This window comes from Erythrolamprus reginae, chromosome 4 (assembly GCF_031021105.1).
Source record: "Erythrolamprus reginae isolate rEryReg1 chromosome 4, rEryReg1.hap1, whole genome shotgun sequence".
In the NCBI taxonomy this organism is placed as follows: Eukaryota; Metazoa; Chordata; class Lepidosauria; order Squamata; family Dipsadidae; genus Erythrolamprus; species Erythrolamprus reginae.
Window position 1 is genome coordinate 116717781 of NC_091953.1, and position 72089 is coordinate 116789869.

The window sequence follows — 72089 nt, forward strand, 5'->3', positions numbered from 1 at the left end:
AAAGGCATTCGTTCGAGATGCGAGTTGATCGACTTACGAGCTCGGGTCTGGAACGAATTAAACTCATATGTCGAGGTACCACTGTATACTTTTAAGAACGTAATGCTTATTTCATCTTAACATTACAAATAACCTTTACGGATTAATGATCAAGTGGAAAATTAAATTTTCTCTGACTGTTCCTTGAGAGCTTTCACATTTTACAAGCCAGTAGAATGGCACCCTCGATCTCCAGCTTATAGGTCTAATATTGAGCATCTAATACATTGAAATAATTCATCAAACAATGCCCTAAGTTCCCCTGAACCCCAAGCAGACCATTTATTTCTCTGCCAGAAGTTTCAAAGGATTGAAAGAATAAGTTGTGGTGCTTGTTCAATTTGCACAGAAAAGTGCCTTGTGCATCTGAGAGAAAGCCTGTGAATTTTAATTTGTTTAGGGTTGCCTGTGTATCTAAGACTAAACTGATTGCAATGTTACTTGGAAGGGCAAGTCAGTCAATCATTCTAAGTATAAACTAACCATTCTCCTCCATAAAGGCCCTTCCCTTTTCAATTAGAGAAGGCTCCCTGTCATTTGGTTTGAATGTTAAGCAAAGGATAAAACAAGACTGTAAATCCAACCCCAATCCATTTCAAGAAGAAAAGGCTGCTGCTTCGCTCTTCCTGGAGGAAATACTTTCTTTTCTGCTCAGTTCCTTTGTGTCATGCGATCATTCTTAACATTATCACATCCACTATACATTTACCCTTTAGGCAGTTTAAAAAAAAAACCCAAATCACAGCCATGCAAGGGCACCAAACAGAATTACAATGACTTCTTTCTGACTGCTTCCAATACATTTTTATTAAAGTGCTTGGGCTAAACACACACATACACATACACAAACACACACACACACTTTTGTACTTGCTGTCAGAAGGCAAGGAAAGTTAGGAGAGGAACTGAATGTAATCCAAACCATTTCCCCTATTCTTCAGGGGGAACTCCTAAACATTCCTTACTGATCAATTCCTATTAAAAAAATATTATCCTCCCTGTATTTCTTATTTTGGAAGCGATAGACATCGTCTACTCTCACATAAAGACCAGAATGGGGAAAAAGTGATCTTCAAAACAATGATCCTTGTCTTCCTTATGCTCAAGGAAAGAGATTAAAGGCTCTCGTTTTTTCAACTGGAGGCAAACCATTGTTTGCACTCCAAGTAGCTCCATGACTTTTAAAGTGGCTTTATTTTGCCCTTAGTATTTATTTATGTTACTGACAATGCAGCATTTTCTATGTCCTTTCTGGGCTGTCAAACATCAATGCATAGGTATAGAATCAATTAGGTTAAAATGATGAACCGGGATGGAAGGATTTATATTCTTGTGTCATTTTGAATATAAAAATATAGAGAATATAATTTTGAAAAGAATATAAATCCTTTCATTCCACACCAGTCAGTTAGAACTGAAGAAATTTCTTGGATGACAATCTATTCTCTGCCTCTCAAGTCCCAGCTGAATGGGAAGAAATAGGGATTTTGCAGTAACCTTCCCCTGGAGTGGAGAGGGAATGGAGATTTTACAGTATCCTTCCCCTGCCACTCCCTCCAAGCCACCCCCACAGAACCAGTAGTAAAAAAAATTGAAACCCACCATTGCCCACAATAATTTTGTAAGATATATAAGCTAAATAACGGCTGGTCCAGTTTTGATCCCAAGCATTAGTATCTTTCAAATATGTGGATGCAAAATAATAGACATAAAAACACACCTCAAACAAAAGAAGAAAAAGACAAAAAACATAATAAATACATACTATATATATATATATATATACACACTGGGTTGGGCCGAGAGGCAAATAAGGAGCTGTGATGTTCCTTCAATACACCAGGGTGATTTGACACAAAAATATATAACCCTTCCCTGGTGCAGAGCTGAAGGGATTGGATAATGTAGCCTATATGAAAATTCTCTGCCTTACAAGGCAAACGTTGCAGGTTCAAGTCCCAGTGGCTATGGCTAGCTGATGAGGCCAAAATAAGGCAAAAAATAGATCTATCCTAGTCTCCCTTAATTTTCAAATTCAGCAAAAAAACATGTGACATATATACACTATATATGTGTGTGTGTTTGTAGATTTTCACGGGTACATGTATGATGGTCTTGGCATATTCGGGTTTCTTCCCGTGTAGGATTTGGAAATATATACACTATATATATACATATATATATATATATACACTTAAACCTTTATATGGCAATAATTGCAGCTGTTCCCTTCCAATCCCAAAATAAAAGCATACTGTAGGAAAATAATTGCTAAAATCATATTATAGAAAATCCTTTAAAAGGGATAAAGAGGGAAGAGAGAAAAAAAGGTTTGTTTAAAAAAGGCAAAAAAAATATTACTTATCAGGTAAGTGCAGATGGGCTTGTAAATCTTTTGATCTTGCTTTGAAAAAGTAGAATTTTGCTGAAAGCAAATAAAAGTATTTAACTTTCTTGTTCCTTGCTAGCTTGGTCAGCAAACTGAAGTCTCTCCCCTTAGGTAACATGCTTGTAAAAGAGGATCCAGATAAACCAGGATTTTATGTTCATGCTATTTCAATTCAGCAGCTTGTCCTGAAAAGTATAAAAAAAGCTCCAAGTACAGCATTTCAAAAATCTTAAGAATTATAGGAGAAAATCTCCATGAGAGATTTTGCTACTTGCTCTTAATCTATAAGCATCCAGGATCTCAATTCTGCAATCTACTTGGCAATAAGATGATTTTCTAAGTTCATTTTTCCATGTAATTTAAAAAGGTTTCTGTTGTTCAGGATCCAAAGGCAGATTCATTGCTTTTAAATGTATTTCCTGGTGAGTTGCCTATGATCGTTAAATAGTTCCATTTGTAGAGTTGTCCTGAAGTTCATCCTTTTCTTCTAGGGCAGGGGTAGGCAAAGATGGCTCTTCTATGACTCATGGACTTCAACTCCCAGAATTCCTGAGCCATTCATCCTAGCTGAGAATTCTGGGAATTGAAGTCCACATGTTATAGAACAGCCAACTTTGCCTACCCCTGTTCTAGGGTCTCCATTCCAGCCTCATAAAAAATAACAACTCTTTTTAATGTTTCCATATCTTCATTTTGCAAGGAGTATTTTTTTAAAAAGCAAATGAATGAGTTTGGGCATAAATCACTCAACATTCAGCTATTTATAAGAATGGCTAACCCACATGGTCATTGGCTATGGTGGAATTCAGGTGGTTTGGACCAGTTTGGGCAAACTGATAGTAGCGGCCCACCCACCCACCCACCCACCCACTCCAATGCTATGCAGTTCTATTTAGCCATGTTTTCAAGCCAAGTGCATGCATGCAAACCATGCATGTGAGCTTCATAAGCACATTTGCAGGCACTCTCATATAAAGTGCTGAATGAACCGGTGGGTAAATTATGTGAATCCCATCCCTGGGTCATAGCAATTAAAGAAAGCCAATTTATTAGCTCTCTTCTTAACTGAAGTACAAGCAGGTGTGGGCAGCAGGCAGGATGGGGTGGAATGCAGCTCCACCCGTGGAAATGAAGATGCGTGCGCAGCTCCAGCTGATCGGCGGCTGTCACTTCCTGGATTACTGGTCTCGGCTTGGCTCTCCTTTTTCCCCCTGTTGCTACTGCTGCGTCTGCGCTCCTTGCTTTTTTCCTCTTTCCTTCTTCCTGGCCTCGGACAAGCTTCCCTCTCTCCTGCCTGGCTCCCCTCCAGCCTCACACAGCCATCTCCCACCTGAGATGAAAGCAGAAGGTGTGGGTGGATGTGGCTCTGACAAATTTATGCCTCTGGCAGCACCCATTCCCCTACCTACCCAGCCTGAGGCATGGGGGTGATCCAGGAAGGAAAGTGCTGGAAACGTGGAGCAAATTGTCACCTCAGCGAGCAACACTGGTAGGTTGTAAATCGAGGACTTAACAGTTTACTTGAATGATGATACCACTCCCTCAAGCCACTCCCGCCTGGTCACATGGCTGGTAAGCCACTCCTACCCAGTGACATGACCATTAAGCCACACCCACAAAATAAGCCACACCCACAGCGTGCCAGTAAAATTTTTGGCTGCCCATTACTGAGTAGAAGCACTACTCCATTTCAAATTATGAACTTTGACTGATATGAACAAACCTATTCACAACCCCAGTTTAGAAAGCCCCAGAAGTCCTGAACTGTTTCTTTTAGGGATGACATCAGAAAAAAATAGATAAGAGAAGTATGTATTTAGTATTACATGCTTGAACAGCAGTGAGCATATTTTAGCACAATACTGGAAAGATGAAGAAACACCTCAAGATGAAGAGATCATTAATAAGACATTAGACTGGGCAGAAATGGACAGGATTACATGGAAAACCAAACAGAAAGAGCGCACAGAATATTATCAGACTTGGAACTTATTTTACCAGTAGTTGGGGGGAAAGGGGTGGGGCGTAAGAATGGCATTTATATTGCTAAGCAAATTAATTTAATTTAATTGACTTCTACGCCATCCAATCCCAGTGGATTAAGTGCATGTGGGGAAGCAAAAAACCTCACCCAAACACGCCTGCACATGTGTCCCTGTGCATGGTTTTGCTACTTGCACAGGTGCAGGAAGCATAATTCTGCTCAATCACGCAGTCGCTTTCCAGAGCCACAGAGCTGCATACAATGAGGGGTCCTGGCGGCAGCCCACCTTAAAGTAACTATCCATAATTATATGATATAGTTTTAAAATTTTAAAAGTCACCAAATCCGCTTGTTTATCCTGGGTTGGATGTACTAAAATAAATTCATAAAATCTATCTTAATATCCAAATATTTAATTATCATAATTAAAAAATATGCCTCAAATACTTTATTTTCCTTGTCCATTATCACATTAAAATGTTGTAATTGAAATTATTACTCTCCCAACAGAAAAAGGTGTCTGTTAAAGGAGGGGAAAGGATTATAAAAAAGATTGTTATTATGATCGTGTGTTCAAAGCCTTGTCTCTATGCAGAAATAACCTTTGACAAATTAGAATGGCCTTTTCTTTGTGAAGTATTGAATAAAATAAATCTCGGAGAAAAATTAAATCCTGGATTAATAGTATATTTCAATAGCAGATAGCAAATGTCATAACAAGTTGGACGTTCTCTTTGAATTTTCAATTAATACAAGTACCAGAAAAGTCTACTTCCTTCTTTATTATTTGTAATTGCTTCAGAGCTAATAAGGCAATAATTAGTAATCAATACATACAGAGTGAGAGAGAAAAAACTTAATTTAGCAGATAGGTTAAAAAAAAAGCAAATATCAGGTATTAAGATTCAAAGAGAGGAAGGTAAATTAAAATGCTATGTCGGTGATGCAGTATTAACCATTATGTAACCTCAAAGTGCAGTAAAACAGCTAATGAAAAGAATTAAATAGAGTTTTTTTTCTGAATTCTCGGATATAAAATTAACATGCAAGAATCAAAAAAGAATAATGAGAAACTTATTGCAGGAAGAAGAATGTTTTTCATAAAAAGGTGGGTTGCCAGTTAGCAAAAGATCCAGTGAAATATTTGGAAATGAATTTGACAAAGAATAAGAAAGATTTTTTTAAAAAATAATTACCCAAAATGTAGAAAAATATAACAATTATCAATTGTAACTATTTAAATAATTGTTTAAACATTTGAAATGGTATACATCTTAATCCCACCCACACACACCAAATATATTTGCAAGATAGGCAAAATCACTTAAATGAATTTGGAAAGAAAAATATAGAGTCAAATTTTAAAAAAAAATCACATTTCACAAGACAGAGTGGTGAACTTGTTATCCTACCTTTAAACTGTACTAAATACTATGTAAGTTGTTTGTCATGGACAATCAAATAAATAAAATCCTTGAATAGCTAAATGTCAATATTTGGAGGTGCCAGTTTATTCAATGGATTTTATAGATATTTGTGGTATCAGAAAACAAAAAAAGATAATAGCTTTAAAGAACGTGTTATACGACAGAGCATGATAATAAAATGGAAAACCAGAAAAACAACATCCATCAATCTTGTCTTTATTTTAAAATTTAAATGCATTTTATTCTAGAAATAATTATTGTTAATTACATACTATTTGTCGAGCTCTCTGGTAGAATCATCCCGAAAATTCACAGATACAAATTTCAGACACACGGGCGTTTGAAAATTCAAAACAATGTTCTTTATACCAAAAATTCAAATAAACTAAACACTCTTTTTGTATAGCAGAGAGCACTCGTCTCCAAACAAACTGGTAATTTGTACAAGTCCCTTATCAGTTCTGAGATACTTAGCTTGCAGCTGTGAGGCAATTCACAGTCCTTCTTTCACAAAGTGAAACACACTTTGCTCTAGTTTAGTTTCAAAGCGGGGAAAAATCAACACACAAAGGTCGAAGTCAGCAAGGCAGGCACGAAACACAATGATCAGATAATCCTCCACAATGGCCAAACCCACATGCTTGTATTTATAGCAGCCTCACTAATTACCACAGCCCCACCCAACCACAGGTGGCCTCATTTTCTTTGATAATAATCTCTCAGTTGTTGCATCGCTCGCCGCATGCGTGGCTGTATCATTAACTCTTTTTCCAAATCCAAGGAGGAGCTAGATAATTGATCTCCTTTTGAGCTGTCTGCCACACTCTCCTCCTCCCTGTCACTCATGTCTTCTTGGTCAGAGGAGCCTTCATCAGCAGATTCCACCGGGAGCAAAACAGGCCTGCGGCATGTGGGTGTCTCGCCCACATCCACAGTCCTTGGGGCAGGAGCTGGGGCAGAGCTAACCACAACACATACAAGGATATCATGTATCCAGATCTTAGAAACAGAGTGAAGACCAACCAGGAATTAATTGGTGAAATCCAAAAATTTACAATAGATGATTACTTTTAATTAAATTTCTATTGTTTTTCTGGTCCTTTAAGTCTGCACTGCCTGTTTGTGCTTTTTGTAAAGCTACGCTGCCCAAAGTATAATGGAATGGGCAGATACAATAAATTTAATAAATTATTTTTAGATAATTACATAATGACAAATACTGGCGATTACCAATATAAATATTTATGTTCAGAGTTAGGAAGTGATTCACAATTATTTCTCAATACAATACAATTAATTACTTTTGTATATTGTATTACATTATTGTTTAATCAATGAAAAAAAGGTTTTGTGATGGCTCAGTGGTTAAACATGCTGCGGCTGTCATATGGAAAGCTTGGTGGATGTGGCAGGAGAAGGATACTGCAAAATCTCCATTCCCAGCCTCCTCTGGGGCCAGCTAGAGGTGGTATTTGCCAGTTCCTTGAACTATTCAAATCTTCCACTCCTGGTTCTGCAAACTACTCAAAATTTCCGCTACTGGTTCTCCAGAACCTGTCAGAACCTGCTGGATTTCATCCCTGATACAAACACAAGCAGATAAATAGGTATCATATAGTCATGTTGGTCACATGAGCACAGAAATGTCCTTTAGCTAACAAACAGAGATGAGAACTGACCCCTACAATCAGAAACAACTGAACAAAGAAAAAAAATATGACTTTAGCAATCGAGTTGTTGAAGCGTGGAATTTATTACCTGACTTCGTAGTGTCAACCCCTAACCCCCAACATTTTACCCTTAGACAATCCACAATCGACCTCTCCAGGTATCTAATAGGCCAGTAAGGGGCGTGTATAAGCGCACTAGTGTGCCTTCCATCCCCTGTCCAATTGCCTCTCCTTATCTCATTTATCTTTTCTTCCATTCCTATATCTTTCCCTCTAGTCTTCATTGACATATTTTATTCTTACTCTCCTTATCTCATTTATCTTTTCTTCTATTCTTTCTTTTATATACAGTGATACCTCATCTTACAAACTTAATTGGTTCCGGGACGAGGTTTGTAAGGTGAAAAGTTTGTAAGATGAAACAATGTTTCCCATAGGAATCAATGGAAAAGGGATTAATGCGTGCAAGACCAAAACTCACCCCTTTTGCCAGCCGAAGTGCCCGTTTTTGCGCTGCTGGGATTGCCCCTGAGGCTCCCCTCCATGGGAAACCCCACCTCCAGACTTCTGTGTTTTTGTGATGCTGCAGGGGAATCCCAGCAGGGAAATCCCAGCAGCGCAAAAACGGGTGCTTCGCTGGCAACAAAAGTCTGGAGATGGTGTTTCCCATGGAGGGGAGGCTCAGGGGAATCCCAGCAGTGCAGAAATGAGCGTTTCGCTGGCAACAGAGGTCCATAGGCATGGTATCCCAGTGGCGGCGGCTTGGGTTTGTAAGATGAAAATAGTTTGGAAGAAGAGGCAAAAAAATCTTAAACCCCGGGTTTGTATCTCAAAAAGTTTGTATGACGAGGGGTTTGTAAGTCGAGGTATCACTGTATTTTACTACATGTATATTCTCTATAACCAACATTGTGTATTGGACAAAATAAAATAAAAAATAACTTTACTTTTTAATCAATGAAATGATGAATTTGATTTACATTTGATGACAAATGTAAATTCTGATGTTAATTTAGTAGCATTTTATTTTTCATCTAAGGTGTTCTTCTCATTTTCTTTTGTGTTGTCATTCCATTTTTACATAATATAAAGTACGGGAAAATGTTAATAGAATCAAGCTTTTCGGTAATCTTTTTAGGTAGGATCTTTTTTAAAAAAAATCAATATAGGAAACCTTTAACATTCGCAAGATATATGAAGAGAAGTAGGCAAAAATATTTTGCACGTGTATTTGTGTCAGTGTAAATAATCAATACCCTCTGTATTATTCTGGGATATCTGTTTCTTCTTTCAATGAATGTATTTTCAGTGAATACAGATAGTTCTAAACTTACAACCATTAAGTATGGTAAATACTTTTTGGAGTATAAGACGCACATTATTTTTTTGGGAGGAAAAGAGAGGGAAAGAATTCTGCATACTGGGCATTCATCTGGCTAGTCCTTTAGTCTGGTCAGCTTCAGCACATTAGTTTGCTGGTTTTGAATGTGCTTGCTTGCTTTTTATCCCCTGGTGTGGATAAAAAAACAGTTTCTAAAACACATCGCTTCTCTCTCTTCAGAAAGAAACAATGAGAAAAACAGGCAAAGGCTTTGCTATCAAAGCACAAAGATCGCTTCACTCATTAGCACCTCATTAGAGCTGAAAAAAAGGAGGAAGATCACGTAGCTGATGGTTGGAAGGAGCAGCAATGAAAAAAGCAAGCAAAGGGAAGGTTGCTTTGCTAGTAAAGCACAAAGATAACTTCACTGTTAGCACCTTGTTAGGGCTGAAGAAAAGCTTAATAAAAGCTACATTTTGAGTATAAGACACACCCAAATGTTCAGTCCTTTTTTATGGGGGAAAAAGGTGCATCTTATACTCTGACAAATATGGTAGTTACAACAGAAATGAAAAAAAAAGTGACTTATGGCCTTTTCCCACATTTATGATCGTTGCAGCATTTCCATAGTCACACAATCAAAATTTAGATGTTTGACAACTGGCATTTATTTATGACAGCTGCATTGAGGTCCTGTGATCATCCCCATTTGTAAACTTTCCACCCAGGCTTCTGACAAGCAAAGTCAATGGAGAATGCCAGATTCGTTTAACTCCTGCATGATTCACTTAAGAACTCTAGGGATTTGCTTAATAAATCTTTTTGTGGCAAAAGGGTCATAAAGTCAGGTACACCTCATTTAACAACTGCCTTGCTTAGCAACAAAAAATTTGGGCTCAGTTGTGGTCATAAGTTAAATATATAATATATATAAATATATAAATATAAATGTATATATTTAACAAAATGAGAGGCCGGGCGAAATAATGCCCGGCCGAAAATTGCCAATGGCGGGAACCAACTCGGCTCCCCCATCAGCTGGGGCGTTCCCCGCGGTAGCGCTGGAACGCCCCAGAGCAATCAGTGGCCGCTCGGGCATTCTGGGAAAGCCGAGGGGCGGGGCGTGTGCCCTTTATCAGGGCTTGCTTGCCCCCCCGGCTTCTCTTGCCCCCGAGCTTGCCACAAAACGGACATTTGAGTTGCCCAAGTATGTTGTGTTCAGGAAACTCCACCCCAGTTAGCGACCCCTGCAGGTCTTTCTGTTAATATTTAATAAAGTGACCCATTTTACCCAGCTTGGTGTCCGAGTGTTCATTTCCCGTCCAAGGCAACTAACTCCACAGTGTGAAAGTATCAATTAACTTCATTGCGTGCTTCTGACTCTTTCTTACTTGGCAAAAATAGTAATAAGTGGAAATAATATTTTTCTTTGTATTCATTGTAGCTGGGGTGCTTCCAACAAAATAGAAAGTAATCACCATCTTATACTGTTGGGGCAAGGAATCCTTGCCAGTCTACAAGATTTTCCCTAATTTGTTTCCTCCAAAACTGTAAAACCCGTCTGATAATAAAGGGATTCTTTTGAAATTCAGGACAAACTGCATGCCTCAAAGAAATGTTACGTTAGAGTGACATTCCATCTGAAATTACATGCATGCTCATGGGGAGTTAATTGGATTTTTCTTTTTTACAGAACTTAAAACTAGCAACCATGAATTTGGTTTTGTGGCTGATGACACCGGGAGAGATTATGAATGATGCGAGAATAAATGGAGTCAGATCCTACCCTGGTATGAAAAAAAAAATGGAATATGCAGTGAGACTGCAGAGATGAGAATTCACCTGCAGACTGTAGCTACTCCATTTGAGCTTTGCAAGGAGCTGCATACAGTATGCATCATTAAAAAGAAATGAGAAAGAGCTCCTGCTAGAGTTCTTTAATCCAAAGAATTACAGTCCATGTCTCCTAGCAGTGAAAGTAACTGTGCTGTGGTGCCTTTTAAAGAGAACTGCTAGATAGGACCAAGTCAGAGAGATAGCGTGCTCCCACTGTGGAAGAGACCATTAACCTTAGAAGTCTTCCATATTAGGGAGCATTTACTGCAAAGGCAAGTAAGTGTAAAAATTATGCCAGAGTACCTACAGTTAAGCCATTGGGTGCTAATAAAGAACAGCAAACACACCAGCCTCATCAACTAGGGAGGAATAGTCCATTGACTGAGTAATTAGCACATTCAACCCTGACTCGCCATGTAAGTCAGGAGGCATTTAACGACATAGCCTTAAAGTGGGTTGAATGTAATTTAAGATACAAGTGAGAAGCAAATGTTCTCTTGCTGAAAAGATTGTACTGGCATTGACAAGAATATATTTCCAAAAGTAATGTAACTGAGTCATTCAACAGGTTTCTTCTCTTCCTTTATCTATTTATAATATTTATCTATTTATCTATTTATAATAGATAAAGTTCTGGATTCCAATCAATACTAACTTTTATTATTTCTTCTATCATTTTTTTCTAATTTTGATCCCAAATTTCTTAGCTTTTTCATACGTCCATTATATATGGAAATATGTACCGTATGTATTACAACACTTCTAGCATAGTGTAGAGATTTCATTTGACATTTTTGCTAATCTAAATGCCACCTATAAAATATCTTGCACTGACTTTCTCTAAATGCCATGGCCACATTATTTCCCATTTATCCAATTCAATGTTGTATCCTGAATTTTGTGTCCATTTGATCATAGTTTCCTTTACAGTTTCCTCTTCCAATTCATATAATAAAAATTTGTAAATTTTACTAATTAATTTTTGATTTGATACAATCATGATTTTGTCCAATTCATGAAGATCCATTTAAAATTGATATTATTGTTTGTCAATAAGGTATCTGTTTTGAACTTGTATGTATGTAAACTGATCAATTGATATGTTCTGATCTTGTAGTTCTTGTCTGGATTTCAGCATTCCTTCTTCCGTTAGTAAATCTTTATATCTTATTATATTAGTTAAATTTGTTAGTGTTTAGGTTTTCATAATTTCTATAGTTGATAGGCATAGTAGTATTTTGGTATAATTATTAATTTATTTATTTATTAATCAGATTTGTATGCCGCCCCTCTCCGCAGACTTCGGGCGGCTCACAGCAATAACAATACAATGTAAACAAATCTAATATTTATGTTAATTTAAAACCCCAATTTAGAAACCAATCATACATACTAGCATACCATGCATAAATTTTATAAGCCTAGGGGGAGGGAAAGTATCAATTCCCCCATGCCTGATGACAGAGGTGGGTTTTAAGGAGCTTACGAAAGGCTAGGAGGGTGGGGGTAACTCTGATATCTGGGGGGAGTTGGTTCCAAAGGGTTGGGGCTGCCACAGAGAAGGCTCTTCTCCTGGGTCCCGCCAAATGACATTGTTTAGTTGACGGGACCCGGAAAAGGCCAACTCTGTGGGACCTAACTGGTCGCTGGGATTCGTGCGGCAGAAGGCAGTCCCGGAGATATTCTGGTCCGGTGCCATGAAGGGCTTTATAATGTTTATGTTTCATTTTAATTCATGCCTGTGGGAGGACTTTACTTATTAAATGGTTTTGAAACTATCTATGATTTTTGTAATTACTCTCCCAGATTATAGCATGCCAATCCACTCTCAAATCGTGTCCTTCTAATATGAGCAATCTTTTATTGTCTAGAAGTATCCAGTCCTTTAACCAAACCATTATTGCTACCTGATAATAAAAATCCTAATTTGGTAAGGCAAGTCCCCCTTTCTCCTTGAGATCTTGTAATAATTTTATAAATTATTGCAAAAATGTTTTATCCAGATTTGTTGGATCTTCTTGAAATAAAAATAAAATTTTTGGTAATACGGTATATTCATTTTGATAGCCACAATTTGTCCCATTAATGAAATTTGTAAGTTGCTCCATTCCTCGAGACCTTTTATATATATATTATTAATCAAGGTTGGATTTTTTAAAAAAAGAAAGTCAACACAGTACGGTGACCAACAGTATTAATTTTCATACAGCATGCCATTGTTCACACAGTGTTGAATGTAAACTAAAAAGTATAAAAATAAGAATGCATTTGTTAACTAGAATTCTATAGCCATGTTTTTGCCTACTCTTTCTTTCCTCAGATTTCTCATCTTTTTAATCTGGCTTCAACGACTATTCTTATAATGGCAGTATGGAAATTTGTACCATGATTTCCAAATAGCAGCATTTGGATGTATAAACCTATTTAATACCTTTCCTGGATCATATGTTGAGCTGTATAATCTTATATTTTTGATATTGCATTGCATAGCTATTATGGACACTTTTGGAAATCTGAATAACATACATTAAGGTTAAAATAGACTGGTAACTTAAAATAGAAGACATTGCCTGTATTGTGTATTACATATTATGTATTATTCTGAGAATTTTACTATATCGACATAAGGTTTGTTCAAAAGATTTCAGCTGAAATTATTGAGAGGATTATTATGTTCTTATTCAAAGATAAATACTACTGAGCAAAAAAAAAGGCTTTGGTACGTTTGTTCATCCTTTTGCAGAATAAGAAAATTCTAAATAACTTATTGTTATCGATTATCTATAGAATATTACATTTTGTTTTTTTTTTGTTGCTGCCCATGTTTATATCCTGAAAATTCAATTCAGTCAACATTTTTAAATAGCAAATCAATCATGTTACGTTGCTATCAAGAGCTCAAACACATTTCACATCCAATTTTATGATCAAGCTAGTAACATTTCCAACCCAGTTCACACTGATGTCTCATGTTTTTATTGGTGTTTGTTTGTCAAACATGTACAAGATAGCAGGTATATATATAAACATAAACATTAGCAAAGTAAGTACAGATAAATGAGGACAATAGGACAATAAGAGAGGGACAGTAGGCACAATGGTGTGTGTGTATGCACACCCCTTACAGACCTCTTAGGAATGGGTGAGGTCGACTGTGGACAGTCTAAGGTTAAAGTTTTTGGGGTTTGGGGAAGAAACTACAGAGTCGGATAGTGAATTCCAGGCATTGACTGTTGCGAAAGTCATATTTTCTGCAGTCGAGTTTACAGTGGTTTACATTAAGTTTGCATTTATTGTGTGCTCATGTACTGTTGCAGTTGAAGCTGAAGTAGTCATTGAAAGGTAGGACATTGTGGCAGATGATTTTATTAACTACATTTAGATCGGTTTGAAGGAGATGTAGTTCTAAGTTGTCTAAGCCCAATATTTCAAGTCTGGTGGCAAAATATATTCTATTGAGAGTGGAGGAGTGGAAGACACTTCTTGTGAAATAATTTTGGATTCTCTCAATTGTATTAATGTCTGATATGCAGTGTGGGTTCCAGACAGGTGAGCTGTATTCAAGAATTGGTCTAGCAAATGTTTTGTATGCTCTAGTTAGCAGTGTAATATTGCCAGAGAGGAAGCTACGTAAGATTTGATTGACAACTCTTAGTGCTTTTTTGGCAATGTTCTTACAGTGGGTTTTGACACTTAGATCATTACATATGAGTACTCCCAGATGTTTGTTTGTTTATTTATTTATTTATTTATTCATTCATTCATTCATTCATTCATTCATTCATTCATTCATTGGATTTGTATGCCGCCCCTCTCCGTGGACTCGGGGCGGCTAACAACAGTGGTAAAAACAGCATGTATAAATCCAATACTAAAACAGCTAAAAAACCTTGTTATAAAACCAATCATACATACAAACATACCATGCATAAATTGTAGAAGCCTAGGGGGAGAGAATATCTCATTTCCCCCATGCCTGATGACAGAGGTGGGTTTTGAGGAGCTTACGAAAGGTAAGGAGGGTGGGGGCTATTCTAATCTCTGGGGGGAGTTGGTTCCAGAGGGCCAGGGCTGCCACAGAGAAGGCTCTTCCCCTGGGCCCCGCCAAACAACATTGTTTAGGTGACAGGACCTGGAGAAGGCCCACTCTGTGGGACCTAACTGGTTGCTGGGATTCATGCGGCAGAAGGTGGTCCCGGAGATAATCTGGTCCGGTGCCATGAAGGGCTTTATATTTATATATTGGGTAACTTTTGAAGAAAGAGAGTTATTCTCTCTTCTCTGCCTATTCGAAGCTGGTAAGAAAATAGATAACAAATAGTTGTGAATATAATTATAAGAAAGGGAAGTACCAGAAGATATAACTAAGGCATGCTTTGAGGACAGAGCAGCTAACTACAATTGCTAGTATCTGGATGGTGCACAATTCTGTAACAGTAATAGTCTAGTTCTAGGATATTAAGTGAAGATCTGTTTTGACAAGGGTTGCCTCTTGACATACTGGATTTCAAGTCCCGTAACTCCTATCCATACCACAGCAGTATATGAGATCCAAAACTGCCTTAGGAAAAGCTGGAGAGTAAAATGTGTACTCAGACAACTGTGATTTGTTAAAGCTTAGTACAAAATGTGAACCACATCTCTTTCTGTTTCAAAATCCAATTGAGGGCAAGTGTCAAAGCTTTGGAAAGGAAAACCGTTTCTTAGATTTCTATAATTGTATGTGGTTTATCTGTGAGAAAGAATGCAAAGAATGGAGAAATGGTACAGACTAGGAGGGGAAGGAAAAACAGAAGACTAGAAGTGGATCAGCTAAGGAAATTGCAGGAAATCTGGCAAATGTGTCAACTCTGTTTACATGCTGAGTTCTACACTGTCAGTTCAAGATGATCAATCGTCTAATTGGCCACTAATCTGCTTGCAATAAAGCTTAGTCTTTAGCCATGTCATTTGATTACTGGGAATATGGCAGCAAATAAATTCCAGTGGCGGTGAGCTTGGCAACAATACAATCAGAATCCAGAAGGTCTCTAGTGGTGACTGGGGAGGAAAATCTATGGAAGTTCTTAATGCATTCTTGTATTGGCACAAACTCTAAAAATTAGAGATATTATATAATATATACTATGCTATGCTATGCTATATTATATTCATTATTGGGTTTACTTACTTACTTGCTTACTTATTGATTGATTGATTGATTGATTGATTGATTGATTGATTGATTGATTGATTGATTGATTGATTGATTGATTGATTGATTGATTGATTGATTGATTGATTGATTGATTGATTGATTCATTCATTCATTCATTCATTCATTAGATTTGTATGCCGCCCCTCTCCGCAGACTCGGGGCGGCTCACAACAATGAGATTTCTACCTGGATGGCGGAGGACAACATTCTGGTAGTGAAAAGGGAACTGTGCGCGCAGCTCTGGGTGACCAATGGGTGGGCGGCGATGGATGGCAGCGCGTCAGGGTGAGATTTAGCTTCTGCGCATGCACAGGAAGAAAAATCTCATGAGAGCAAAATCTCATGAGAGAACGTGCAGGAGCACAAGATTTTGGTGATTTTCTGCAATTTTTTGCTGAAATCTCATGCACCCATGCGTCTTCTCCCTGCGCATGAGCCGAAGCCAAATCTCATTCCGACATGCGCACATGCCTGCCTGTCACCTGGACCTGTGTGTGCATCAGCACAGGTAGCAGAGATAAGTTGCAATAGGTTCAATAGATAAATTGACTTAAAAAAAAACTTATTAATGGTCTGCAGGACTTAAAATTATGAATTAGGGTCTGTGGGTTTTAAAATTATGAATTTGGTGGTCCACAGAATTTAAAATTATGACCTTGGTGGTCCCTGAGGTCCAAAAGCTTTGGGATCCATGGTCTAAACTTTAAAGCCTCTACCATTTACCCATTCTTGTAACCAAGACTTAAACCATATTGCTCATAAGATCTTCAGGGAAACACCAGCTCTCTCTAAAACCCAACTGCATCCTAAGGCAAGCAAATCAATAGGTTTTGTTTTTCTATCAGGTGGATTTATATCATCACACCAAGAAGACAAATATAGCAGAAAGATATACTGTTAAATATGCAAAATAAAACTCAATGTTCAATTTGTCTTGTATTTTGAATAACAGATGATTGGAATATCAGTGATACTCTTCAGTTGTTTGTGTTCATTTTTTTAAACTGCATATAGAAGTTCCTCCAAAAAATGTATGATCTCTTCTTAATCCATCAGTAGTCTGTGTAAGAGAACTCAAAGGAATTACAGTGGTAGTTGCAAAATTCTCCTTACAAGGAATTCATTTAAACCATAGACTAAGATGCATTACATCTGGAGCACAAATAGTGGCCAAGTATTTCATTGGGCATAATGCATCATGTGCCTAATGTGGTTAGCAAAATGTGAAGTAGGAAGTAAAGGAGAAGGACAATAAAGACAATGATGTTTTTAAAGAACACAGAAGCAATATTTCATGAAATAGTTTTCCTTCTAGGGTGTTACTTTCTTTTGCTTTCCCAGAACTCTGGCCTCCTAGTATCTTTTCCAGGCTTATCAGCATTCCTTGGTCTTCCAAATGTTTAATGGCTAAGTTGACAATGTAGTTTCCCTGGGAAATTTTTTTTGCAAAGAGTATAATTGACAACATCTAACTAACCCAGTATTTCTTTTTTTTTTTCCCTGGGAAAATGTATTGAGGTTAGAAGCTTTTAACCTGATCCCTGAAATTCCTTTACAGTTTTATAGCACCATCATCTGTTATGTGATCAATCATTCTCATCAGCTGGGAGGACAATACAGAAGTCAAAATTGCCAGCCCACAGTGAAACTTGGTTAAATCTTCAGGTCTGCTTTTTTTCTTCTTCATGTCTTCTGAATGTCAGTTAAACATTTAACATGCATTTGAAAATCTGCTAGTATTCATTGTGTCATCACTTTCAGCAAGGACCTATGAGGCAGGATCTAAACCTTGCATATACAGTACTATTGCTATTTTTAAAATATATACCCTTCCTTTCAGAAAGTGTGCAGTGCATAGAGAGGAGGGGAGGGGAGGGGAGAGGAGGGGTGAGGAGAGGAGAGGAGGGGAGAGGGGAGGAGAGGAGAGGAGGGGAGGGGAGAGGAGGGGAGGGGAGAGGTGAGGAGGGGAGGGGAGAGGTGAGGAGGGGTGAGGAGAGGAGGGGAGGGGAGAGGTGAGGAGAGGAGAGGAGGGGAGGGGAGAGGAGAGGAGAGGAGGGGAGAGGTGAGGAGAGGAGGGGAGAGGTGAGGAGAGGAGGGGAGAGGAGAGGAGGGGAGAGGAGAGGAGGGGAGGGGAGGGGAGGGGAGAGGAGAGGATAGCCTGAATCCTGGATCTCACATTCTTAATCTAGTCCTTTAATTACTACACCACACTGATGCTTGAGTGATTTGCCAAAGGGTATGTGGGACACAGTGATTTGTGGCAAAGTGATTTGTTACAGGGCAAGAAAACTGTCTCTTGTGTGTGGATCACTCTTATCAGTTCAAATAGTCTGGCTTGGCATGACAACCTTATATGACCCAATGATATTCTTTTTATAAAACAGACAAAAATGCTCATTAAAAATAAGAACATACATTAATGAAAAAAATGGAATGTTCAGAATTACCCGGTTCTCCAAATGTGTTCACCTCTGACTCTAGATAAAGCACAATGAGGGAATTTGACTGGGGAAAGCCGGAAAAAACATTACACTATGTTTTGAGGAACACAGTATCAAAAATATGTAATATATATGACTATTTATTTTGAAAATTGCACTTGATATGACTATTTCATATATCAATTATGGTTGTCAGGGATTTTTTTACAGCAAGAATTTATAGCTGAGATTATTCATTTAAGGAATAATAGGTGTACAGGCTGTTTCAACCATGCTATTCATCTTACACTCTCAGTTTAGAATAAAAAGGATTAAAACAATAAACCAGGGATGGGCTGCTAGCCAGAACACAAAATTGGGCTAGTGGCGGCTCGTGGGTGCTTGCGGGTCCAGTGCGGTTTTGCTTCTGCACCTGTGGAGATAGCAAAATCGTGCATGGAGCTGCAGGTGCACCCGTGTTTTTGCAAGGTTTTTTTGCTTCTGCGCATGCCGAAATATGGGTGCACCTGCCTCTCCATGCATGATTTTGCTATCTCCACAGGTATAGAATCAAAATCACACTGGCCCTGGAAGCACTCACAAGCCGCCGCGGTGAGCCCAATTTAGCGTTCCAGCTGGAGCACGCCCCTGCAATAAACCCAGATGTAATAATAACAATAACAATTCTCTCCTATTTTCCTGTGTCAGAGAGAAGCTCAAGAAAACTAATAGCTTCAATGAGGTAAGGCCCAAATTTATTTGCCCCCTCCCCTTGAAAAGCTGGATCTAACTGTGTTGGTGTTGGTCTGATTTCAAACAAGGAGGACAACTGTAGAAATAATCCACTTTCTTGGCCACTAATGGTGACTCTCACTGGAGGATAATTTTCCCCCCAGAAATTATTAAATCAATTTTCTAGTAATTTTTACAGAGTCCATTTAGTGTGATGGTTAAAGAATAAGGTTTAGGAGACTTTAACCTCTAGTCCTGCCTTAGGTACAAAGCCAGTTGGGTAGCCAGTCACTATCGCTAAGCCAGTGAAGGACTGCAAAACTTTTTACTACCACACTGTGGGCATGGCTTATTTTGTGGGTGTGGTTTGCCAGTCATGTGACCAGGTGGGAGTGGCTTGATGATCATGTGACTGGGGGTGGCTTAAAATAATAATAATAATAATAATAATAATAATAATAATAATAATAATAATAATAATAATTATTATTATTATTATTATTATTATTATTATTATTATTATTATTATCATTATAATCATTATAATCATTATAATCATCATAATCATTATTATTATTATTATTATTATTATTATTATTATTAATTGGATTTGTATGCCGCCCCTCTCCGTAGACTTATGTGACTGGCTTAAAGGTGGCCAACTTGATGTCACTCACGTCAAGGGTTAGGGTTAGGGTGCCTGGCCTCTCCTCGCCTCAAAGAGATACAATTTCCCCATCTGTTTACTATTACTGAACATCCAAAATATCCTATTTAATTCTATGTATACTTGCCTTATGTGTACATACATAATAGACGCAGGCAAGCAAAAATATACATTATCTACTGTATAAACTGTATGTGTATGTACACACACACAGCTCTTCTAAAATTTTACATTTTCAACCTCATTTACTGCAATAGGAAAAACATACCCAGAGACCAGAAGGGGGGGGGGGGACCCCAAATTATTTCTACTGGTTCTGCATACCTGACCAAAATTTTTCTACTGGTTCTGCGTACCTGACCGTACCTTTAGGTGCTCTAAGCCCTGAGTAGGAGGCAATGGCAAGCAATGGCAAACAATTTCCAAAGTATCTCCCTCCCTCCCTCTCCCTCCCTCCCTCCCTCTCTCTCTCTCTGTATCTCTTTCTCTCTCACACACACACACAAACACATACATACACACACTCCAGTAGGAGCAAGCTATTTCAAAAGAAGCCTGAATCATGTAAAGAATTCAGATGACAATCAGCATGTTGAATTGCACCTGGAAACCAATGGGTAACCCAAAACAACTAAAGCAAAATGAAAAAGTCCACAATTTCTATATTCTGAAATGAATTCTGTAGGTTCAAGATATTCCTCAAGAACAGCCCATGTACTTTCATGGAATATTTTTACCACTGTAAACATGAGATAAGGCTAGATTATAGGTCACTTTTACCATCATAGCATCTTCAACTCTTATGAACTCTTGCCAGTGTCGTTATTGGATAGGTAGGATAAAGGCTACAATCCAACACATTTGCAGGACACCATTTTAGGGAAAGATGCTACAGATAATATTAAACTCTTTTTGTATTGCATTGCTTTCTATCTCTCACATATTTTTATTGCTCTTTTTCTCCTATATGGAATAATTTATATATAGCAAAAATTGTTGTCTCGGTTGATTTCTGGGTTTATGTAAAAGGCATGTTTTTTTAATAAGTTAGCCTAGACAATATTGCCTGGCATTTCCAAAATTGATTTATTGAGCTTCCTACAATATATTCAGATCTGGAAAATGCAATAGCTATATGCTACTTTGATGATCATGATTATAAACCTTACAAGTATATGTTTCTGCTTTATGTAATTATGATTTATTACCCCTTTTAAAAAGAAATCAGATCTCCAAAGATACATGATATATCATTTTCTTTTTATCGGAGTTGCTCTTCAGCTAAGATAGAAGAGACATCTTGCAAAAATTTACCAAGGCCAAAACTAATCAACCTTTTTATGGCAAAAAATTGAGAATTCATTGGGAGTCTTCTAATAATAGGTAAAGCAAATATCCTAGAATTTAATCATAATTACTGAAAATATCCTAAAACAGCCACCTTATTCCATCACCTGAGTATAAATAAGTTTATTTAATAAACAGGTGTATTTCTATACCTTTTTCAAAGACAAACTTCAGAGCTATAGATAATTATCTATAACAAATGCAATATTAATCAGTAGCTGAAAAGCCATTGGCTTTAAAATAATACTGAGTCTCTTTCTGTTTGCTTAGTCAAATGAGCAATAGTTGCTTTAGTTTTGTACTGAAGCCATACGGCTTTTTATAAATTATAGCATGTATAAACTAAAACTAAATTCAACTAAATAAAAGCTGGGACAAGTGGTATAAATGGCTAAGACAAAACAAAAATATTTACCAACATTGCAAAACACAACATTTCAACAAATCAATCTTCATTGAAAGATAAAATATAAACAAATATAAAAATTGTGACAAATAACTCATAAAACCTACATACAAGAGTTAGACCAGAACTAACGACCCTCAGCACAAATCAGAAATAAACTCTTTAAGATGGGAAATAATATCCCAAATACACCATTGAAACAGACGTCGTAACCACCTGCGATACTAGCCAAATGGCTAGTCACTCTCTCTCATTCCAATTCTCCCCTTCTTCCCTTATCCTTTCTATTATCCCTTTTCTCATTCTCTCTTTTTCTATCGCCTACTCTATCTTTCTTCTCTTCTTTCTTTCCCTTTTTTCCTCCTTTTTCTCTTTCTTCAATAATATCAATATGACTATGATGTTATGTGATATGAACGTCAATCACTATGTACTATTGATTCCCCTTTGTTTTTGTCTTATTCTTAATAAAACTCAATAAAGATTATTTTTTTAAAAAGTTGAAAAAGCTGCGTCCAGGCTGACAACAACTTGATGTCCTCCAGCTCCCGAATGTAACCTTCATTATTATTATTATTATTATTATTATTATTATTATTATTATTATTATTTATTAAATTTGTATGCCGCCCCACTCCGTAGACTCGGGGCGCCTCACAACAATAGTGGCAAAACAATGTAATACAAATCCAATAATTTAAACTAAAACCCCATAATTTAAAAACATGCACACAACACACCATACATAAACAATATAGGCCTGGGAAAGTTATTTCAGTTTCCCCATGCTTGACGGCAGAGGTGGGTTTTAAGGAGTTTACGAAAGGCAAGGAGGGTGGGGGCAATTCTAATCTCAGGGGGTAGCTGGTTCCAGAGGGTCGGGGCCACCACAGATAAGGCTATTCCCCTGGGACCCGCCAAATGACATTGTTTAGTCGACGGGACCTGGAGAAAGCCAACTCTGTGGGACCTAATCAGTTGCTGGGATTCGTGCGGCAGAAGGTGGTGCCGGAGATATTCTGGTCCAATGTCATGAAGGGCTTTATAGGTCAAAGTCAACACTTTGAATTGTGACTAGAAATTGATCCAGTCATGTGATATGCCTCCTACTTCCTCTCCTCTCTCAGACAGAACAATGATAATTGTTACGGGCCTTCGGCACAAGCGGCAGCTGGGCTGACGTCTGAGGCTGCCTCAACCCAGTCATAATTCTGGATGTTGGGGAGGTGGCATGGGGTAGAGGGACTTATAGTTGAAGCAATGGATGCAAGTCTCTAGGGATAGATGGATGAAGAAGGTGACGAATATTTTTTAGGATGTATTGCTGGAAGCGACGCACGCGTCATTGGCTTGGATTGAGTCAGAAAGAGGGGTAATCTAAGATGAGAGGCAACTTTTATAGTTGGCAGACTCAGTCCTGATTGACTGCAGACAAGGTTCACCCATCCTTGGAGACTAGCTCTCCCTATTGTGGAGAATGATTTTACTGAATTTCCAGAAGGTCTTTTTTTTATATAAAAGTGGGCTGAAAAGCAAACTACAGTACTTTAGCATTTTTACAAAATCTATCAAATTTACACCCAATTTGTGAACTATTGGAAAGCAGTAGAAAAATGAAATTTTATATTTGAAAACCTTGTGTTGCTAAGTTGTTACACACAAAGTTTCACATGTTTCACAACTTTCTTTCCAATGATATAAGAAGCCAAAATTTACCCCCCTTTTTTGTACCACAGTCATTTTTGGGCAACTTTGCTCCAAGTTGTACTCTAATAAAGTACATTTAATAGATGTTCTATTGTCAGAGATATTATATCTCAAAGAATAGAATAGAATAGAATAGAATAGAATAGAATTTTAATGGTCAAGTGTGATTGGACACACAAGGAATCAGTTATTGGATTTTATTGCATATTGTTCATGATTGTTGTTAGCCACCCCGAGTTTTCGGAGAGGGGGGGCATATAAATCCAATAAAACTTGAAACATGAAACTTGAATTTGTCAAGGAAGTTACTGAATCCTCAGAGTCATATTGTCAAAGGTTGCAGTATGCGATCATACAAATGACTATATCCTCTGCAAGTATTGCATCAACAAAGTAACACTTTACCAATGTTCATTGGGAATGTGTGTGCCTGTTCACAGCAAATTTCAACAAAATCTTTGATGGTCGACCTGAGAGCCCCAGACCACTTGATATGGAATGACCCAAAAATTGTAGATCATAACACCTCTGTTGCCCTAAGCAATGTTTAATTCTGTGTTTTGAAGGCTATCCCTTAGTAGAACTTGTTTGAACAAATGCCCTTGTTTCATTGGCATTTGTTTCTCTTCTATTTTTAATACATTAAACTTCAACTCAAGCAGTTCACTTACACATTTAATGTACTTCAAACTAGGTTTATGGTATTTCTGCTCTTTTGCAAGTTGACTCTTTTGCAAAAGTCATGTTTGCAGTTTGTAATCGGTCCTGTCCTGTTTTATGGCTATCAAATGCCAGGAAGAAAATAAAGCAAACTCTCTCAGTGTGAATCTGTTCCTGTTGCATTTATGTTTTATTATGATGTAACTAAAGTACATCTCTAAAGTCTGAAGGGCTTAAAATTAACTAGTATAATCATAAATCAAATCTCAACTCCTCAACGTTGAATTGTGGCAGCAAAAAAAGTTGTTTGAAGAGGACCTGACAAATGATAAGTTATGTGGAAAGAAGTTCCGGTGCTTATCAGGTATATGAATGCATTTGGAAAACAATTATCTAAATAGTTGTCTCTTGTCCATTTTTATTGGTGGTATTACATATATTTACATTAAAAAGGTGAGCCCAATACCTCCAGTATCTTTCTCTCCCTCCCTCCCTCTCTCCCTTCCCCTCTCCCTTTCACCCTCTCTTCCTCCTCCCTCTCCCTCTCCCCCTCCCTCTCTGCCTCTCCCCCCTCTTTCTCTCCCTCCCTCTCTCCCTCCCCCTCTCCCCATATCTCCCTCCCTCTCACCATTCTTCCCTCCCTCTCTCTCTCTCCCCCTCTCTCCCCCTCTCCCTCTATCCCTTTCTTCCTCTCTCTCTCCCTCCCCCTCTCTCTCCCTCCCTCCCTCTCTCCATCCCTCTCTCCCTCTCCCCCTCTCTCCATCTCTCTCCCTCCCTCCCTTTCTCTCCCTCCCTCTATCCCTCTCCCTCCCTCTCTCCCCCTCTCCCCCTCTCCCTCCATCCCTCTCTCTCCCTCTCTCTCCCTCCCTCTCTCCCTTTCTCCCTCTCTCTCTCCCTCCCTCTCTCCCTACCTCCCTCTCTCTCTCCCTCCCTCTCCCTCCCTCCCTCTCTCTCTCCCTTTCTCCCTCTCTCTCCCCCTCTCCCTCCCCCTCTCCCTCCCCCTCTCCCTCCCTCCCTCCCTCCATCTTACACCATATCCTCTGTTTCTCTCTGTCACATTGTGTCCACCTCCCTCTCTCTCCTTCCCCCCTCTCCCTTCCTCCCTTCCCTCTCCCTTCCTCCCTTTCCCACTTCATCTCTATTTCTCTGCCTCCCTCTCTGCCCCTCCCCTGTCACTCAGTACTTTGGATTAAATATCATGACAAATTACTGAACCAAGAAAATGACTGAATGTCTCTTAAAAATACAAAATATAGTAAAATTTAAAATAAGGTATCATTGTTTTATCTAATACATATTTAGATATTTAACCCACCGCAACACAGATTCGGAGTGGATGTTAAATAGTCCTTTCCCACTGCATAGATTGTGAGTATACATTGATCACAATGATTTTAAATAATCAAAATATTATGTGGGGGAGGTGAGAGATGTGGAAGATTCTCAGAATTTCGTGGAAATTGGAAAAGGGTATATGAGTCTTCCCATTAGTCCATTTCTTCTCTCAAATTCCAATTTTCCTAATTTATTATTCGGTTTTTTTAAAACAACAATGACCAGAATTGCCTATTGTTCAAAGGTGGTGTTAACGCATCAAAGGCTCCCTTGAAATAAAACTTAGCACACTGAAAGTCAAAATAACAGGATCAGCAAAATGTGATGCATAATTCATGAGCATTTGAAAAACTGAACATATGACTTTTTAATGTCCAGTTGAGCTACCCGTCAGCATACCTTATCAATGTATTTGCTGGCATACCTGTCCCATGCCTTTGAAAATCCCATGCCTTTGCAAAAGTCATGTTTGCCGTTTGTAATTGGTCTTGTCCTATTTTATGACTATCAAATGCCAAGAAGACAATAAAGCACTCAGTGTGAATCTGTTCCCGTTGCATTTATGTTTTATTATGATGTAACTGAAGTACATTTCTGAAGTCTTAAGGGCAGAAAATTAACTAGTATACTCATAAATCAAATCTCAACTTTGAGCATTAGTGCAGCAAATCAGCTACTCTTTTTCAAGCCACCATGTTTTTACAAACAGCATTGATTTCTCAAAACTTCTGTGGTACCTTGATGCTCTTCCAAACTTATCTTCTACCTTTATCCATCTCATCAAGAAAAGTAAGAAAATTAATGGTTTAAATGCCTGAGGCTTCTTCTCAACATATTAAAGCTGCTTTAGGCTAATTAGCTTGACCCCACCTTACTTAAAGAAGAGAAAATCTCTTCAAAACAATATATTGAACACAAGAGATAAAGAGATCAGATATATTTTCCCATAGCTGCCTTGTTAACACCCAATTCCTTCCTCAACTTACAAACAGCCACTGATTTAATCAAATTTGATTAGAGTTTAATAACATTTTACAGTTTCTAAAACATGTAGTCCAAAAACTGGCAGACATAGTTTCCCTCATCCAGACAATCAAAATCTACTGCTGGCTTTATTAGTAGACAATAATTATAATTATAATTATAATTATAATATAATAATTATAATAATAATAATAATAATAATAATAATAATAATAATAATAATAATAATAATTATTATTATTATTATTATTATTATTATTATTATTATTTATTGGATTTGTATGCCATCCCTCTCCGCAGACTCGGGGTGGCTAACAACACTAAAAAAACAGTATATAACAATAATCTAATACTAAAAACAGTTAAAAACCCATTATATAAAAACCAATCATACATACAGACATACCATGCATAAAATTTTTAAAGGCCTAGGGGGAAAGTGTCTCTCAGTTCCCCCATGCCTGGTAGCAGAGGTGAGTTTTAAGCAGCTTACGAAAGGCAAGGAGGGTGGGGGCAATTCTAATCTCTGGGGGGAGTTGGTTCCAGATGGCCGGGGCCGCCACAGAGAAGGCTCATCCCCTGGGTCCCGCCAAGCAACATTATTTGGTTGACGGGACCCGGAGAAGACCCACTCTGTGGGACCTAACTGGTCGCTGGGATTCGTGCAGCAGAAGGCGGTCCTTGAGGTAATCTGGTCCGGTGCCATGTGTATAGGTTTGTAAATTCCTATTTTAATCTTGATTTTTAAAACAATAATAAAAAAAGAGGAGGCCTTATTGGTGACAAAAATCTGTGATTTTAAGAAAAATTGATAGTTTCCCTCAGCATTCCATTGATTTGATTTAATTTAATTTAATTAATTTATAGGCAACGCAACTCCTTCCAGGCCTAAAGATATTGCGATAAATGTCCACTAGGGCATGATGGTTCAGCAATTAAAGATGCTAAACTTATCAGCTGGAAGGCTGATAGACCAGGTTTGAGAGCTAAGCGCCATGCAAATGGGGTAAACTCTCATTCCTTTCCCCAGCTCCTACCCGCGAGAGGTGGGTTCCTCCCAGTTCGCACCAATTCTATAGAACTGGTAGCAAACCACTTGTCGGTGCTAGTCTGTGGATGCCGCCATTCTTTTTGGAATTTTTTTCTTTTTCTTTGCAAAATTTTGACACTGTGCATGTGTCTCCACACGGTGTGGCCACATAGCATGGGAGGAAGCGAAATGGCTGCAAGGTAAGTTAGAATACACCTCTGATGTAATAGTTCTGAAGCATGCAAATGCAAGTAGATTAATAGGTACCATGTCAGTGGAAAGGCAACAGCATTCTGTGAGCCTTTGGTGGCCATCCATGAAGGCCACATCACCACAGAAAAGGTCTTCAAGATAATACTGGCTCTCTCAGCCAAAAAATGGAGATGAGCCCCATGCTCTCGAGTCATGTCTGATTGGACAGGGAAAACTTTACCTAATAAATGTCTACCTATGAAGAGTGTGGTTTTATTTTAAGACATAGTGATCAGTTCTTAAAACACTGGGTTGCTGCTATTAAAAGTCTCACCCAGCACAGCGTTTTTTTGTTGCTGTTATATATCTCAAGGTCTAACCAGATTGCCAAGTTTTGTTTTATTGTGCTGTGCTTGGAAAATATCATATTTAGCTACCCAGGACAAATTCTACTTCCATGAGAAATAACATTTTCTATAATTTAATAGGGGATTACTTTACCTCTCAAGAGTTCAATTTCATCCACTTACTGAATATGATGATTTGATCTTGTTTAGCTCCCTTTTAATCTAGTGCAACAGGTAAAATTTATTCCCAATTTTGTTGTTGGCATTACATGGCTATGGTTATAGATTTTATATGCATGTTGAACTCAAAGTAAAGATGATGTAAACTTACTTGACTTACAACCAATTGTTTAGTGACTGTTCAGAATGACAACAGCACTGAAGAAAGTAGCTTATGACTGTTTTTTTAATTACTTAACAAGGTGATGGTGAGGTGGGATTAGAGATCAAGTCATCACCAAAATTGATAAGTAACATAAACCTATTTTGTTTGTTTGTCTGTTTGTTTGTTTGTTTGTTTGTTTGTTTGTTTGTTTAGTCAAGCATGTACATGATTACAGACAAAGTATAAACATTAATATGAATATATAATAAGTACAAGCATGGTTTTGAGTACATGATATTTTTTGAATACATGGAGACTTTAGGACAGCGACGGTAGGCACTTATCCATGCCTTGTAAGGAAGCGTTCATTTAAGGAATAAAAGAAAAAGAACTAAGGTAGAATGAAAAGGATCAATGTTTTGGTTGATAAGTTATTTTTAAAAAATGCAGGTGGCTTAAGTTACCTTCTTAATTTTCAAGCTGTTTATGAAGATAAAGCTCAATTTGTTGATAGGTAAGTTTAGATATAAATGTACTTTTCCTGTTAGGGTCTTTCGGGACAGACATAAACTAGGCCCCTAGAGATGTGAACTGAGAAAGTTGACAGTTTTTGAGAAGGCAGGAAAGATGATGTAGAATTATTATCCCATTACCATGGTTTAATTTTGGCATGCATTTTTTAGGTCACTGTCCTATCTGGAGTGAGGTCTTTCACTTCCTTTTCTCACAGTCTTAATCTCATCCATTGGATATGGTTGTCATGTTTACATTCCCTGCTCTACAGATTAGCTAATTTGTATAAATCCCTGGGTACAGAAACAGAAACGTAGCCAAATAGAAGCTTAACCATTAAGGACTGGTCATCCTTTTAAAGAGTAGAATTTAAAATGCAGAACTTTGGAGTTCCTATATAGAACTTGAATTTACCAAGATTATTTAAGTATCGCAAGAGTTAAAAATATAGTTATACAGTTGCACTTCACTTTAATCTCTTCCACAGTCTAAGATGCACAAACTTCCCTGATTATCCACCATTCGATTTAGCAATTCACAAAACTCCATATGTGTCATTGAAGGGAACACAAATATATAGTGCTATTGTATAATATAGGCCCAGGGATCACTGTACTGTACCTTTTGGACCAATCTAACCAGACAAACAAGTTTGCAAGATGATTCAATAAAATGAAACAGTAATTGTGGGTAATGAAGGATGGGCCATGAAAGAATGTGGAGTGTTTTTTATGGGTTTTTTGGGGGGAGATTTTTAGATTTTTAATTAGTTAATTGGATTAAGATATTTTGTATTTTGTATTGTATATTTTATATGTTGTGAGCCACCCCGAATCCTCGGAGAGGGGTGGCATAGAAATCCAATTAATAAATAATAAATATAAATAAATAAATAAATAGTTTTGAAATCCAAATAAAACCTAGTCTGGTTTTATAATTAAGCTGAACGTCTACTCTCCCTAAATATTCTGGATGTGCAAGTGATTGACTATTTGGCATCATGTCATACTCCATGACCACATGTATATTCTTCAGAACAATGTTTCCCAAACATGGTCCTTAGATCTTCCAACAAAGCTGCTGATGTAATTAACCCTTGTTGCTGGTATTCCTCTTCTTCTATTACAGGAGTGTCAAACTCAATTTCATTGAGGGCTGCATCCGGGTTGTTTTTTATCTTGGGGGGGGGGGGTCCGGGGTGTGTGTGTCCAGGGTGAGAGTGGCCAACTTGATGTACTTGCCTTTGGTGGCCAAAGTGCTCTGGCAGTGAAAAAAGGCTCCTGAGCTCCATTTCCAGCTGTGATGGCCTCCTGCAACCCTCTGCCAGAGAAAATGGAGCTTGGGAGGGCTACATGTATCCCTCCTGAGTTCCATTTTCCCTGGCAGAGGCACCACAGGCCTGGTCCTTTGCTGTTTCCAGGGAAGCCTTGAGGGCCAGATCTAAGCACCCCATGGGATGGATCCAAGCCATAGCCCCTGAGTCTATTATTTTCCATTTCTCCCCCCAAAATTAGAGCCTTCTCCAATATTCAAGTAGAAATAATCAGATCCACCACTGAATGTGCAAACCTATGATACTCAAGGTATTTATAGACTTGAATGATGAGTACAATGAATTCAGTGGACTAGTGACACTTATATGTGCTCTACCCCAAAGCTTTACAATAGACACATAAATAACCCATTATGTAGAAAATCTACACATTGCCTTGCATGTCTATATTCTTCCAGCTTCTACCCAGAGCACACATCACTAAATCCACATCCTTTGACCAGACTCTGTGTTGCAACTGCATTTGTGCTGACCTACTTAATAGAGATGCTCAATTAAACCAGACATTTGGGAAACTAAACAACCCACATAGTGAAAATAGACAAATCAATAGAGGCAAATCAATTTCTATGGACAATCTATTAAAAGGCAACCACAGAAACAGAACAAAAGTCTATCACTAGTTTTTACCTACAGCTCATACTGAACAACACTGAAGGTTCTCAGGCCCATACCTGTACAAAGACAACCACACAAGTAGATTCTCACAAGCAACAAGAAATAATAATAATGTGGAGCGCCCTGAAATGAACTTAAATGTCTACTTTACCTTATATCTACACCAATATCACAGACCTAAAAGCACTCACAAAAAACTAAAGATCCCTTCACATGAATAAGTGCACCTTCGTGCCTGCCGTCCCTGTCCTAATGTCTTTTTATCTTTTCTATCTCTACTTTATACTTATATTATGTTAAACATACTACAATACTATATTTGCATGATAAATAAATAAATAAATAAATAAAATAAAATAAACATGCTGTTCCTCTAATGCAGACCTGGGCAAGGGGCCTGACCGCTGTCTGTGACCGGCCCAGCTGGGACTCCTCCGGTTCCTGCTTTCCTCATGATTCATCAGGAAAGCAGGAACTGGAGGAGTCCTGGTAGACATAGTAAGCTCTTTCATCCCTGCACTGGAGCAGACCCCGACCTCCTACCAAGAGTGGATGAGCACAGAAACCACACAAACACTCCAGCACAGTGACTGTGGTGCACTGTATTGCCGTAAAACAAACAATTGGGGGTCTGTAGAGTAGGTCTGGGTGTTTAGGTCAGGCCAGGGTCTGGGTCTTTACAGTATTGGGTAGAACTGAGTTAATTATATTAGCGCTCTAAAACCATCCCAATTTCTCATGCGGTTCCAGGGCAAAATTAATTGCCCACCCTTGCTCTAATGTGATATATAGGTAAAATAAAATAAACATGCTGTTCCTCTAATGCAGACCTGGGCAAGGGGCCTGACCGCTGTCTGTGACTATAGGTCCCACACAGTTGGCCTTCTCCGGGTCCCGTCGACTAAACAATGTCATCTGGCGGGACCCAGGGGAAGAGCCTTCTCTGTGGGGGTCCCGACCCTCTGGAACCAGCTCCCCTCTGAGATTAGGATTGCCCCCACCCTCCCTGCCTTTCGTAAACTCCTTAAGACCCACCTCTGCCGTCAGGCATGGGGGAACTAAAACACCTCCCCCTTGCCCATGTTGTTTTGTTGATTGATTGACTGTGTGCCTGTTTTTTATATATACTGTTTTTTATGAGATTATTAATTTAAATTGGAACTGGATGGGTGGGCATTGGATTTGGTATTGTGTACTGTACTGTTTTTTATTATTGTTGTGAGCCGCCCCGAGTTTGCGGAGAGGGGTGGCATATAAATCCAATAAACCTAAACCTAAACCCATATTATAATCTGCTAACAAGGCTCCTCTGGATCTACTGAATATGGGACAGATGGACAAATATTTGCAAATAGAACAAAGTTTATGCTAAACAATTAATGGACACAAGCCTGGCATCAGAATTGAAAACAAGGACAAAGTAATATTTTAATTTCCCAGGATATTCTGTGGTAAACCTCAAAGAAGTCCAAAGACTTCATTTGGAAGTCTTGCATCAATGAGTGAGAAATTGCTGAATTCATTTGTATAGGAAAAAGTTTCTGGATAAACAACCCCACTATTTTTAATTTATGAAGTTACTTACATATAACCTGTATCTATAAAACTGTTAGTACAGGGTACATGTTTGTTAGGGTTTGCCATTGTAAACTTGTACTATCACTTTAAACTTTTACTATCACTGTAAAAGTGTACTGTCACTTTAACTGTTAAATATTCTGGCTGGTTCGTCATTAGAGGGCGCCAGTACTCCTTCCCTCAAATGACGCTGTGACACACATTTCTGCTCAGTCATTCTTACTTTACTTTGCCTAGAGGGGGGAGTGTATTATGCTTTGTGCATATTGTATTGTATTTGCTTAGTGCTTATTAAGAATTGTTTCTATCTGTTGTCTATATGTAAATAGTACTTATTAAGCATAACTAAGTCTGTGTCTTTGTTTCTTTGGCTTTATCACACACCCATGCTCTGTTAAAATTCTCTGCTCAGTGTATGTCGAAGGTCTCGTAGCCTAGCTATACCAGACATACCAACAAAAACCAACTTTTTCTTCCTATCCTCCCCCCATCCTAATTTAAATCCTGTATCAGTTTACCAACAATTTGTATCTGATGAAGTGAGCTGCAGCTGATGAAAAAAAAAATCCACCCTGTTTTAGTCAGAAATTGTCTTATCAGACATCTTCTATTTTCCCATAGACTAAGAAGTTTTTCCTCTATTCATGTCTACTCCAAGATAGTATCCTTTCACCCCTGGTTTTATTTCCCCTTAACTGGAAAAGAAACAATGTCATTATTTGCTAAACTTAAATGAGTGTGGATTCCTATTAAGTGAATCCAATAAAACAAATAATGTGCACTAATTTGTTTTAGTTGAAGTGGAACATGCTTTCAGGAAAATTAAAAACGTTGTATTTCCAACTGTCATTATTAAACAAGAGTCTTTACCATATGATCCCCAGTAATACATCTGAAGTATTAAACTACATCTATGAATCTATTGCATTACAGTTTATCTATGACTACATTTTTACAACTTAAAAAAAATTATACATGCATTTCTTATTGTTGAAAATTCCAGTCTAAACCAAATGAATGAGTGAGCCAGAAAACTATTAAGCAGCAAGAACCATATTAATAGGTCATAATGATGGCTATAAAACTATAAATACAGGGTACACTTCACTTGAAGAATAGTAAAGTGGAGTAGCATTATTAAAATATTTCAGATAAGCATGGGAAGAAATTAATTGAATTTAATTTTAAGACTTGCATATTTGTCAAAATTGTCTTCAAATAATTTATTTTCTAGCCTCCCTCCTTTCCTCCCTTTTCTATTTATTTAAACTCCAGAGGGAATACTGGAGTTTAAATAAATAGAATACAATCTTAAATTGTCCTTTTTAAAAGCCAACCTAAACAAAATGTGAATATTTCTCATTTTTATTTTTTAACTCCATGAACAAAATGCAACACTATTTTATTGCTTTCTCAGGACAGAGCAAAATGTAACTTTGTACTCAGTGAAATCTTTGGACTTGCCTTATATATCAGCCGTGGATATCCCATTTTTCTTTGAAATGGTCAATTTCTGGCAATAATATAGTAATACATGAATAACGCTAGCCCTGATGAGCATATTTGAGGTTTTGAAGCACATCAGGAGTATTTTGACTAAATGGTTGTTATTAGGAGATAGTCTCAAATGTTCATTTACAAAAGCCAATATGGAGAAATGGCATTTTGCCAGCCCAATTTTCTTTTGTCTGTTTTCTTCCAAGCAAAGAATCATCTGTAGCTTCCCTTCAATTTTATTTCCTAACAAAGCCTACTGAGCCATTATGGAACCTAGTCATTTGTCTACAAATAAAAAGGGATTAGAAGTCAGTGTTTGATTTACAGCACACAAATTTGCAGCAGACACTAATGGTAGATGTTATTTAACAATGATACAAACCACTGAGGAAGTTAGCACCCATTCATCTCCTAGAAGAATGAAATATTCTAGGAAATATTTAAAAGGCAGAATATTATATCTTCCTGGATGAGAAAAGGAGAAAGATGCTCTTGGAAAGCAGCCACCACCTCTGCTAATAATCCCAGATAGGCTGGGCCAGCTTATCTACAACATGAAAGACATGAATTTCCAAAAGCCCCTCATTACATCATCACCCAGCAAGATTCAACCAGGACTGGGATTCAAAACAACCTCCTCCCATTGCCCCATTGGAGCCTGACAACCAGAGTACATTTCTTACAAAGGAACTGCATTGGCAGTTCTGTGTTAGCAAAAACTTCAGAAGAGAAGGATTTAGGGGTAGTGATTTCTGATAGTCTCAAAATGGGTGAGCAGTGTGGTCGGGCGGTAGGAAAAGCAAGTAGGATGCTTGGCTGCATAGCTAGAGGTATAACAAGCAGGAAGAGGGAGATTGTGATCCCCTTATATAGAGCGCTGGTGAGACCACATTTGGAGTACTGTGTTCAGTTCTGGAGACCTCACCTACAAAAAGATATTGACAAAATTGAACGGGTCCAAAGACAGGCTACATGAATGGTGGAAGGTCTTAAGCATAAAATGTATCAGCAAAGACTTAATGAACTCAATCTGTATAGTCTGGAGGACAGAAGGAAAAGGGGGGACATGATCGAAACATTTAAATATGCTAAAGGGTTAAATAAGGTTCAGGAGGGAAGTGTTTTTAATAGGAAAGTGAACACAAGAACAAGGGGACACAATCTGAAGTTAGTTGGGGGAATGATCAAAGGCAACATGAGAAAATATTATTTTACTGAAAGAGTAGTAAGACGTGGTTGGTAAATCCACAGTAACTGAATTTAAACATGCCTGGGATAAACATATATCCATTGTAAGATAAAATACAGGAAATAGTATAAGGGCAGACTAGATGGACCATGAGGTCTTCTTCTGCCGTCAGTCTTCTATGTTTCTATGTTTCTAACAGGAAGCTCCAAGGTGAGGCCCAAGTATAAATCTCTCCCCCTCTCTCACCCATTTGCTCTTTTTTGCCCAGGACCTCAAACCCTGTGGTCCTGTCCAGCATTAAACCATCTTTCCAAGCAGTTTCCATGTTTCCAGTGTCTTTCTTCCCTCTTGGAACTGAACCCACATGGATATTTCTTCCACCACCACCTAACAGAGATGATAAAATCTTTTTCACTGCTTTAACAAAGTGTATAGTCTTCTAATATGTTGTTTGTGACAGTAATATCTGGGGAAGAAGGTAAGGTTCTTTACTCAATTGTATGCTACAACTAAATCAGTGGGAGTTTACTGTGGGATATGAGATAATGTAAGTCTACACTGTAAGAAGGTTATATTAGTGGCCCAGAAGAAAGGGAGATTAGTAAAAAAATTAAATGTAATGTTATTTTTCTTTCTTTTTACTCGGTATTCATCCATTAGTCCCAGTTTCTAAATGACAAACCATTGCACTGATCCATGAAATAATTGCACTTAAATGCTGGCACTTGTAAGAAAATTGAGTTCTTCTAGTAAATGGGAAGGAAATTAAAAGAATATGCTGTGAAACCATTTTAATGCTATTTCATTAGGTAACAACAGACCTCATTAGTGACTATTGTTTACCACTTTTCCATAACATACAGACCTCATTATATTTTTTTTATTAACCAAGTAATACAGTAAGCAGATGTCTCACGTATCCAGTTCATCTACCACTATTATTTATGTACTTTGCTCTCTCTTATAAACATAAAATGTTGAATCATTACTAGAAGACTTTGGTTCCTTTGCAGTAGAGAAGTTCACCAAACATCTGTCACATATAATACTCATGTGTCTAACTTCCTATTTATCATATGAATGTGTAAAATTCTCGAATACTTTTGCGTTCGGGCGAAGCTACCTATTTCACATTTGATCTTGGGCACTTTTATTTATTAGTTTTGGAGCATCAAACAGATAGCAGGCACTGTGTGAACTATGAATTTCAATAAGAAGATGGTGGTTGCCATCTACAATGGCATTTTGCATTGGCATCCTTCAAAAGAATATGGTTTCATGCTCTGGATTTCCCAGAGCACATAGCCTGGGTAGGTTATTGTGGAGAATATGCTGCTACCCAAGCATCAGATTACCCCTCTCTATGTCTCTGAAATAATCCAATGGCCATTTTGATTGGTTCCAGCTACGTTGCAGGAGTTATCAGAACATGGCTGTACAGAGTCACGAGCTGCTTCTGGGACTCCAGCTCCCGATTTTGCCTGAAGGTTTACTCCTGAAGCCTTTTCCAATGATGGCTATAGACACAAGGCAGTGGAGGTTTGCAGTCAGAGTTTCCCTTCTCCTAGTGGTTGACCAGGGCATCTTTCATGTCTTGCCATGCTCTTAGCATACCACATTGCTTGCAGAGTCCGCCTTCATGACTGCTGAGCTATTCTAGTAGATTCTATTCAGTCTGCTGGAGTCTGTCTTCCTGTGCTCGGGATAGACAAGTGTCTACCTGGCTGAAGGTCAATGACTGGCTGGTTTGGCCAGTCTGTTGAAGATGTTGTCTGGGGTGTGGCCACTTCACATGCTACAGCTACAAGGAACCACAGGTGAAACCTGAGTGACAGGTGGGGACCAAAGATGAATTAGCTGTCCTAAAAGCTGCCCTGAATGAGCTGCCGTAAAAGGACACGACATGCCCCCACACCAGAGGTGCTACCCTTCCCTAGGTACCCTATACACCCCATATGACATAGGGCTGGGCTATTGGTGGGATTTTCTCCAATATTTTCAATCCATCCTATTAAAGTTTGCAGGATGAAACATTTTGGGTTCTGTTGTGGTTGGCTCTGGCCCAGCTCCTGCCCCAAGGAATGTGGAGGTGGATGTGGGGGAAACATCCACATGCCACAGGCCTGTTTTGCTCCCGATATAATCTCCCGATGAAGGCTCCTCTGACGAAGGAAGCATGAGTAGCAGGGAAGAGGGGAGTTTGGCAGACAGTCCAGGAGGAGATCAATCATCCTTATCATCCCTGGATTCTGAACAAGAATGTATGACGGGCCCACGCATGCGTAGAGTGATGCATAGGAGAGAACAACTGAAGGATTATTACAGGAGATAAATGAGGACACCTGTGGTTGGGTGGGGCTGCTCTAATTAGTGCTACAGATAAAAAGAGCAGTGTGCTGGTTTAGCCTTGTGGAAGTTTATCTGATTCATCGTTTCGTCAAGATCGTGGTTTTGCTGTTTCCCTGTTCAAGACCGTGTGTGGCCTTTCTGGACTTTGGAATTGGACTCAATTTCCCAGTTACTGGGTGAGAAATTGGATTGCATTTAACCTGTGCCTTGTGTGTACCAAAAAATGCCTTTGACATTTAAAAGGGGAATTTTTTCTACTTTTTTGTTGATAAAGACTTTTGGTTTTCCTTCTATGGGCGGTTGGGACACACCGTCAGAACAGGTTCCATGTGTTAAAATTGTCATCTGGACTTCCAGGGAACAATGGTAGACTGAACATAAGTTTACACAGAATGGAGCCAGCAACTGCATCCATGAAATCAATGTTGAAACTCCACCTAGAATTTCCCAAGATCCTTTTCTTGCTGGGAGTGGTCAGCAAATCCCCTAGAGTTAAATTTACAAATTACTTCCTTTTACTATACAAGAGTTGTTGTCTGCTTTGTAACCTCCTGAATCTAGAGTGGCTCATCCACTCTAATCTCCCCTTCATCCTCTTGGCGCAATCCACCATTGATATATCTGTCCCTTTTGGTGGTTCTTTGGGTTCATCCAGGTCCCATCAATCTAACTCTCTGAATCAGCTGTCAACCCCACTGGCCCAGGGTATCTAACATTACCAGAGGTAGATGAGGAGCACTCACAACAGAGCATAAGATGCACCCTAGTTTTGGGGGAGGAAAATAGGGGGGGAAATTTGCCTACCAGGTATTCATCTGGCTAGGGTCCTAAGTCTATTCCGCTTCAGCACATTATTTTATCCCCTCGTTAGGGCTTAAAAAAAAAACCTTATTCGGAACAAGTAACTATGAAAAAGCCTGCAAGTGGATAAGAGTTGGGAAGATCATCAGTAGCTTGTTAGGGCTAAAATGAAAACATTAAAAAAAGCTAAATTCAGAGTATAAGATGCACCCAAATTATCAGCCTATTTTAGGGAAGAAAAAGATGTGTCTTATACTCCAAAAAATGATATATTAGGAATTAATTTCTTTTTCCTTCTCACTATTCCCCCCTCCAACCTCCCCCCCTCAATTAACAGTAGATTCATATACTGTATATTTCATACATATGTTCAAATATATGGTATATACAGATAAACCCAAATAAATTGCTCAGTTATTTTTTTTTTCCTTTTTACTTAAAGATCATTTTGATAAAACACACCTGAAAGAAAATCATGTTATTGCTAAAAGGAGATTATAGAAAAAATGCATGCCAGTTTTATCTAATTCAGCCAAACTAATTCAAGTGGAAAAGCTATGGATGGAAAATATATTTTTCTGTTGGGCAACAGACATGAACAACAGTCGACTTCTTTCCTGAAGATACAGCAACAAAGCTGGCACACATGTCTAATTCTTTAGCCAATCCCTTTTCTATTAGAGTTCTGCAGGTAAAGCATACCATAGGGGAGACTTTTAATTGAAAACTAGCTGTGCAATATAGCAATGCAAAAGCAGAACGCTTTCCAACTTTCACATACAAATTAAATACAATCCTATGGGATGTTCATCTGACAAGCAGTTGAAGAAAATTAAATGCTAATGTGTGCCGTTATACTTTTTTTCTACACCCACAGAACATAAAGGCTGTAACTTTTAATTCACTGTATCGTATAAGTCACACACACCATAGATAAGAAGGTTAAATCATTCTGGTAAAGGAAACACTGGACATAAAATTGTACGTACAGATGGGAATGGGTGTTCATGTAATTTCTACCTTGAAAGGCTCAAATGACTCAAAAAATTGTATAAACAATTGTTTCCCCATTTTTCCCACTGGCGCAGAATTCAACAAGAATTGGGACATTCAAATGATGTCCATGAAAATCCATTTAATTAGGAATCAGGCTTTGCACTGGCAAATATTAATTTTTCTTATCAACTGAATTTTACTCTTGGAATTTTCCAATTAAGATAAACCTTCAGAATTCTTTCTCGATCAGTATGAAAAAGCACTACCTATATTATAAACGTTTAAATATAAAAGCTTCCACACATGTCACGCCTGTTATTTACATGGGCTTTTAAAATGGTTTTGGTCTCTTATGCTATTCCTCCCCTCATTACTCCAAGTTAAATGAAGGATTTCAAGTTATTTTTAAGGAATAAAAGTTTGGTATAGATTTGAATAAGTAAATAACCACTTACCTGTCTTGCCCTGACTTGTCTTGGTGTCTTGTCTCGTTGGTTTATAGAATTCACTTCCAGAAGAGGTCGTGACAGCTGTCATCCTTGATAGCTTCAAGGCAGGATTAGACAGATTCATGGATGCCAAGTATATCGGTGGTTATTGAAACGGATGTCCATGTGCCACATCTATGTTGGTTGAGGCAGGCAGGATTCCCTTGAGTACCATTTGTTGGGGGTCAGGGGAAAGGGAGGGTCTTGCCTTCTCTTTCTGCTCAAGATCCCCATGGACAATTGGTGGGCCACTGTGTGACACAGAATGCTGGACTCGATGGGCTTTGGCCTGATTCAGCATGGCTCTTCTTATGTTGTTATGTTCTTATGTCTTGTCTTGTCTTTCAATCTAACATTTATCAAAACAAAACTTCATTTAAATTTCTTTAATAGTCCAGAAATTAAATTTTCCTCCGCAGTTTTAATGGTGAAATTCTGAATCAGAATTTAAAATACAACCATAATAGATTACTGTCCTTTTGAAGTCCTCACTCATCTTTCCTCCCCTTATTCATAATCTTAGTGTTTTTAGAATTTTTTCTTACAATTTAAAAGTATATTTAAATCTGACTTTCTTCCATATCAGGAACCACCACTAATTGAATCTTGGAGCTTATATTCTAGGTATGTACTGCTTATCAGTTAATGCCTTTCATGATCATAGAAAGTATTTATCAAGTTACCTTGGAACTTTAGTGTGGCAATCATGGCAGATACAAGAGGTGCAAATCAGGCAAGATCTGATTCAGGTTGTCATTGTGAATGTCTGTGGAGAGGGGCTGCATACAAATCTGATTAAATAAATAAATAAATAAATAATTGATTCAGTCAGTTCAAATCATCGATGTTATTTGAAAAGTTGAGTGGTGGAACCAAATTATTTCCTTGAATTGCTGAATCAGATGGAAAATTCAGTTTGATAAAGGCACATGCATGAATGGACAAAAACGTATTGAACTGTTGAAACAATTGGAAGGTGTCTGGTACAATTTGACATGACAAACCAATTCTTGGCTTAGCCTGAAAATTTGATTCAAGGACGTGATTCAGTGAATCATTTTTCAATCAAAGCTTCAAATCAAAGGCCCAGTGAAGGCTATGCCTTCAGGGAAATGGATGTCCTAAGAATGAAAAGAAACAAGTATGTAATATATTTTTTTAAAAAAAGCTGGTGCAGGAAGTATATAGTTGTACATAAATAATAATTTTCACGAAATATGCATATATTAATGAGGAATTAGCAGTACTATAGTATTCTAAGTCAAATTCATGGGTATTATTTCATTTTTATAAGAATGGAAGTTTTAGTGAACAGTTTACATTGATGATTAACTGGTTGAGTTAATCTTACTGAAAGCATACTGAAAGCCAAGATAAAGGTCAAAGATGGGGCAAATTAGAAGTCACCAATACTGACATGAGAAGGTTGATAGAAATTTTAGTTCACTCATTAACCAATACATTCAATAAAACAAAGCAAATTGAAGCCCTAAGATCAAAAACTGTTGATAAGGAAGTTTGTTTGTTTGTTTGTTTGTTTGTTTGTTTGTTTGTTTGTTTGTTTGTTTGTTTTGTCAAACAATTATAGAGTGGTAATTTGTACAAATAAAACATTAGTTATATTTAATTAGATCTGAAAGGTAATTTCCCAATGAATCATATGTATCAAAAATACCTTCATTCAGGTCATCATATATCAAATTAAACTTAAATGTTGCACCTAAATACATGATTCCATGTGACTAGAACTTACCGTGTTTCCCCGATAGTAAGACCCCCCCGATTGTAAGACATATGGGGGGTTTCAGGGGGGTCGGCTAATATAAGCCATACCCCGAAAGTAAGACATATGTCTTGCTTTCGGGGAAACACGGTACTAAAAGCGAGGGAGGCGTTGGAGCAGTTCGCTGCGCTGGCGAGGGAGCTTCGCGCCCAGGAGAATCTCCCAAACCCGGCACGGATAAGAAGGACTCCTCGGCCGTTCACGCCAAGGACAGGCAGCCCCAGTTCCAGCGCCTCAGCCTGCTCGCCCGGCCTCTTGCCCGGTGGGGAGAGAAAAGGCGGCGGCGGGAGTAGCGGAGGCGAGGCGGAGAAGAAAGAAGCGGCGGATAGCTGGCGAGGCGCCGGCTAGAGGGCTGGACCCCGCCGCTCCCGCCGCCGGCTTTGCGCGTAGAAACACGTTCCCAAGCAGGAGCAGCGGTGGCGGCAAGGAGAGGAGCGCTGCCTCGGATATGAAAGGCGGACCTGGGCGAGCGAAGCCGAGTGACAGCAGCAGCACCTCAGGGGCGAGTCCAACGAAGGGACTCCAGCTTTCCCTGTATTCCTGGAGCTGCCGCGCCTGCCTCTTTCCCTTTTTTTGCCGGTTGTGCGCGCCACTTGTGCGCGCCATGTGTGGTGTGGCGCGGTGTCTGTTTGCAGCAATGGCTGCGGCGGCAGCAGCAGCGAGCAACAAGGTGTCGGGAAGGCTCCAGGGGAATGCGGCAGTAGCCTCCCCAGCTGGGAAGAGCGAAGATTCTCTCTCTCTCTCTCCCCCGTCACCCACCCTCATGTTCCCCTCGGACCTCCTGGCGTTTACGCACCGGCTTGGGATCCTGCACCAAGAAGCCTGAGGGTGCTCTGGCCCAGCCTGGCTGTGTGCTTGAGTGAGGGGCTGTGAAGGTGCTCTCGTTCTCGCTGGAGAATGAGAGCACCTTCACAGCCCCTCACTCAAGCACACAGCCAGGCTGGGCCAGAGCACCCTCAGGCTTCTTGGCGCAGGATCCCAAGCCGGCGCGTAAACGCCAGGAGATCCGAGGGGAACATGAGGGTGGGTGACGGGGAAGAGAGAGAGAGAGAATCTTCGCTCTTCCCCGCTGGGGAGGCTACTGCCGCATTCCCCTGGAGCCTTCCCGACGCCTTGTTGCTCGCTGCTGCTGCCGCCGCAGCCATTGCTGCAAACAGACACCGCGCCACACCACACACGGCGTGCACAAGTGGCGCGCGCAACCGGCAAAAAAAGGGAAAGAGGCAGGCGCGGCAGCTCCAGGAATACAGGGAAAGCTGGAGTCCCTTCGTTGGACTCGCCCCTGAGGTGCTGCTGCTGTCACTCGGCTTCGCTCGCCCGGGTCCGCCTTTCGTATCCGAGGCAGGGCTCCTCTCCTTGCCACCACCGCTGCTGCTGCTGGTGCTGCCGCTGCCACCGCTGCTCCTGCTTGGGAACGTGTTTCTATGCGCTACCGCCGAGGACACGAGACGCGGGAGGTGCAGGGTTTGGCCACGTCCAATAGCCCATTGGAAGGGGGGAGGGGGGATGGAGGGGGGGTGATTGGAGGGAGAGAAGACGGCGTGGAGGTGGGGGGGTGGAGACCGAAAGGAAAGGTTCGGCAGGGGAGGGGGGACGACCGCGTCCCTTCCTTTTCCTCGAAGCGTTTGTGTGCTGAAATGCCCTCCCTCTGACTCACCGAAGCCCGAAGACGAGCCGGCCCCGGTGCCCGGGACAATATAAGACATACCCCCAAAGTAAGACACAGTGGGGCTTTTGGGGGTAAAAAGAAAGTAAGACACTGCCTTACTAACGGGGAAACACGGTAGTTGAGAAACTATAACATAGGGGAACAGGGCAGAGGTGAAATCCAACAGGTTCTGACAGGTTCTGGTGAACTAGTAGCGGAAAGTTTGAGTAGTTCAGAAAACAGGTAGCAGAAAATTCAGAGAACTGGCAAATACCACCTCTGGTTGGGCCCAGAGTCAGGTGGGAACGGAGATTTTGCAATATCCTTCCCCCAGGAGTAGGGAGGGAATAAGGAGCTTGCAGTATACTTACCCTGGAGTGTGGTGGGAATGGAGATTTTGCAGTATCCTTCCCCAGTCATGCTCACCAAGCCATGCCCACCAAGCATACCACAACCACCAAGCCATGACCATAGAACTGGTAGTAAAAAAATGAATTTCACACTGGAACAGGGATCCTTTCAGATATCCAACTCCTAAACTATACAAGGCTTTGCCTGAGGTCAACTTAGTACTAATCCAGAGACCAATGTAATTATTTAGACGGGGAGATATTTTATTTACTAGTTCTTCTGTATATGCTTTGAAGTGGGCTTTTTTCACAATTATGGAATGAAAAATTTTACTAGGAATATCAGGTGCTTCCTTGTAGATAGTGTCATGACTTGTGATCATAATTCATTAAAGACTGTCAGAGATAATATGTTTTAATTATGTTTTAATTAGTTAGATTGACTTTGTACATATAATCTCAGGTTTCTTTAAATTGTTAGCATAGCTGTTTTTTTCCTAGTTGGCAACATCATTCTTTTTGCATGATTACTATCTTAATATTAAAATAATCGTTCCATTATGTTTATTTCCATAAATGCCCATGGCTATGCAAAATTTAGATAGAGGCTATTATATAGAATATTCCCTATATTTGTATGAAGCAAATCCATAATTTTTCCCAGGGCTGAAATTGATGAGATTAAACCAAACGATCAAAAGAATTCTGAGTCAGAATTTAAGTTATCATGAGCATCACATTAATTTGGAGTTAATTATACTTTAAAACCACTTAATACTTTGTAATAAAAGATACATTGCTAATGGATGTGTTTGGTTCATTAAAGCAGTAACTTTTTTTATCGGTGTTATAAGACCAATTTCAAGTGAAATTAATTTGGGTATGCAAGATAAAACCTAGATTACTTTAGGTTGGCTATATAATTGCTATGTGCACATCTATCAGTATGCAACATTTGGCATTATAAAAGTTGAAACATGCTTATTTGGAAAATATGCAAAGCCATCATATTTCCTCCCATTTTCTCCAAATGTGTCATTACGTGAGCTGTGAAAGTTTCCAGCGCAAAGATTGAATTCAAAAGGGCTTCTGTCAAATCAATCATACCAGCAAATGGGATCTATAGTGGGGCTTTTTAAAAAAATTGTGTGATTGGAACTGTCATATCACTTCACCCAACAGATGCTCAAAAGCCACTTGGCTCTGAAGCTATACCTCATGCTCCCTGGTAGATAACGTCAATTCTAACGCTCCTTATATAGTGATAAGGCAATCAGCAAAGCAGCACAGGACATATAGCTACATCCAAGCACATAGGACAGCTGCCCAGAGATATTCTGACAGCTTCACTACAACTGTCTGTCATATTTGTGATATTCCAATTGTGGCAAACAGCACACCTCTCAAATACTTTACTTTACAGTGATCCCCCGGGTATCGCGATCCCGATCATTGCGAACGGCTATATGGCGATTTTTCAACCCGGAAGTCAAAACACCATCTGCGCATGCGCGCCCTTTTTTTCTATGGCCACGCATGCGTAGATGGCGCCGGGCAGATCAGCTGCTGGGCGGCTTCCCTGGGTCTTCCCCCTCTTGCTGGCGGGAGGGCGAGCGGCGGGCATCAGCGAGGAGTTTCCCCACCGCCCACGCAAACTCCTCGCTGCCGCTCGCCCGCCCTTCGCCCACCCACGCCGTTCGCTCGTGCCGCTTCCCAGCTGAGTCCTGAAGCGAATTGGCTTCAGGACTCAGCTGGGAAGCGGTGCGAGCGAGCGGCGCGAGTGAACGGCTTGTCCGCCGCCTGCCTGCCTGCACGCCCGCCACTCGCCCGCCCTTCGCCCGCCCACGCCGTTCGCTCGCGCCGCTTCCCAGCTGAGTCCTGAAGCCAATTCGCTTCAGGACTCAGCTGGGAAGCGGCGCGAGCGAACGGCGTGGGCGGGCGAAGGGCGGGCGAGCGGCAGCGAGGAGTTTGCGTGGGCGGTGGGGAAACCCCAATCTTCGGCTCCTCGCTGCTGCGGCGGAAGTAAAAACACCATCTGCGCATGCGCAGATGGTGTTTTTACTTCCGCACCGCTACTTCGCGAAAAACCGATCATTGCGAGGGGTCCTGGAACGGAACCCTCGCAATAATCGGGGGACCACTGTAATTGGATTTGTATGCTGCCCCTCTCTGAGGACTCGGGGCGGCTCACAGCATATACAAAAACACAATAATACAATTCATCCAATTAATATACATAAAAATAATCTTTAAAAATTCTAACTTTAAAAACTTTCATTAACATTCATTCAATAAATCATGCTGAAAACATTCGTTGGTCAGGGGAAAGATCTAGTAACCCCAGGCCTGGTGACAAAGATGAGTTTTTAAACTTTTTCGAAAAGGCAAGGAGGGTGGGGGCAGTGCGAATCTTCAGCGGGAGCTGATTCCCGAGGACCGGGGCCACCACAGAGAAGGCTCTTCCCCTAGGTCCCACCAGCCGACATTGTTTGGTCGACGGAACTCTAAGGAGACCAACTCTGTGGGACTTCACCGGTCGCTGGTATTCATGTGGCAGAAGGCGGTCTCGGAGATTGTCTGGTCCTATGCCATGTAGGGCTTTATAGGTCATAACCAACACTTTGAATTGTGTCCAGAAACAGATCAGTAGTCAATGCAGTCTGCAGAGTGATGACGAGATATATGTATATGTAGCTTCAAAACTAGAATGACCACCAAAGAGCTTAAATTGTAGAGCATAACTTTCGTACTTTAGAAAGCTGTGTAAGAAAAAAATAAATAAAAGCCCCATACCCTCATATAACCCTGTGTCCTGGTAAAAGGGTAGAGGACAAGCTATGTTGAAATCCAGACAAAAATACATACTAAAAAATATAGTTCTGGCAGATCCATTTTGCAATTAACCTTTAGAAATCTTAATAAACAGGATACGTTTACCCTAAGAGAGTATGATAGATGGAGAGTGAAGGAGAATAAAAGGGAGAGTAAAAAGGCAAGTTGACCTGATCAGACATAAGTATTGGACCGTAAGCCAAACAATAAGTGATTAATTCTGATAATGCTGGAAAGTCCCAAAAAGGCCTAGGAGAAAGAGCCTACAGCATAGTTCCCTCTAAGCTGAGCAGTGAGCAATCGGTCACTTAAAAATCATCATCAACTCAGAGGTTTCCAAACCTGCCCAGAAGCCGAGAGGGAAAGAGTGAGAGGGAAGGAGAGAGAGAGGAAGAGAGGAAGAGAGAGAAACAGATAGAAAAAAGAGAGGTACGAAAAGAGAAAGAAAAAGAATGGGAGTAAGGAAGAGAGAAAGAAAATCAAAATCTAGTTTGAAACTAGCTCAACTATTTAAGTGGCAATTTGATATTGATAGAGTTGCCCTATTATGAGCTCACTGTTATAGACACACAGTACAGTATTTTATTTTGAAATTCTCTGAGGCAAAACAGGGTGGGTTTTTTATTTGTTTGTTTGTTTGTTTGTTTGTTTATTTTTTCTGTGCCGCCCAGTCCCAAAGGGACTGCCGCTCAGACACTATATTTTTCCGCCCACCCCCCAAAAAAATTAGAGGGAACACTGGCCTACAGATGATAAAGCTTGCCAATAATGCTATATAAGGGTAGTTGTGTAATGTGGGAGTGTCCTAAGAGAAGGAAATCTAAAGAATGGACAGAAAATGAAGCTTCCTCAGTGGCAAGATATGTTTCCATGTCTCTTTGGTCTGATATGCCCATTTTGGGGGTTTTTTTAAATAAAGGGTTTTTTCCCCTTTTATTATTCTTGCCATAGGTTTACCATAACTGTTTTAGGGCAATGTATTCTAGAAATTCAATGAACTAACCTGTAGTGTAGTGGTTAAAATGGACTAGAACTAAGGAGACTCAGGTTAGCTCCGCCCTCAGCCATGGAAGACTTTGGAGCCATCATTCTTTCGGTCAAATTACCTCATAGAGTTATAGTTGAGAGGAGAAAAAATTAGAGGGGAATGCTATGTATACTGCCTCTAGTCAATCTAACAAATAAATAAATGTAAAAAGCTATTATAATAAGCAAAAATCAATATTTTTTTCAGCCAAGTGCAAATAAGCAAGGCTCAGCCATCTTTCAACATGAAATCATATATGAGCCAACAATAATTGATCAAAATGTAAATTAATGATCAAATTAAGGATCATTTTTTTAAAAAAAAATATTGCTTTTAGTTAATTGGGCCATTAAAATAAATATCACAGGATTTCAGCTGGAAATCTGTGCTAATGATATTGTGCGCATATTTATTATGTAACATGGAATTACTTCTGCTTTTCACCACCAAAAATTATATATTACTGTGCGTTGCTGTTACTGAGGTTCTCAATGCAAGTAACACGACATGACTGATGGAAGAAATCTCAATTAATGAGGGCAGACATTTTCTATAGCAAAAGTTCTCTGAAGGCAAACTTAACTAAATGAACACATCCATCTTGTTTTCTTGCTAAACAATATATAAGTTCTTTGCCATTGCATTCTTCAATGTTGTTTTTTATACACTTTATAATTTAGTTCTATATTTTTCAAACTTAGTAACTTTTAAGATTTGTTTGCTCCATCAACCAGCATGCTGGCTGGGGGATTCTGGGACTTGGCAAGGGAAGGATACTGCAAAATCCCCATTCCCTCCCCATCCTGTGGGAAGGATATTGCAAAAATCTCCTTTTCCAACCCACTCTGGGCCAACCAGAGGTGGTATTTGCTGGTTCTCCAAACTACTCAAAATTTCCATTACCAGTTTTACAGAACTTGTCAGAACCTGCATGATTTCACCCCTGCACCAAAGGCATCCATCTTCAGATAGAATCAAAATTACATTGATCTGTCAGCTTTGTCAATGCTGAGGGTGCTATATCTAATAGCTGGCAGGGAAGTAACCTGAGGCTTGACTTGTAACTGGGTTCAATCATATTTATTAAACATGACAGAGAGCAACTCATGAATAGCATCTGAGGTAAAACAGCTCTGGACAGCTCTTTAAGTAGGCGGATGTCCGACAGTGCAACCAATTACCGATTCTATTCCTAGAGTGCCCTCTAGAGCAGTGATTTTCAACCTTTTTTGAGCCGCGGCACATTTTTTACATTTACGAAACCCTGGGGCACATTGAGAGGGGGGGGCGCTAAAAAAGTTTGGACAAAAAAATTCTCTCTCTGTCTTCCTCCCCTTCACTCTATTTCTTTCTCCCTCCCTCTTTCTCTCCCTTCCTTCCTCTTTCTCTCTCTCTCTCCATCCCTCTTTCTTTCTCTTCCTTCCTTCCTCTCTTTTTTGCTCTCTTTCTCTCTCCCTCCCTCCCTCCCTCTATGTCTTTCTCTCTCTCTCCTTCCCTCCCTCTCTTGCTCTCTCTCTCTTTCTCTCTCTCTTTCTTTCTCTTGTTTTCTCTCTCTCTTTCTCTTGTTTTCTCTCTCTCTTTCTCTCTCTTTCTCTCTCTTTCTTTCTCTCTCTTTCTTTCTTTCTCTCTTTCTTTCTTTCTCTCTTTCTTTCTTTCTCTCTGAGCTTCGCGGCACACCTGACCATGTCTCGCGGCACACTAGTGTGCCACGGCACACTGGTTGAAAAACACTGCTCTAGAGGATCTCCAGAACATTACAGGGGGGATCTGGAGAGAGAAGGAAATGGATGAAAAAACAAGATGGCAGTTGGACTGTGAAGTTGAAATCATGTGCTTTTTATGTTTGCCCTGTAAAAAATAGTCATTGCATAATCATAACTTCTGCCTTCTCTGACTCCCTGCCACACAAGGTCCATGCTTAATATATTACAGCTTATTCAAATGCCGAGTATGAACACCAGACTCGTTATTTAAATTCTCGTCCTACCAGACAAAGAATATTTTGAATGTTGTTTCCCTTCTCCTAGAGATTCATGCTACTAGGTGACGTGTCTGAAATTGCTGTGGATATTTTAATTCATAGAGACATCTTGTTCCTCAAAACTAAAGAAAGGAAAACAGGCTTTTTCCTGTCATCTTCAATGTGAGCTTATCATGGAAAATCAGTCATGCTTAATGAACAAACGGGGAATTTTGTTACACTGTCTACCAGTTAGATATTCTACCACTGTTACTACATATTATATTTTCTCATCCACCAATGGTGGATGAGACCTTTCTCTCCCCCCCAAAAATCTACACATTTGTGACACCATTTGTTGTCACTGGAGTAAAAATGTACTTATTGGATATTTCCACTTTAAAAAAAATCAGCTCATCAGAGAGGTATCCATACCTGCAAAACCCAAGAAAGATATTTGATGAGTTCTTGAAGGTCATTTGCTCCCTCGCTGACCAATTAGTTTCAGGCAGAGAAATTCTTCCACTTTTTTGTACAAGTGTAGCATAAATTCCACATGGAATTTCTGAGCTGGTAATTGAAAGCAAAGCTCGTTGGCTTTATAAAATGAACCATATACCTATAACATGATTCAGTTACCATAATACCCAAAGCAATCTTTGTAACTAATATGAAGAAAAATCAGATTTTCTCTTAGTGAATCTGCCAAACACTGCAAGGAAAAGTTTTACACCGTTTCTTACACCTCTCCTGGACACTGGAGAATACTGATATACAGTGATCCCTCGATTATCGCGAGGGTTCCGTTCCAAGACCCCTCGCGATAATCGATTTTTCGCGATGTAGGGTTGCGGAAGTAAAAACACCATCTGCGCATGCGCGCCCTTTTTCCATGGCCGCGCATGCGCAGATGGTGGAGTTTGTGTGGGTGGCGGGGAAACCCGGATCTTTGTCTGCTCGCTGCTGCTGCGGCCGCCCAGCAGCTGATCTGCTCGGCGGCAGCAGCGAGGAGCCGAATCGGGCTTTCCCCTTTGCGTGGGCGGTGGGGAAACCCCGATCTTCATCTGCTCGCTGCTGCTGCAGCAGCAGCGAGCAGACGAAGATCGGGCTTTCCCCGCCGCCCACGCAAAGGGGAAACCCCGGCTCCTCGCTGATGCCCCCGCTCGCCCGCCCGCCCGCCGCCCACCAGCAAGAGGGGGAGAGATAGAGAAAGAGAGAGAAGGAAAGAAAGAGATGAGAGAGGGAGGAAGAGAGTGTGAGAGAGGAAGAAGCAAGATAGAGAAAGAGAGAGAGAAAGAAAGATGAGAAAGGAAGGAAGAGAGTGACGTCATCGGGTGGGAAAAATCGCGATATAGCGTTTCGTGAAGATCGAGATCGCGAAAATCGAGGGATCACTGTATTCCTTTATTTTGCTCTGTGGTTTTTTTTTAATGAATTATTTAAGCAATTAAGTCTCGAGTTAAAAATTACATTAATTAAAGTACCTGTGTAATGAAGATTTTATTACATGCTTTACAATTACAGGATGGGCTTCAAAGCCTTTTCCTATTTCTATTTGAAATGTTTAGATTGATGTGATGAAATTAAGCAGTTAATAATCAGACTGTTTCTTCACTACCTCAGTGAGTCCCATAAATTGAATCCCAGTGTGACACTGAATAGAGGTAGTCCTTGATTTACAATCATTCTTTTAGTGACCATTGAAAGTTACGACACTGAAAAAGGTGACTTATAACCAGCAATGGGCAGCCAAATTGTTTACTGCCACACTGTGGGTGTAGCTTGATGGTCATGTGACTGGGTAGGAGTGGCTTGCTGGCCATATGACCAGGGGGGAGTGGCTTAAATGATCATCATTGTTCAAGTGAACTCTTAAGTTCTCGACTTACAACCTCGCCAGAGTCACTCTCTGGGGTGACAATTTGCTTCATGTTTCCTGTGCTCTCCTTCCTGGGTTGCCCCCTGCCTCAGGCTGTGTAGCTAGGCGAACAGGTGCCAATCAGCAGTTGAGAGAAGATGGGGGAGGAAAAGGGCCCCTTGCAACTCCTGCCGGTGCTTGTCTCCCTGCTGCTTTCTGAGGAGGAGGATGGGATTGTCAGCTGGAGCTGGGCACACAGCTTCATTTATGTTGTGAGCTGCCCTGAGTCCTTGGAGAGGGGAAGCTTACAAATCCAATGAATAAATAAATAAATTTCCACTGGTGGAACTGTGTTCCACCCCATCCTGCCTGTTGCCCACCCCTGCTTGTTAACAATCCTCACACTTACAATTGTTGAAACATCTCCCAGTCATGCGATCGGCTGCTTAGAAACTGGCATGTATTTATGACAATTGCAGCATCCAGGAATTATGTAACAGAATAACAGAGCTAGAAGGGACCTTCTAGGTCATGTAGTCCAACCCCTCACCTAAGCAGAAGATCCTACCCATTCTCTGACAGATCTCATCTTGAAAGCTTCCAGTGATGAAGCTCCCACAACTTCTGAAGGCAACTTCTGTTCCACTGTCAAGACATTTCTCCTAGTTTCTAGGTTGAATCTCTCCTTGATCAATTTCCATCCATTATTTCTTGTCTGTCCTTCAGTTGCTTTGGAAAATAGGTTGATCCTCTCCTCTTTAAAGGGGGTCAACCAAAAATGGGGTCAACCAAATATTGGAAGGACTTCAATATCCCTTTCACAGTTACTACTATTGAGCTAGGTTTCACTTCATCTCTACCTTTACATTTGGTTCTTCATGCCTAAGTATTTCTCTACACTAATTCCATTTTGTTGAATAGGGCCCAGGGTTCAAGTCTACCGAGATTCCATCTGGATCTTGAGCCTATGTGGGTTGCTGGCACATAGTCCATCAATGCCAAAACCGGACTTCTTTGAGAAATCCATAATTCTGGGAAAGAAAGAAGAAGTTGCAGGGAGGAAGGAAGGATTCCATCAGAGTTGGGAGACCTGAAAGTTTGGGGTTGGAGAGCCTCCTAACTAGAGAAAACCCATGTGATCACCATTGGTCACTTTCATGACTTCCAACAAGTAAAGTCAATGGGGGAGAAACTGAATTTACCTAATGACCCCAATTCACTTAACAACTTAAGCGATTCATTTAACACCCATGGCTTTACAACAATGAAAGAAGGTTAAAAAAAAGCAGGTATCTCTTACTTAATAACCCCTTTGCTTAGCAATAGAAATTGTGGTTCCAATTGCGACTGTAAATTGAGGACTACCTATAATGACATATTGGCAATGCTATCATGCCACATATTTACCAAACGTTTCCAGATGCCTGCATGCTTGGCTATATCTGAAAAGATAAAATACTATAATGTGGGGGGTTTCTCAGCTATCAGTTTGAATAGAAATTAATCTAGAGCAGGGCTGTCAAACTCATGGGTAATTAGATCTGGCCTGTGAGGCAAAAACAGCAAAGGACTGGCCCATGGGGCCTCTGCCAGCAAAAATGGAGCTTGGTGTATGTGTGTATGGCCTGCTCTGAGCTCCATTTTCATTGGCAGAGGGCTGCAGAAGGCTGTTGTGGCTGAAAACGGGGCATAAGGGGGCATGGGCATGCCAGGCTCCATTTCCACTGACAGAGGGCTGTCAAACCAATCTACAAACAAAGCAAAAGGAGAAATGTTCCCACTTTTGCATTTGAGCCTGCAAGAAGGGATAGGAGAGAGAAAGGGAAAGAGGCAAACAAAGAAAAATAAGGAAAGATGGGAAGGAAACAGGAAGGAGAAGGAAGGGGAAAGGAAAAAGAAGAAAAGGAAAGAAGGAGATTATTCATTCATTCATTCATAGATTCATTCATTCATTCAATTTTTTATGCCTCTCTTTTCCTTAGACTCAGGGTGGCTTACAACATGTTAGCAACAGCACTTTTTAATAGAGCCAGCATATTGTTCCCACAATCCAGGTCCTCATTTTACCCACCTCGGAAGGATGGAAGGCTGAGTCAACCTTGAGCTGGTGTTGAGATTTGAACCGCTGACCTGCAGATCTAGCAGTCAGCTTTAGTGGCCTGCAATACTGCACTCTACCCACTGCACCACCTCGGCTCATATCATCTAAGATTACAATGAGAGTGAGGGAGGATTTCAAGGAAATCTGGTCTTAGCACTTGGCCACCACAGCAGTGGTAGGTTGCTCCCGGTTTGGACTGGTTCTTTAGAACCAATAGCAGAAATTTGGTGCTGCTCGCTGAGCCAGCAGCAATGAATGGCAGTCCACATTCCTAAACCAGTCCTCCAATTGCTGCAGATTACCAAAAATCCCCTCTGTGCATGTGCAAAGGTCAATTCCAGGAAGTGATGCATGCATGCGAGTGAAGCACACAAAACATGGGTTTCCATCACAATGCAAACTGGTGGGGAAGGTAAGTAGAACTCACCCTTGCACCACAGATGCTCCCAACATGAGTCCCATGTCACATATACCATGGCCATGCTCACCCCAGGCCATGCCCCTCTTAGCCCTCCTAGGTCAAACACAACCCTTATGTGGCCCTCAATGAAATCAAGTTTGACATCCCTGATCTGGAGGAAACTTTGGAGAAATTTTTGAAGAGTTCTAGATTCCAAGGATGCCACCAGTTAAGAGAAAAGCTGCTGCATTTTAAATCAATTGCTACTTCTACATACTCTCTAAAGCAGCTACCTCATTGCTTTTGAGACCTCTATTGTTCACACCTAGGATTTCTCACCAATCAACTTATATTTAGTTCATGTTTGCAGCCATTGCCCAGCTTTGGAGCAGTTTTCTACGTGCTCTTACTCTTTAGTTTCTATCAATATTTATTAATCAATATTTAGAAAAACAGATGTAAAAACAAGTATAAAATGTAAAAATCCATATTAATAAATATCATAAAAGTCAAACCATAGGCAAATGGAGGATAAGAATGGTGCCTTAATTATGGAGTCATCTAAGCAAATTTCTGGTTTCGTATGAGCCTTCACACTCAGAACATAACCAGGTTTTATGGTTTTTTTGAAATATCAGAAGAGATGGAACTATTGTAAATTTATGGAATACTTTCTTTATTATTCCCTGCTCCTGCAACTTAAAAATCCACCCAAATCTGTGTGTATATGGGGGGTATTGGTAGCATGGTATACCTGAAAGCAGAGGTGATATTCAGCATGTTCTGACCAGTTCTGGAGAACAAGTAGCAGAAATTTTGTGTAGTTCAGAGAACTGGTAAATACCACCTCAAACTGGCCCTGCCCCATCTATTCTCTGCCCTCCGACTTGGAGGACTTCCAGGTGATTGGGAGGAAATGAGGATTTTGCAGTAATATTCCCCTGGACTGGGGAGTGAATGGAGATTTTGCAGTATCCTTCCCCTGCTACGCCCCTCAAGCCACACCCACCATGCCATGCCCCCAAAGCCACGCCCACAGAACTGGTAGTAAAACAATTTGAATCCCATCACTTCCTGGAAAGTATAATTGATAAGCTTCTCTATGTCACTTTAAATGCCGCTGGTCTAAAGAGAAGAAAGGGAATATGGGTATCTATATATAAGGCAGAGCAGGGACAATGAAGTCTCAGAACATATTGATGTGCTTTATAATTCCATCTTCAAAGCCATTCAGTGACTTTCTGCTTGTTTTTAAGCACATTTCCCTTCGGTATTCTCTTCATACCTCACTAGATACAGCCTGTCCTCTTGATTTCAAAAACTGCCTAAGAACTAACACATCACTTCATAAACCTTTTGGGTGTCCCCCCCCAGTGTAGATATCAATTTGTTAAACCACTTAAGTCTTTGATGACTTACACAACAGTTCAGCTAATGGTGCATACATGAATACGATCTCTCAGCCGCAACCATCTGCCCAACATTGCTGTGCTTCCCCATCAAACCCGAGAAGTAAGGAGAATTTAGATCAAGGGTGTCAATCTCATGTCATCACAGCGTCATATGATGCATTGGGACTCCCCCCCCTTTGCTAAACTGGCCGTAGCCTGCATATGATGCATCCAGCTCTTGGGTCAAGACTTTGACAGCCCTGATTTAGATGGAAACAATTCTCCTCCCACCCCAGAAGAAGCAAAAGTAAAAAAGAAAGATGTAAGAAAGGCAGTCCAAGAGTACCTGCACTTCTACGAGTCTTCGGAGAAGGGTGGCATACAAATCTAATAAATAATGATAACGACAACGACAACGACAACGACAACGACGACGACGACGACGACAACGATAACGATAACGATAACGATAACGATAACAATAACAATAACAATAACAATAACAATAACAATAACAATAACAATAACAATAACAATAACAATAACAATAACAATAACAATAACAATAACAATAACAATAACAATAACAATAACAATAACAATAACAATAACAATAACTTGATTGATTTTCATCCATCGTGTTCGAAAAGGACCTTGACGTCTAAATTGGGGGAGGGCATTTATTTATTTATTTATTTATTATTTAGATTTGTATGCCGCCCCTCTCCGCAGACTCGGGGCAGCTCACAGCAAGATACAGCAAATCATGACAAATCCAAATAAATTTAAAAGATTTAAAAAGATTTTAAAAGAACCCCATTTATTAACAAACACAGGGGAAGGCTCTTCCCCTGGGGCCTGCCAACCGACATTGTTTAGTTGACGGGACCCGGAGAAGGCCCACTCTGTGGGACCTAATCGGTCGCTGGGATTCGTGCGGCAGAAGGCGGTCTCAGAGATATTCTGGTCCAGTGCCATGAAGGGCTTTAAAGGTCATAACCAACACTTTGAATTGTGACCGGAAATTGATCAGCAGGCAATGCAGACTGCGGAGTGATGGCGAAACATGGGCATAGGTAAGCCCATGACTGCTCTCGCAGCTGCATTCTGCACGATCTGAAGTTTCCGAACACTTTTCAAAGGTAGCCCCATGTAGAGAGCATTACAGTAGTCGAACCTCGAGGTGATGAGGGCATCAGTGACTGTGACCAATGAGTCCCGGTCCAGATAGGGCCGCAACTGGTGCACCAGGCGAACCTGGGCAAACGCCCCCCTCACCACAGCTGAAAGATGGTTCTCTAATGTAAGCTTTCGATCGAGGAGGACGCCCAAGTTGCGGACCCTCTCCGAGGGGGTCAATAATTCCCCCCCCCAGGGTAATGGACGGACAGATGGAATTGTCCTTGGGAGGCAAAACCCACAGCCACTCCGTCTTATCCGGGTTGAGTTTGAGTCTGTTGACACCCATCCAGGCCCCAACAGCCTCCAGACACTGGCACATCACTTCCACTGCTTTGTTGACTGGACATGGGGTGGAGATGTAAAGCTGGGTATCATCAGTGTACTGATGATACCTCACCCCATGCCCTTGGATGATCTCACCCAGCGGTTTCATGTAGATATTAAATAGCAGGGGGGAGAGGACCGACCCCTGAGGCACCCCACAAGGGAGAGACCTCGGAGTCGACCTCTGACCCCCCACTAACACCGACTGTGACTGGCCGGAGAGGTAGGAGGAGAACCACTGAAGAACAGTGCCTCCCACCCCCAACCCCTCTCGCCTGTGCAAAAGGATATCATGGTTGATGATATCGAAAGCCGCTGAGAGGTCAAGGAGCACCAGGACAGAGGATAAACCCCTGTCCTGGGCTGCATGACAAGACTTGTGTGTGAATTGGATTAAAGTGAGGGAGAGGTGCGCATAGTCAGCCTCACCCTCTCTTCCCAGATTCCATCATGCTCCAACAGCAGGAAAATAGTCAAGATGGTTGGAGATGGTTTGGGTGCAGTGGTTGACCAGGGCATCTTTTGTATCTTGTGATGCTCTTAGCATACCACATCGCTTGCAGAGACTGTCTTCATGACCATTGTCCTATTCTAGTAGATTTCATCCACTCAGTCCGCCGGAATCTGTTTTCACAGTCCCTATCTCATTGAAGGTTGATGATCCAACGGCTACTCTTGGTTTCGCCAGCTTGTCAAGGTTGTTGCCCAGGGTGTGTCTGCACATAAATAATTTGTAGTGCATAAACAAGTATTAAATTCATGTGTCCGTGAAAGAATGCCTACACTGATGCTTAATAAAATGCTGAATGTTCTCAAATCACAGGTTTTCTATATATACATGTTTGGTGGGTCGCTAATTAATATTGTGTTTTGTGGCTCAAGATTAGTAACTTTGAGTAGAATCTAGGAGTCCTAGTGGACAACCACTTAAATATGAGCCAGCAGTGTGCTGCAGCTATCAAAAAAGCCAGTGCAATCTAAGGCTCTTCCGCAGAGGATGGGGTGGGCAGCAGGCAGGTCAGGGTGGATCACATTTCCACCGTGAGAAATGAAGATGTGTGCATAGCTCTAACTGATCATCGGCTGTCACTTCCTGGATAACTGGTCTCGGCTCGGCTCTCCTTTTTTCCCCTGCTGCTGCGTATGCACTCCTTGCTTTTTTCTTCTTTCCACGGACGAGCTTCCTCTCTCCTGCCCGGCTCCCCTTCAGCCTGACATGGCCACTTCCCGCCTGAGGGGCAAGTAGAAGGCATGGGTGGAAGCACTCATTCACCTACCTACCTAGCCTGAGGCAGGGGGGGGCACCCAGGAAGGAGAGCACAGGAAACGCGAAGCAAATTGTCACTCCAGTGAGCAACACTGGTATGGTTGTAAGTCGAGGACTTAACAGTTCACTTGAACAATGATCGTTCAAGCCACTCCCACCTGATTACATGGCCGGCAAGCCACTCCTACCCAGTCACATGACCATTAAGCCACACCCACAAAATAAGCCACACCAACAGTGTGGCAGTAAAAATTTTGGCTGCCCATTACTGCGCAGAGGTATAGCATCAAGATCATAGGACGTGTGCTTTATGCAGCCTGAATTGGGGGTTGGGCTAGAAGACCTCCAAGGTCCCTTCCAACATTATTATTATTATTATTATTATTATTATTATTATTATTATTATTATTTATTGGATTTGTATGCTGCCCCTCTCCGTAGACTCGGGGCGGCTAACAACAATGGTAAAAAACAACATGTAACAATCCAATTAATAAAACAACTAAAAACCTTTAATAAAACCAAACATACATACAAACATACCATGCATAACTTGTAATGGCCTAGGGGGAAGGAATATCTTAACTCCCCCATGCCTGGTGGCATAAGTGAGTCTTCAGTAGTTTACGAAAGACAGGGAGGGTGGAGGCAGTTCTAATCTCTGGGGGGAGTTGGTTCCAGAGGGCTGGGGCCGCCACAGAGAAGGCTCTTCCCCTGGGGCCCGCCAAACGACATTATTTAGTCGACGGGACCCGGAGAAGGCCAACTCTGTGGGACCTTATCGATCGCTGGGATTTGTGCGGTAGCAGGCGATTCCAGAGGTAATCTGGTCCAATGCCATATAGGGCTTTAAAGGTCATGACCAACACTTTGAATTGTGACCGGAAACTGATCAGCAACCAATGCAAGCCACGGAGTGTTGAACAAACGTGGGCGAATCTTGGAAGCCCCAGGACGGCTCTCATGGCTGCATTCTGCACGATCTAAAGTTTCCGAACACTTTTCAAAGGTAGCCCCATGTCTAGAGCGTTGCAGTAATCGAACCTCGAGGTGATGAGGGCATGAGTGACTGTGAGCAGTGACTCCTGGTCCAAATAGGGCCGCAACTGGTGCACCAGGCGAACCTGGGCAAATGCCCTCCTCGCCACAGCCGAAAGATGATGTTCCAATGTCAGCTGTGGATCGAGGAGGACACCCAAGTTACGAACCCTCTCTGAGGGTTATTGTTATTGTATATTCTATTTCTGCTTCTGCCTAGGGAAGCCGCAACATGATATCAACATCCGAGGAAAAACAATCATAGACAGAAACAGGACAGAATATTATTGCTGTTCATGAAGTAATTCATTATTACACTTGTTTTCGTATGGTAATCCTTTATTTTGCCACTCGTGAGGAAAATCTTCATAATTTCATTCCTCACACCCCTTAGAGTCGCATAGAAAAAAATAATGTCAAAAAACAAAAATCTGCTATGGGTTTTAAATAGGATGGCAAGCATGTATATCGTGCTTCAAATCTGCAGCACAAGAATTATGTGTGTGAGAGATCTTTGCAAGGCAATGGAAATATGCGAACATCCGCATTTTAAAGTGCTTACTACCATCATTTATCATAAGGAAATAATAAAAATAATAAGTAGTTCTATTAGAATTTGGGAGCAGAGATCTAAGGCCCCTCAAACAGAATAAAACTGGCATATCTAATGTTTAAACTAAGTGATACATTATTATCTTCCAAAGAAGAGGACATTATTCACAGGATCCAAAATTGCTCTTGCTATTACTACTTATGACTTTTTTATTTGTCAAGCTCCTTTAGCTTTAATAGTGTTTATTCTTTTCCCCCCCTATCATTTAGCTGCGCCACAGGAACTGTTTCAACTGAATAATTTTGCTATTGATTTGCAATTAAAAGCAATGCAATAGATACACTAAGAAGATGGCCGCCTAAGCATTAAGCTATTCTTCTTGGGATATCAAATAAAACACAATGCCATTTATTGATTTAATTTCATCTAATCAAGGAATCGCATGCCACAAGGAGGGGATCGCAAAACAAATCAGCTTTCCTAAGGCAGCGAGACAACACAATAGCAAATTCATGTAACAATATGGAACAGAACTTCATAACTGCATAGCGATTATTTTTGACAAGTTCAGCTGTTTAATATCATGCCTGACTGCTTCTTTATCCGTGATAATTTTCTTTTGTGAGATACAACAGGCCTAAATGAATTTGAAACTTCGTAAATTAAAAAAACCTATGATTTATTTACTTTGGCTACAAACCCTTATGTTCAAATCAAATATAACACCAAGGGTTAATGGGTTTTGTTTCGTTTTAATTTAGAAGGTTGGGGGTTGATTTGGCTTCAAGTTTTTTTCTACTTCTTTCTCCTATTAATTTATACTAAGAAATGAACAACTCTTTCTAGACGTTACTTTTTTGTTTGCTAATTATGTGGGAAACATTGGAGGAATAATACAGGAAAGACAACGCTGATTGTCAGGGAATAAAGTCATGTAATAAGAAATTCGTAGACTCCTACAGTATTCTAAATTCGTATTTGTTTGAGACATTGGCAGTCAATAAATTTTAAAGCCATGTTCCCAGCTGAGCCCTGCTCCTAATATTGTCCAGACATTTTTTTTTCAATAAAACAAGCAGTCAGTAAGCTAGAACAGTGATGGTGAACCTTTTTTTCCCTGGGTGCCAAAAAAGTATGCTTTATTGCACATGCACGAGTGCCCACACCCATAATTCAATGCCTGGGGAGGACAAAAACAGCTTCCCCAACAACAACCCCCCTGGAGGACCCCTGGAGGCCAAAAACGGCCTGTTTCCCAACTTCTGGTGGGCCCAGTAAACTCATGTTTCACCCTCTTTCAGGCCTCCCTGGAGCTTAGGGAGGATAAAAACAGCCTCCCCCCCCACCCCACCCCAGAGGCTCTCTGGAAGCCAAAAACACCCTCCCAGAGCCTCTGAGCAAGCCAAAAACCAGCTGGGTGGCACACACATGCATGTTGGAGCTGAGAAAGGGCAATGGCTCGTGTGCCAGCAGATATGGCTCCATGTGCCACCTGTGGCACCCATGCCATAGGTTTGCCATCACTGGGCTAGAGCAAAGTAATCTTGTCCCTCATGTTGCACACTCCAGTTTGTTGCTCCTCCCCCCATGCATTGCAATGAAAAGTACAAAATGGCAGAATTGGAAGGGATCTTGGAGGTCTTATAGTCTCACCCCCTGCTCAAGCAGGAAGCCTTATACCAGAGTTTCCCAACCCCAGTCCATGGAAAAGCACCAGTCTGCAGCATGAGAGCAGCTGGGCTGTGCAAACAACGAAAGCCCCATCTATGGGAAACAGGCCAGAGGTGGGATTCACATTTTTTAAATACCCGTTCTGTGTGCGTGGCTTGGTGGGCATGGTGTGGCTTGGTGGGCATGGCAGGGGAAGGATACTGTAAAATCTCCATTCCCATCCCACTCCAGGGAAAGGATATTGCAAATATTGATTCAGATCTATACAGGGCAACACTTTCTATATCATGTATAGTTCTTCTATGAATGAAGTTCTAGAGTTTTCTTGCCTTTCTGGATTTTCACGCACATGCATACACACACACACACACACACACACACACACACTTCCCCATTACCATGCAACTTCAAGTGGAGGAAATTGGAGTCTTCGGAGAGGGGTGGCATACAAACAAACAAACAAACAAATAAACAAACAAACAAACAAATAAATAAATAAATTCCACTTCTTCTACTTCTTCTTTATCAACACCTATTTCCAGTTGGCTAGCATCTAAAGGGGCCTGTTGTAGCATCAGGATTGATGCATGTATTGTCAACATGTGCACAAAGGGAGCTTTGATTGCAGTGCATAGTTGTCATCTTGTCCATTTTGGTCTCCTCTGCAGACATTTTTAGCCCAAACCTGAGATTTTTCATTATCCTGTCTGGTGGGGAGGGACAGTTTTCTGTCTCATTCTCTCATCAGGCACACAGCCATCTACTTCCCTGCAGAGTCAAAATTGTCAACGGGAACTGGAATTAGAACGCCAAGCCAAATATGTCATTTCTGCTTCTCAGGATACTATTATGGAGACAGGCTAGGGACATAGGTGCCTATTGGTGCCTATCTGATGTCTATTGTAAATCTAGGTATGCTTTGCAATGAATCTGATCCTCCAAGCTATCTCTTCTGCCAGTGGTGAAATCCAATTTTTTAATACCGGTTCTGTGGGCGTGGTTTAGTGGACATAGTGTGGCTTAGTGGGTGGGCTTGGTGAGCATGGCAGGGGAAAGATACTGCAAAATCCACATTCCCTCCACACTCCAGGGGGAAGATTTTATTTTTTTTTTATTTTATTTTTTTTTATTTTATTTTATTTTATTTTATTTTATTTTATTTTATTTTATTTTATTTTATTTTATTTTATTTTATTTTATTTTATTTTATTTTATTTTATTTTATTTTATTTTATTTTATTTTATTTTATTTTATTTTATTTTATTTTATTTATTTCATTTCATTTCATTTCATTTCATTTTATTTTATTTTATTTTATTTTATTTTATTTATTTATTTATTTATTTATTTATTTATTTATTTTTTATTTTATTTTATTTTATTTTATTTATTTTATTTTATTTTATTTTATTTTATTTTATTTTATTTTATTTTATTTTATTTTATTTTATTTTATTTTATTTTATTTTATTTTATTTTATTTTATTTTATTTTATTTTATTTTATTTTATTTTATTTTATTTTATTTTATTTATTTTATTTTACTTTACTTTACTTTACTTTATTTATTTTATTTTATTTTATTTTATTTTATTTTATTTTTTTATTTTTATTTTATTTTATTTTATTTTTTTATTTTATTATTAAATTTGTATGCCGCCCCTCTCCATAGACTCGGGGCAGCTCACAACAGTAATAGAAAAAAACAATGTACAAATCTAAATAATAAATCTAATAATTAAAACTAAAAACCCATAATTTAAGAAAACATACACACAACATACCATACATAAACAGTGTAGGCCTGGGGAAGTTATCTCAGTTCCCCCATGCCTGACGGCAGAGGTGGGTTTTAAGGAGCTTACGAAAGGCCAGGAGGGTGGGGGCAGTTCTAATCTCAGGGGGGAGCTGGTTCCAGAGGGTCGGGGCCACCACAGAGAAGGCTCTTCCCCTGGGCCCCTCCAAACGACATTGTTTATTGTAAAATCTCCATTCCTACCCCACTCTGGGGCCAGCCATAGGTGGCATTTGTTGGTTCTCCAAACTATTCAAAATATCTGTAACCGGTTTCCCTGCTGGATTTCACCCTTGAACCAAAGGCATCCATCTTCAAATTGAATCAAAATTATATTAATCTGTCAGCGTTGTCAATGTCTAATAGCTGGCAGAACAGTAACTGCGGTTTGACTCATAACCGAGTTCAGTCATATTTATTAAACATGACAGAGAACAACTCACGAATGACATCTGAGGTACTGGTTCTCTGAACTACCATATTTTTCAGAATATAAGACATACCTTTTTCCTCCCTAAAAGAGGCTGATAATTTCGGTGTGTCTTATACCCCCACCAGCCCTAACTAGCTGCTAACAATCTTCCCAGCTCTTGCCATTGTTTCTTTCTGTGAATAATGTTTTCCAAGCCCTAAGTCTTTGCAGGGTTATTTTCATTGATCTAACTTGCCCTGAATAAGTTTCTTTCCAGCACTAACCAGGTGCTAACAATGTTCCCAGCTCTTACCAACTTGCAAACTCTCTCATTGTTACTCTCTGTGAAGAATGCTTTCCAAATCCTGTCTTTGCAGGGTTTTTTCCATTGTTCTACTTGCTCAGAATGTTTCTTTCCAGGTGCAAAATGATGTTCCCAGCTCTTAACAATTTGCAAACTCTCTCATTGTTACTCTCTGTGAAGAATGCTTTCCAAACCCTGTCTTTGTAGGGGTTATTTCTTCATTCTCTACTTGCTCCAAATGTCTTTTTTCCAGCTGTAACCAGATGCTAACAATGTTCCTAGCTCTTACCAGCTTGCAAGCTCTTTCATTGTTACTCTCTGAAATAATATTTTCCAAGCCCTAAGTCTTTGCAGGGGTTTTTCCATTGTTCTACTTGCTCAGAATGTTTCTTTCCAGGTGCTAATGATGTTCCCAGCTCTTACTGGCTTTCATTGTTACTCTCTCCGAATAAAGTTTTTTTAAAGCCCTAGCCAGGGGATAAAATAATATGCTGACTAAGGATGCCTGGTAAGCATATTCTTTTCCCTATTTTCCTCCCCAAAAACTAAGGTGTGTCTTATACTCCAGTGCATTTTATACTCTGGAAAATACAGTACTCATAGTTTCACTACCGGTTCTCCATAACCTGTTAGAAACTGCTGGATTTCCAGAACCTGGTTAGCATCCTGCCTTCTGCCATGGGAGACTTATTTCTTCTTGAATTCCTCTCCACTGCCACCTAATATAGCAGCCAGTGGAACCAAAGGATGATCCAGAATGGGAGTGGGTGCAGCTGTAGTAACTTGGCCATATTTGGTGGAATCTACAGGGAAAGGGAAAGTGCTCTGATCTGTTTAAGTGCTAGAGATCTTCTGATGAACTCTACATCTTCTTTGAAGAGGGACAATGACTTCCTAACCCTGCTGTTCTGTTCGAAAAAAGTTACAAATCTTCAGTTCGGGTCACATACGACCCGGACCGAAAACTCTTCATTTGAAGTGCTTATGTTTGGTCAATTTGAAAACTTTTTTCACTTGGAAAGTAGTCTGAACATTTCTGCACACAATGATATGAAAATTGAAATGAAAAAAGTAAATCTTATTGGTTTATTTTGCGGATATAATGCACGCCCCTCCGTTTTTGTGAATTTTTTTCAATTTATGGATAGTTTTGCTTGCAAAATCCATTCTATTTTACTAAAGTGCATTATATCCGCAAAATAAACCAATAAGATTTATTTATTTTTCATTTAAATTTTCATATCATTGTGTGCAGAAATGTTCAGACTACTTTCCAAGTGAAAAAAGTTTTCGGTCCGGGTCGTATGTGACCCGAACTGAAGATTTGTAACTTTTTTTGTCCAGCAAAAACTAAGCCCCCCACCCCCAAAAAAAATTCTCATAGAGAGAACCCCTGAAATGATGAAAAGTCATGAAATTTCAAGTTTCAGATATGCAGGGGAAATGTTTTACAGGGGACTCAAACTTGGCTTCGGGTCACATAGGACCCGAACAGAACAGCTTGCAGAATCAAAGAATATATATGATGAGAGGGAGATTCTTTTATGCTTTCAATAGCAGTTATCTTTAATTCCTAAACCATTGATGGTTTCTGTATGGGAGTACTAAAAAGCAATTTATATTGTCTCATGTATAAAGGATAAAACCTAGGATGAGACTGATATGCTGTATATCACGATTCTCATCCTAGGCTGCATTAACAGAGGGGTAGAATAAAGATCACAAGAAGTATTTGTACCGATTTATAACATAAGACCACTCTTGAAAAAGTGCATCCAATTTTGGTCATCACAATATAAAAATTATTTTGAAACTCTGGAAAGTGTATGGAGAAGAGCAGCAAAAATGATTAGGGGGCTAGAGGCCGAAACATAGAAGATGTGGAAATTGGGTATGTCTAGAATAGAATAGAATGGGATGGGATGGGATGGGATGGGATGGGATGGAATGGGATGGAATGGAATGGAATAGAATAGAATAGAATTCTTTATTGGACAAGTGTGATTGGACACACAAGGAATTTGTAATTGGTGCATATGCTCTCAGTGTACATAAGAGAAAAGGTACATTTGTCAAGAATCATGAGGTACAACACTTAATGATTGTCACAGGGTACAAAAAAGCAATCAGGAAACAATCAATATTAATATAAATCATAAGGATACAAGGAACAAGTTACAGTCATACAGTCATAAGTTGGGAGGAGATGGGTGATAGAAACGCCGAGAAGACTAATATAATAGTAATGCAGCCTTAGTGAATATTTTGACAGTGGTGAGGGAATTATTTGTTTAGCAGAGTGATGTCATTCAGGAAAACACTGTTCTTGTGTCTAGTTGTCTTGGTTTGCAGTGCTCTATAGCGTCATTTTGCGGGTAGGAGTTGAAACAATTTATGTCCAGGGTGGAGGCATCAGTAAATATTTTCATGGCCCTTTTTGACTTGTAAAGTATAAAGGTCCTCAATGGAGGGCAGGTTGATAGTAATCTAACCTAGTGAAAAGAAGTACTAGGGATTATTTGTTTGTTTGTTTGTTTGTTTGTTTATTTGATTTTTATTCCGCCCACTCAGGGTGGCTTAAAACATGTTAGCAATAGCACTTTTTAACAGAGCCAGCATATTGCCCCCACAATTTGGGTCCTCATTTCACCCAACTCGGAAGGATGGAAGGCTGAGTCAACCTTGAGCCGGTGATGAGATTTGAACCGCTGACCTCCAGATCTACAGTCAGCTTCAGTGGCCTGCAGTACAGCACTCTACCTGCTGCGCCACCCTGGCTCTATAATGTTAAAGCAGTCTTCTAATATTTGTAGGAGCTGCCACAAAGAGGGGATCAACCTATTCTCAAAGCACCAGAAGGCAGTCCAGAAGCAATGAATGGAAATTAATCAAGGAAAGAACCAGCCTAGAATTAAGGAGAAATTTCCTGACAGAACAATTAACCAATGGAATGTTTGGAAATAGTCTACTTTCTTAGTAAAATACATTAGGGTTCCAAAGCTAGAGATAGCTATAGAAATTCTCACTCTCTCTCACTTTCTCTTTCCCTTCCTCCCCACTGTCTCATTTTTGCTTTTGTTGGTTTAGTTTGGTTTCTTGCAAGGAATGTGTATAGGGTACAGTGAATGTTCTTGTATGTATGTTTTATCTATCTATCTATCTATCTATCTATCTATCTATCTATCTATCTATCTATCTATTTATCTATCTCTCCCTCCCTCCATCCATCCATCCCCCCTCTCTCCATCCATCCATCCATCCATCCATCCATCCATCCATCCATCCATCCATCCATCCATCCATCCATCCATCCATCTATCTATCTATCTATCTATCTATCTATCTATCTATCTACAGTCGGACTATCTATTATCTATTTATTTATCTATGTATCTATGTATCTATGTATCTATTTATCTATCTATCTCACAGCTACACCAAGGCAGGGAATCAAGGTCATAGAGAGTAGATAAGACAAGACTTTGGACACAGACCTATTGCTACAATGATGCTATCAGTGTCTCGCCACTTCTGTGGATGAAGAACTGTAGGTGTACAGTTTAATATAAAAATAAAATTAGGGAAATGTTGATTAGTAAATCTGGAATCTATGTACATGCCCTGGGTATTTCTTCTAAATATATGGCACAATATCACTTTGCATCCAGAATTCTAACAAATTGTAATAATGTTGTAATAAATACTTTGGTTTGGAAGTTAGTTGGTTTGGAAACATGTTCAATTCATTTTTAACGAGGACTAAAAATCCACCTCAGTTGAACAGCATCCATAAAAAATAATTATTCTTGTGCTGTAAGAATTTAACTTTAGCCATTGTTGCTACTTCTTATAACAAGCATATGCCATAGTGTATCTCTAAAGACATGTTTTGGCAGTGTCCTATACCAAAGATGATGCTGTAATGGAGAAAAAGATTACAATAATTCTGTCTTTTCCTGTTTTACCTGCTTTGTGGAAATGAAAAGCTTATTGATCTTCCAAGGTGGGAGGTGCAACACAGAAGTTTTGTTTGGTAGGTTACAAGTTATTTTCTGCATCCAGGTTTCAGCAGACTGCATGACATCTTTTTCATGAAAAAGGAATGAAAGAAATGAAAGTTTACATCTATCAATCTCGGGCCCATTACTCCACTAACAAGAGAAGCCTCTTGCCCTGCCAACTGTTCAGACTGAATTTTCATTCCCTCAAAATATATTGCATTATTTAAAAAGTATGTGTGTGTGTGTTTGTATGTGTGTGTAATGGGAAAACTGACGCCACATTTACACATTCATCTACCATAACAACCATTTTATTTACAGCTCATCAGTCTGGAACCCACATCGCATCTCAGACATAAACACCCTAGAAAATGTCCAAGGATATTTTACCAGAAGAGCCCTTCACTCCTCCACTCACAATAGAATACCCTACGAGACTAGACTTACAACCCTGGGTCTTGAAAGCTTAGAACTATGTCGCCTTAAACATGACCTAAGCATAGCCCATACAATTATATGCTACAATGTCCTTCCCATCAATGACTACTTCACCTTCAACCTCAATAACACACGAGCACACAACAGATTCAAACTTAAAGTAAAACGCTCAAAACTCGACTGCAAAAAGTACAACTTTAGTAATTGGGTGCTTGAAGCTTGGAACTCACTACCTGACTCTGTAGTGTCATCTCCTAACCTCCTTAGACTGTCCTCTTTACCCTTAGACTGTCCACTGTTGACCTCTCCAGATTCCTAAAGGTCAGTAAGGGGCATGCATAAGTTCACCAATATGCCTCCCGTCCCCTGTTCTAATGTCTCTTTATGTCTTACTATCATCATATATATGAATATTATTGTCTCTAATGTTCTAATCTTTTATTCTTCACATTCCTACATTATGTACTTGACAAAACAAATAAATAAAATAAAAATAAAAATAGAATGCAAACAGGAGCTCTGAGAGAGATTATTATTTTACTATTCAAGTCTATCCAGACTTCCTAAATCTTGTCTCTCCGGGCTGAAAATACCTTGTTCATTTCAATCTGACCCTTCTGGAGAAGACCAAGTGCAGAATCCTGACCTATTATTAGTATTAACTACTTTGTAAAGAGCCTTCAGGATTTTTTTAAAATTTGAATCCCATCATTACTTATTTCAGCATAGATCAGTTTGATCCTCCAGGCAGGGGTAGACAAAGTTGGCTCTTCTATGACCTGTGGACTTCAACTCCCAGAATTCCTGAGCTGGCATGATTGGCTGAGGAATTCTGGCAGTTGAAGTCCACAAGTCATAGAAGAGCCAACTTTGCTTACCCCTGTTCTAGCTCAACCCTGGTTACTGGGTGGGGGTGTAAGGGATGGGACAGGGCTAGGATGGGGGGCTAGGTCAGCCAGTCCTTGCAACTACCAGTTTGGTGAACCATATGTGAAATTAGCATCCAGTTCACCCAAACCAGTCCAAACCGGCTGAATCCCACTCCTGCTGTATGCATATGCCAGAAATCACTGTGACCTAGCAAAGAAAGACAATCCTATTTTGAAAAATAGAAGTAAAGAACTGCTTCACATGACATGGTTTCTTTGCAAGGCGTATTAAAAGCAAAACTTTTAAAGATCTGTACAAGCCTAATAATCAATCAATTGACAAACAAACAGTCATTTTATTATTTGTTTGTTTTGTCAAGTATGTATTGGTGGTATACAAAGATATAACACTATTTATATACATGATACTAGTAAAAAAGAAGTATTAGGACAGGGGACAGAAGGCACTCTGGTGCACTTATGCATGCCCCTTACTGACCTCTTAGGAATTGGGAGAGGTCAACAGTGGATAGTTTAAGGGTAATGTTTTGGGGGTTAGGTGATGATACTACAGAATCTGGCAGTGAGTTTGATGCATCAACTACTCGGTTATTAAAGTCATCTTTCCTGCAGTCAAATTTAGAGCAGTTTACTTTAAGTTTGTATCTGTTGTGTACTCATGTGTTGCTGTGGTTGAAGGAGAAGTAGTCACTGACAGGAAGGATATTGTAGCAGATGATTTTATAGGTGATGCTTAGGTCATGTTTAAGGCAACATAGTTCTAAGCTTTCAAACCTAGGATTGTAAATCTAGTTGCATAGGGTATTCTGTTGCGTTATTTGGCAGAAGTTATTTTGCAGAAGAGCAAATATGCAACGAATTACCCATGAATATTAAATATTTTAAAGAGACATCACCTTGAAAACAGTTAAACTCCCTCCCCCCTGCTGCAGGAATAAAAGAAGGATTTGAAAGTTGTGGCAAACATATTTGTTGCTACCACATAGTCTTTGGTGAAGGAACTTGTTATACCTACTAAGTTTGATAGATAAAACATTGAGTGTGCCATGAATCATCTGTCTGCTAGAAACTGAGTTTGTAAAAATATAATACATATTCAAGGTTATGAAGCAGAAAGACCTCCAGGGAAAGTCATTGATCATAAACTAAGCTGCTTCTTGAAAGACATAGAAAGAAACTATAGAACTAATAATGTTCTTGTTTCTGAAATAAATGTAAGACAGCGGAAAAGTAGGAAGAGGCTGAAGATTGCAAACAGTGGAATGGAAGTGGGGTCAACAAACAGATTTCTGCTGACTACAAAGCTTTTTGATAAATTTATCATTCAAGTAAATGGGAATTTTTATTTTGGTAATATATTTTATCTTAAAAATGAACTCAGTTTTTATTGATTTTGAAGGCAACACTTGCAAGTATGAAAGTAATAGCTTTTTGATTGATTCAGTCAGCACGAGTTAAGTTTGGTGAATAAAAATGGAAAAAATCAGTTAGGACTGATTTAGAACCACTTTTACATTATGGATTTCCATTGTGTCATTGTTCTCTTGTTAAAGATGGACTAAAGTATTCTCACAGAAAGAAAGGATTAAATGATTGGGAGTCAAAGGTGAAAAAGTGAAGAACTTCTTCAAGTAATGAGACCGGCCTGAAGTTAAACCAATCTAATCTCGACATTGCCTTAAAGATACACCCAAGACTTCCATCAGTTTTCCACTGGAAGAAATAATTAGGTTGTACATATTTTCAAAAATTGTCAGAGGATTTGTCAAATGATATAACTCACTGTTTTGTAGTGAAGATTTAATTGTTTGACACCGTTTTTAAAGACAATTTCCAGTCTACTTTGACACATAGTCTCCAACTAGGATTTAAAACCAATATCTGGAATCTTTGGGCAGTTAATATGTTTCACCTTTATCTCCTACTGGCACTGGATAATGGCAAACTACAGTATATTAAGGAATAGAACTGATAGCAGATTATGTTTTTGTGTTGTTGTTTTGCTTAGAGTGGCTGTTGATTTTGATGGGATTTATTTACCCAAATAAAGGTCTTTCATTAACAATGAGCCTCCCCTAAAAGTAAGATTCCATTCCATACTTTCAACAGACTGATTTGATCCTCTCTCTTTAAAGATAAACTAAGTGTTTCACCTTGAAATGTAATTATTTACCCACAGAAACATTTGGACACCACATACATCAAAGTCTGTATCTTTTGGGAGTCTAGGATAACTTGCCATGGCCATGGGACAACTCTCCATGAAAGTTACACTAATATTTAAAAAAATATAGTGGAATGGAATAATTAAGGCCAGAATTCAAACAAGGAATAATGGATGGAAGCTGACCAAAGAGATGCTCAACCTGGAAATAAGGAGGAACTTTCTGGTGATCACCCAGTGGAACAGCTTGCCTGCAGAGTTTGTGAGAGCTGCAACTTTCAAAGGGAGATTGGACTGCCAGTTGTCCAAAATGGTGTAGGGACCCCTGCCTGAATAGGGGTTTGGCCTAGATGGGCTACAAGATCCCTTCCAACAAGAAAGAAAGATAGAAAGAAAGAAAGAAAGAGAGAGAGAGAGAAAGAAAGAAAGAAAAAAGAAAGAAGGAAGGAAGAAAGAAAGGAAGGAAGGAAGGAAGAAAGAAAGACAAAATGAAATGGGAATGACAAAAACTAACTTTTTACAAAATTATTTTAAATAATTAAATTGTTGAATTGTCCTATGGCAAGTTGTCCTGTGGTGAGTTGTCATGTTGTGTTGTCCTGCAGTGAGTTTTCCATAGTGTACAAATATACATCTAATTTTGCTTCTCCAGCCAGCAAATAATGCTTAACCTTTTTATTAGTTTGAGGGGGTCTAGTGGAGAAAGATGTTAAGGAATAGACCAAGTGATGAAAGCAGCATGATTCCATTACAATACAAAATTTATCCCTTTTATATGTTCATTTTAACGGCTCCAACACTTATAAAAAAGATGGAGCTGGTCCTACAATGGAATTAAGCTGCTTTCATCATTTTCACAATATCAATCAATATCAATCAATGGCAATATCAACTTTCAATGCTGCTAAAACCTTCTCTGTGGCGGCCCCGACTCTCTGGAACCAGCTCCCCCCGGAGATTAGAACTGCCCCCACCCTCCTTGCCTTCCGTAAACTTCTTAAAACCCACCTTTGCCACCAGGCATGGGGGAATTGAGATATCTCCCCCGGGCCTATACAATTTATGTATGGTATGTTTGTATGTATGTCTGATTAATAATGGGGTTTTAAAAATGTTTTTAAATTATTAGATTTGTTATGAATTGTTCTATTGCTGTTGTGAGCCGACCCGAGTCTACAGAGATGGGCGGCATACAAATCTAATAAATGAATGAATGAATGAATGAATGAATGAATGAATGAATGAATAAATAAATAAATAAATAAATAAATCATTAAGCCATCACAGATTAAAATTTGCCAAATTAAAATTGTGATAAATGA